We start from the raw sequence: 71,071 nt of genomic DNA on the forward strand, positions 1-71,071 counted from the left end.
CCAAGTTAAGCGGAGGAAGTGGAAGTACCTGATTTGTTGGAGATGCAGGAGGGTGCGAGAGTGCGGGATCGAAGCGTAGATAAGGGATGATGCTGAGTTGGGCATGGAGAGAAGGTGTGGTGGTGAATGTGGGAAGGGAAGGGAGAGAGAGAGAGTCAGACAGAGAGGGTTTGAGAGTGTGAATGCGAGAGGGTTTGCATTTGCATGGTATTGATTGTAACTTGAATGGGACTCCAAGTTGCGCCATTCTTCGTTTCCGCGAGGCCAAGTGCTTGCTCGTTTCAATTCAATTTATGCACCTTGTACTCTCGTGGACTCCGTGTTAGTGTTTGCAGGCCTCTCATATTGTGTAACTGTAATAGCAGCAGAATAAAAACGAAGGTGTATCATGCTGGAATTTTAAGTGTTAGTTAAATTAAATAGGTTCAATTATTTCTTATAGTTTTATTATTTATATTTTTTCATTTGAAAGTGGTTTTTTGTCATTATAACTTATATTTTAATTTTTTTTTATATAGTTTGAAAGTGATCTTTTTAGTTATTATAATTTTGTATTTTAATTCTCTTTTAGTCCTTATAAATTGAAAGTGATCTTTTTAATCCTCATAATTTATATTTTAATTACTTTTTAGTCTTTACTAAAAAATATATAAAAAAATTAATTATAAATTAGTTATAAATTATCAATTTTTTTTACAACTTATCTTGTACTAAATTAATTACGAATTACTTATTAATATTTTTGTAGTTAATTGTAATTGATAATATTACTCATATTTTAATGGTAAGGATTGAAAAGGAATCAAAATATAAAGTATAAGAACAAAAAATATCACTTTCAAACCATAGGGATTAAAAGCGAATTAAAATGCAAATTATAAGAAATAAAAAAACTACTTTCAAATTACATGGACTAAAAGAAAATTAAAATGTAAACTATATGAAATAAACGAAAATTAAAATGTAAACTATAGAGACTGAAAAAACAACTTTCAAACTATAGGGACTAAAAAGGTATGAATCGTGAAACTATAGAGACCAAATGAGTAATTAAAGCAATTAAATATCTAAAACAAATATATTATAATATTTTTAATTTAATTAAACTAATACTATTTTAGTTTTTTTTAGACAGCAGTCTAGATGTATTATTTACGAAAGATAATCGAATCATATATTACTAGTTTAGTTTGTATATTGAATGAAATATATAAAACAAATAAATATATAATTTTATGATTAGAATAATAATATTAAATAAATATTTTTAAATATCTAAAATATAGAGCAAATTATAGCAACCTTCTCGAAGGTTTACTCAAATCACAAATGTATTTTCTCTTCTTTTTTTTTACATTACTTTGCTTTCTCTTCCTCTAACACTGATAATTAAGGTCTCCGTTGGGGTGATTTCTCATTTTTAGTTTTTAGTTGAGTTAGACTAATTAGATCGGTTCAACTTGCCTCTCGAGTCAACCATGCATTGAACTTGTGCAAGGCGAAACGACCTAATCGAGTTTGCGGTTAAACTAATTCCCTACTGACCTAGGTCGGCTCACACCCAAGGGAGAAAATATGTTGGGTCATTTGGGTCTAATAAGGTTAAGTATAAAGTTTTAATTTTTTAAATGAAGATCGGGTCATGTGGGTCAATTAATGATCCACTAGTTTAACCATTGACCTAGTGGCCTAATGCCTTGATCAGGTCAATCACCAATTCAATTTTTTAAATTATGGGTGGTGGTGGGGTGGAACAGTGACAACTACAATGACAACGACGATGGAGGCAGCGAAATGGTGGTGGTAGTGTCGACAGTAGCAGTGGAATGGTAGTAGTGGCACCAACAACAATAGTGGGGTGGAATAGTAGTGGTGGCGACAACAATGATGGAGGTGGTGGAATGGTGACAACAACAATGGTGATGGTGGTGGCAGTAGTAGTGTGGTGGTGGTGGAGGCGACAAAGGTGAGGTGCAGTGGTGATGCAATCCTACCCCCAAGGGCATTGGATATAAGACTTCAAGAAGATTGGACAAGAGATGCAAGAAAAGGCCCTAGGGTTCCCATGAACCTTAGGGTAGATTTAGGGCTCATGGGCTAAGTATGAACCCACTTATCTTTGAACATATTAGATTAAGGTTTCATTATTTTTGAGTCTTGTATTTAAGACTTCATAATGTAGGTAGGGTACCTTAGAAATTGTCTTAGAGTCATGTTTAGTCATAGTAATTGTCACATTATGTTTTAAGTTTGTGTTGAACTTTTATTTTGTTGATTGAATTCTAGATACATTTATTCATGTATTCTTGTCATTCTTAGCCTATCTTTTGAGTTTTGAGTCTAATTCATGCATGTTATTTAGTTCGTAACATGTTCTAAATCAATTCCTAGAAGTAGTCTTGTTCTTGAACTTTATTTTGTTTTATAAGTTTCCTATATGATGTCTATGAAGAAATTGAGTTGTGGTGCTAAGTTGAGATTGGATTTGTGAATCAAAATAAGTCTTAAGCTCTCTTGAATTATGTTATTCAAGACATTTGAGCATAAGCAAACACAAATTGTAATTATCCAAGCCTTAAGCAACATAAACACTACTCTTGATTTCTAGGTTGAAATCACTAGTGTTAGCAGCTTTAACATACGAACTTTTAAAAATTACTAGGAATTGGTCACTGCGAATTTTGAGCTGAAAATTTTACTGAATTTTTTAGACATCTGGACCCAAATTATAAAAAAAGAACCAAGTGATTTGGGTAAAAGGGGTAAGACAATTATGAAATAACAGTTATTTTTGCAGGGTCTACCTCTATGCCCCTATTGGAAATGATAAGAGACTTGCTTGTGAATCTAGGGGAAACAACGTGTTTTAATTCTGATATTTTCTAATTTAATTTTGCTCGTTGTTTAATTTACAAAAAGAAACAACCCCCCCCCCAATTCGTTACTGTTTTATTACTATCTGTTATGAACATTTGATTGACCATTGCTCGTTGGGAGACGACCTAGGATCACTTCCTAGATACTGCATTTTTAATGTTTATTTGATTCGGGTACAGTTTTGATCACCTGACATACCTATTTTGTGGTGTGTATTGTTATGTACTCCTAAGAGCCCGAGGGTGATTTTTCATTAACATGGTACCACATTGCATATAAACTTGAGTCTTAGCATAACTGTTGCATAACACTTGTTAATTGTTTATTATAAAATTGATGTGTTATTATGTCTTGATCGGGGTATGTGATTCATGTGTAATGTGAATGCTGATTGAAAAGTGAATTTTAAATGACAAAGGTGTATAATCACGGGAGTTATGTTGAAGTAAGTTGTATCTCATTTATATGATATGCATATCTAGTTGTCTTGTTTCTCTATTAGTTAGAAATGTGATAACTCACTCCTCTTGTGTTGTTTGTATTTGAATCCTGTGATGATCTTGAACTTTGTGTTCAGGGGAGCAGATGACTAGGTGAATTGCTTTAAGGAACCTTGTGCTCAAGGACGTCGGGACACAATGCTCTAATAGGATGTGACATTGGGGTATATGTTTTTATATTAATTGTATGAAGTCTTGAACGACCTTGTTTGAGCCGAAGTGATTTTATTATTTATTCGAACAAGTTTACTATAATGCGAGGAAAGTGAATGCGAGCATTTTACCCTTTTGAAAGACTTTTATTTAAGCGTGTTTTAAGAACTTTTAATTAATTCTAATTTATTATTCATTTTATTATTAGCACATATATGTATGAGATAGAGGGTGTTACACATTGCACATGTTTATATATATATTAATTTATTTATTTTGGTTAGTTTTATATTTTATAAGAGATGGATTAAAATTCTCCATAATGCAAATTCCACATTGTGATTATAAGAATGGAAGTTATGAAGCACTAATGTGTAATCAAAGTCTGCTGGTTTAAAAAAAATTAATTGTATCCAAAAAATAATATAAGTATAAATTGGTACCAAAAAATAATATAAATATATATACATATATATGGGCCGGCCTATCAGGCTTATAAGGTTTTTTAACAAGCCTAAGCCTGATATATTTAATTTAATATACTTTTAAAAAAGCATGAGTCTAACCTTTTAATTAAATAGGTCAGTTCAGACCATACTTTATGTAGGCCAGGTCGTAGGCCCTTGTAGGCCGACCTGACCTATTCTCACCCCTAGTCTAAATTAGTTAATGTCTTTGGTACACATAAAAGAATATGTTATTCAAATAATTAAAAAGTCAAGAGGGAGAACTTAATTAGCCAAAATTCAAAAAAATAAGAGAGGAAAATTCGAGGTTAAATGATTATTTAGGGAGTGTTTGGTTTGGTTGTTTTTATTTTCACTGGAAATATAAAATATGATGATGGAAATGTGTTTGGTTGGATTTCTATTTTCATTTTTAGTGAAAATATTTTCCCAAACGAACTAAAAACTGGAAACAATAAAATCTCATTTTCAGTGTTTTCAGTTGAAACCAAGAATTTCATTTTGGGTAAAATGAAAACGCGGTGACAAAGAATGTAATTTTAAACAAATCTAAAAATATTGAAAACATATTTTTAGTGTTTTTATTTTTTAAAAGCAGAAAACAAAAAGTCAAACAAAACATATTTTTTGAATTCTAATATTTTGAAAATGAAAATAGTTTTCAGAAAATAAAAACAAGAAATAAAAACAGAAAATACAAATGCAAACTAAACACACACTTAGTTTTTCATCTTATTTATTTTGTTCGACATAATTTTTTTTATCTTTTAAAAAGTTCAATTTAGTCTTTTATCTTATTAAAAATGTTCAAAATAATCATTTATCTTTCAAAAAATTCACTTTTATACCTTATTTTATTGCAAAGATTCAAAATAGTCCTTCAACTTTTTTTCTTTAATATCACTTAGATAAATGACCATTTTGAATATATCTAAATAATTGAGAGATTATTTTGAACCTTTTAAATAAAAAAAATAAAATTAAAGTTTTTAAAAGATGAATAACTAAATTGAAAAAAATAAAATAAACTAAAATGATCATTTAGTCATAATTTGATAAATTTTTTAATAATTATTCACCAACAATATCAAACAATTTTATATTTTTATTTAATCTAACATAATAATTGAAATAATTCTTCAAATAATTATTATAAAAGTTAATAAAATTATTATATTTTTTTTGGCAACATAGAAAATTGTTGTAAATTTATATATATTTTTGTTGTCATGTTTATAAATTGTAATTTATGATGAAATAATATTGTAATATTATTTCTGTAAAAAGTATAATATTATTTATACTGTAAGTGCTTAGTTTTTATTTTATTTTTTCTCTTTGATAAATACTACCAATATTAGATTTGTTTTTGGTAAATTTAGATTTTCAGAAATCAGACGTGGCAAATGGGAAAAGTTTTTATTCGTCCAAACGCCTCACCCTACGTGGGTCAGTTAATAGCGTGCCAACTCTACAATCATGGTAGTAACCGCGTGGTCTGCCTATTCAAAAAATTTAACACATCATCGATTAAAATTCAGGTAAAAAGTAAAAATTAAAAATCTGGATGTGTTAGAAAACAAAACCCTAACACGTTCAATTCTGAAAAAAAAATAAATCACAATCCCTTTCTTTTCCTCTCTGATCTGCAAACACATTTCAAGAGAACGTTTTTGTTGTTGCGCCCAATCGGTGTTGCATTTTTCTTTTGCAGAGAGGAGGTTTCATCTCTTACAAAAATCAGAAATTTTTATTTTATAATTTTTGTGAAATTGATTTCTAATTGGTCAATGATGGGTTTCTGATTTGTTAAATTGAAATTGGCGTTGTTTCTGATCGTAGGGGAAGTCTTTATTTGTGAGATTTTTCTTAGGAAGATGAAAAACACGGAGAGGATTGCAAATTTGGCCGTAGCAGGTTTGTTTCTCTTGTTAATTGTTGTTGGTAATTTTTTCCTCGTTTTACTGTTTCAGTGATAGGTCCTTTGAATTTTTGTTTTTAATTAGAAGTGAACTTGTGTGAATGCTAATTTTCGGGTGTAAATGTGTAATATATGCTTGATGTTGATGGAATTCGTGTGTCACGTGCAAGGTGGCTATATTCTCTTATGTTACTGTTTAAAATAAAGGGGTTTGAGTGTTGATGTGATAAGCTGTGAATTTCGGTGAGTGGAGAAGTGATTACTGATTATGCTACTACAGGATTTAAGAAGGTATGGTGCTTAGAAGGTTGTGGTATTGTGCGTTTTGGTTTACCATGACTGAATTAGAGGCAAGTGATGTTTGTATTATAGGTTTCGAGTTCTCTATTGTCCAATTTTAATGTATCTGCAAGTGGGAAAGTGGGATCCGTTTATTGTTACTAAATTCTTTCTTTGTTAATCAGTATTCACTCACTTGTTATCTCTTGTGGCAGGTTTAACTTTAGCCCCGCTTATTGTGAAAGTAGATTCAAATGTAAATGTTATCTTGACTGCTTGCCTCACCGTGTATGTGGGATGTTATCGTTCTGTCAAACCAACACCACCTACTGTAAGTTGTGGCTTTTATCCTTATCATCTTCTCTGTGTTGTTCTCTTTAAGTATAAAGGGTCAAATTCTGACTTATCTGAATTGCGTTGTATATAATTATGCAGGAGACAATGTCCAATGAACATGCAATGCGTTTCCCCTTTGTTGGGAGTGCAATGTTATTATCACTTTTCTTGCTCTTCAAGTTTCTATCTAAGGATTTGGTCAATGCTGTGTTGACTGGTTACTTCTTTTTACTAGGGATTGTCGCTCTATCGTATGTTCTTTTCTTTGGGCAATTGCTCCCCTCTGTGAAGTAAACAGTACACACAATATGTATATGTGTTTGTGTGTATACGTATTTAAATCATTTTGTTATTTTATCACACCTATGTTCTTCTTTGTACAGGGCAACATTATTATCATCTGTCAAACGTTTTTTGCCAAAGCATTGGAATGAGGACCCCATAGTCTGGCGTTTTCCATATTTTCGTTGTATGTCGTGTGCTTGCCTCCTTTATTTCCCTATACTCTTCGCTTTGAATAATTTCTCTTGTGGTTTCAGAAGTTATATACTATGCCCTCCTGTCTATTAGATACTGTTAACCTGCTACTGGTTTTATGGTGTGCCCCTGAGAAATTGATATTCTCACCTGACAAAATTAGCTAATACTCTTACCTGACTGAAGAGAGTGTAGTAGTTGATAGCATCCCATAAAAATTGGCTTGTCCCAGATGTCCTCTTTTCTTTTCTTATCTTGAGTTACTGACCTTGTTGTGGCAACTGCATGTACATGAAAACTTATTTCACATTAAAGTAAAATACCCATAGGAGCTACTAAATATGATTTGAAAAAAAAATGGCTAATTTGAGGACAGAAAATTTGAAAGGAGCGCTTTTTAGACTTCTTTGAAATGTTCAACTGTTAAATTTGATGGCAGAAGTTTTAAATTTTTTGTGTTTTTGATTTTATTTCTCTATTTGTAGATCTTTTCTGCTCTCTTTTTCTTTGTTTATAGACAATGTATATAGTAATTTAACTAAGTTTTATAATTCCATTTAGTGTTTAGTAGTATCTTTTGCATATTGTGTATTTATATCAATGCATGCCATCTCATACATTGCATTTGTGCTTAATAGGCTGAAATTGTGTTCTTACTTTATCTTAATTTTGGGCTAGTTGGTTATAGCTACTACTTTGTTTTCGATTATATAGGACTTTTATAATTAGATTGGGGTTGCATGAGTTTTTCATTCTATTAAATTTAAAGCATGTTGTATTGATTGGGAAGAGATCACTCTACAATGATGCCTCATATTTCTTGACTTCTATATCCTGATATTCTTGAGAAGATGCGATATTTGCATGCCTGTGATAAGCATAAGCATAAGCCACACATCACCAAGGTGTACACCCGCAAACAGCGATCAAGAGAAGCAATAACCATGGACCACCAGTAGCAGGGCGCACAACACCCAAGGGGTGCAAACCACCCAACAGTTACGACCCACCCAAAGGGTGCAAGGTCTGAAGATGTGAATCAAGTGGACATAACCTTTGGGAACAATTACAACCAACCGTTATGATCCGCCCAAGGGGTGCAAGGTCAGGAGATGTGAATCAAGGGGACATGACCCTTGGGAACAGTCACAACCAACCGTTATGATCCGCCCAAGGGGTGCAAGGTTAGGAGATGCGAATCAAGGGGGCATGACCCTTGGGAACAGTCACAACCATTAAGAATAATTGTGTCCATTAGATGTAGTATAAATAGAAGTAAACCAAAATGGGAAAGACACTCTGGAATTAGGAAGAATCTGAATTGTGAAGAGACAAGCTCTCGAAAACCTGTGTAATAAAATATCTTAAGTTATCACAATAATGAGAGCAAGGGATAGAGAGAGAGAGAGAGAGTGAGAGAGAGAAGACAGAAACAAAGAGAAAGAACATGGCGAGAGAGAGAGAGAGATCGCGAGAGCATAGAGAGAGAGAGAGAGTAGGCAGACAGCGAACCAGAGAGAAGAGGGACTCTTCCCATCATCGCGTCTCTTCCCCAAGGCGCGCTAGAAACAAATCTTGCACTGAAACTGCAAGATGGAACAGTAGAGAGGCACGAGTCCGATATCATAGTAATGTTGCAGTGAGCTGGAGCACTGAACAAGAGAATGCTAATGATAACAATGCCAACTTCGGAGACTGGATAGAGGTATCACGCAAAAGGAGAAAGAGAGCAGAAGAAAACAGCAGCAGAGTGGTTGGAAATGGAAAACAGAGACGTTACAAAAACTTACACCGGAGGGATCATGAAGATGTCACCACGTTTTACTTTTCCAGGTTCCCTGACGGGACAAGGGAGACTGACTTATGGAAGATTTTCCAGAAATGGGGCAGAGTAAGGGAAGTTTTTATTCCTAAGTACAAAAACAAAGAAGGACACAAGTTTGGTTTTGTCCGATTCAAAGAGGTGATGGATGAGAGGAGGTTGGAACGTGACTTGGATAACAATATATTCATTGATGGAATGAAGCTGTTTGTGAACAGACCCAAATTCGACAGGGGTAGGGTGTTTCGAGCAAAACCATTTGAAGAGCCCCTCCAGAAAATGCCGAGCTGTCAGGAGAAGCATAACGGGAAGCAGCTGGGAGATAAAGCCCCCTGTTACGATGGAGAACCACGGTCATACTTGGACGTGGTCAAGGAAACGACACGTGCAAAGGGAAGCTCTTATCTGATGAAGGAAGATCCACAGGGTGATACAATAGAAATACAGAGGTTGGTGGTTCTGAACTCAACTAAGGAGGACCGTGAATGGTTGGAGAAGGCATGGATAGGGAGATTGAAGAATAGAGGGATGTTTGAAAAGTTGGAAGAGGAGCTAAGGTGGGTGGTTGACCGAGAAGTTAACCCCTGTTATTGGGGTGATGACTGGATTATCCTTCCTGGTATGGATGAATCCAACGCGAACAGGTGGATTAACGCAGAACTGAAGAATGGATCTACACCCATAATGGACCTTCAGAAATGGTCACCGGATATCAGACCAGAGTTTAGACTCACCTGGGTCCTGCTCCGGGGTCTCCCGCTGAGTGTGTGGAAACCTGAGTACATGAAGAAGGTGATGGAGGATATCGGTGAGATGGTGGAGGTAGATGATTACGTTGAGGAGCGTAGACGGATGGACGTAGCTCGAACTCTCATCCGGACAAATCAGAGACTGGGCTTCCATGAGAGTGTACGGGCCATGATTGACGGGGAGGAACATCAACTCACCGTCGTGGAGGACATGAGTAGTATGGGCGCCAAAATGAAAAGTTATCAGAACCATAGCTGGTTCCCTCCATCACCAGTGTCGACGCCGCCAAACACCCCCTTACCCTTCACCGATGACACTCCTGGGCGCGACTCCGGCAACGACGACAGTGGTGACAGTGACGCCGAGCTTGATGGTGCCGATACCGGCACACCTAACCACTGGCACAACTCTCGTTTGTCCAAACGACGGCCGTCCAAACTGCATCGCGACCACTGGGTAAAACCCCATGGTCGTTCCCCTTCGGTCCGGTCCATCAGTGATGTGGCTGACGTGGACCACTCCAAGGTGGTCAATGCTGGGGGCAATTCAGATTTACCGCGTGGTGTGGACTCCGAACTCCACAACGGTCACATTACCCATAGTGGTAAAGCTTGCATTAATGAGGGGGAAAGTCAAAAATGGACTAACATAAATATAGTGAGTTCATCTCAGAAAAATGATGCAACACAGGAGGGGAGGGCAGGTCAGACTTATGAGGAGAAAAAGGAAAGTTCAACCATAGATGCAAAAGGGGACAGGGAAGAGGTCTGGCCTATTGAAAAAGGCTTCCCACATAGGGTTCACGCCCTAAATATAAAGGAAGCCGGTGCTAATTTTCATTTTGGTCGACATGCTGTAAATGAAGCTATAGGGGAAGTGGGCCTGAAGATAAAAGGCCCAATTAAGTCAGCAACAAAAGTGTATGTTAGAAGAAAAGAGGTGCAATTAAGTCATGGAAAGGCCCAATACTCTCAAGGACCAGACGTGGAGTCAGTTTTGGTCCCAGAAGCAGATCACACACTTGCAGTTCAAGGAGATAAAATTGATCAGGAGCTTTCTTTAATAAGAGACCTGGGCCTCACTTACGGGGGAGATGACAAGGAGATCAAAGAAATTCTGAAAGATATGGATAACAAAGACACTATGAAGGCTGCTGCGATGGGAATTAAAAATCAGATATTATGATCATTCTGTCTTACAATTCCAGAGGTTTGGGGAGGGGGATTAAATGGTCAGCTATTAGAAGGAACATCTCAAAGTATAAGGTGGATATTGCATGCTTCCAAGAAACTAAAAAAGAATGCTTTAATAAAGAAACTTGCCAGGCCATATGGGGAGATTCCTATGCTTCTTGGGACTATGTCCCCTCTGTTCAGGCTGCTGGGGGGCTTTTATGCTTATGGAATAATGCTGTTTATGAGGTGGAAAGGCGGGTGAAAGGTAGACACTTTCTCATGCTTGAAGGTAGGTGGGTTTCAAATAACTAGAGGATATGCCTAGTGAATGTTTATGCACCTTGTGACCTTGCTGGGAAGAGAGCTCTTTGGGAGGAGTTGAAACAGCTTAGAGCTTCTAATTCACCTGGTGCCTGGTGCTTTTTGGGGGATTTCAACAATATTAGAAGCCAAGATGAAAGAGTTAGTTCTTCTAACCGGAATGCTGATCCCTTGGGTATCTCAGATTTCAACCATTGGATATTGGAAATGGAGCTTCAGGAGATTAAGTATATAGGCAGCAGCTTCACCTGGATTAGGCCTAATGGAAGTGTCAAGAGTGGGCTTGATAGATTCTTGGTTTCAGACTAATGGCTGTCTATTTGGCCTGACAGTTGTCAACATGCCCTACCAAGGGACTTTTCTGACCACTGTCCAATCATTTTACAATCTAAGGTGCTGGACTGGGGTCCTAAACCTTTTAGGGTGGCTGACTGGTGGATTCATCAAAAGGGCTATCATAGAGCAGTGAGGGAGGCTTGGAACAATGCCCAGCAGGGGGGTTGGGGGGGAGTTGTGCTAAAAAATAAGCTCAAGTATTTGAAAGAGGCCATCAGGCAGTGGAGTAAAGACTATAGGTTCATAAATGATAAGGGGATCCACAAAATTCAGAAGAAGCTCAATGAAGTGGAGGATTTAGCATCTACTAGAAATTTATCCGAGGATGAGATAAAGGCTAAGAGAGAATTACAGCAAGAATTGTGGGAGGTCTCAACAGCTTATGAATCCTTATTAAGGCAGAAATCTAGAGCTAAATGGTTAAAGGAAGGGGACCGAAACTCAGCTTATTTCCACAAAGTCATCAATTTCAGAAGGCATTATAATGGTCTTCATGGAATTCTCATTCAGGGTGAATGGATCCAGACCCCCATTGAAGTTAAGAAGGAAGCTGTAATTTTTTTCCTCAACAGATTTTCTGAGCAGCAGCTTTGTAGACCCACTCTTGATGGAGTGCATTTCTCTTCACTAAACCAGGAGCAGAGGGAGTTGTTGGTTCTTCCTTTTTCAGATTTGGAGATTAAAGAAGCAGTGTGGAGTTGTGATGGGGACAAATGCCCTGGACCTGATGGCTTCAACTTCAAATTCATTAAAGAATTTTGGGATATGCTGAAAACTGACTTCAGAAGATTTATTGATGAATTCCATGTGCATGGTAGCTTCCCTAGAGGCAGTAATGCTTCCTTCATAGCTCTAATTTCCAAGATTAATCATCCCCAGTCTTTTGACGACTACAGACCCATCTCCTTGATTGGATGTATGTACAAGGTGATAGCTAAGTTATTAGCAAATAGATTGAGACAAGTGATATCTGGTCTCATAGATGAGAGGCAGACAGCTTTCATCAAAAACAGACACATCCTTCATGGTGTTTTAGCCCTTAATGAGGTGATTGAGGAAGCTTGTAGAAGCAATAGACCAGCTATGGTGTTCAAGGTGGATTTTGAAAAGGCCTATGACTCAGTCTCATGGGCTTTCTTGGATTATATGCTGCAAAGAATGGGCTTCTGCCACAAATGGAGACACTGGATTTCTGCCTGTCTCAAGTCAGCAAGCATCTCTATTCTTATCAATGGCAGCCCTACAAAGGAATTTGCTCCTACTAGAGGTTTGAGGCAAGGGGATCCTTTAGCCCCCTTACTCTTTAATATAGTTGGAGAAGGCATCACAGGATTGATGAGGGAAGCAGTTCAGAAGCACTTATATAGAAGCTATATGGCTGGAAAGAAAAAGGAACCCATTAATATTCTGCAGTATGCAGATGACACAGTCTTTGTGGGTGAAGCTGAGTGGGAGAATGTTGCTGTTTTGAAGGCTATGCTCAGGGGCTTTGAATTGGCCTCAGGTTTGAAGATTAATTATGCTAAAAGCAAGTTTGGGATTATAGGAGGTAGAGTCAATTGGGTAAATCAGGCTGCACAAATTCTGAAATGTAGGCAGCTGCAAATTCCTTTCTGTTATTTGGGAATACCGATTGGGGCTAAACCTTCAAGCAACTTGGTGTGGGAGCCTTTAATTAGAAAATATGAATCCAAGTTATCTAAGTGGGCACAGAAAAATATTTCCATGGCAGGGAAGGTGACTTTAATCAATTCGGTGCTCAATGCTTTACCAATATATTTGCTTTCCTTTTTCAAGATCCCTCAAAAGATAGCTCATAGACTGGTAACAATGCAAAGAAATTTTTTGTGGGGGGGAGATAAGGACCACAAGAAAATTCCCTGGGTAAAATGGGAAACTATTTGTTTACCTAAGGAGGAAGGTGGTTTGGGGATTAAAGAAATATCTAAATTTAATGAAGCTTTGTTGGGTAAATGGATATGGGAATTAGCTTCTGACCAGCAACAGCTATGGGCTAGGATAATTAAATCTAAATATGGTGGTTGGGAAGAGTTTCAATCAGGCAGAGATAGAGGGGGCTGCTCACACTGGTGGAGGGACTTGAGGAAGATCTATCATAACTCTGGTCAGAGCCTCTTTCAACAAAACTTGGGATGGAAGATTGGGGGGGGGGGGGATAGAATCCATTTCTGGACAGATAGATGGTTAGGGGAAGACTGCACCCTAAAACAGAAATATAATTCCCTGTTTTTGATCAGCAGACAACAACACAGCACTATCTCACAGATGGGGAATTTTTCTGAAGATGGCTGGAGATGGGATCTCAATTGGAGGAGGAATTTATTTGACCACGAAAGTATATTGGCAGTGAATTTTATGGAAGATATTTCCTCTATTCTTATTCAGAGAAATGTGAAGGATACTATGGTGTGGAAAGCTGAATCTACAGGAGTATATTCCACCAGTTCAGCATATAGAGTGATGTTGAATATCAATGCCTCAGCCTCAGATGTTAGAATTTTCAAATTAATTTGGAAGTTGAACATCCCCCCAAGGGCAGCAACTTTCACTTGGAGGCTCCTCAAGGACAGATTACCTACTAAGGGTAACCTTCTAAGAAGAAATATCATTATCCAAGATGCTGATTGCCCTTTATGTGGTCAAGTTCAGGAGTAAGTGGGTCACCTGTTCTTTAATTGCCAAAGAACACTGCCCCTATGGTGGGAATCCATGTCATGGCTACAGGTTGTAGGACCACTCCCAACTGCCCCAGCAAGTCATCTAACGCAGTTTTGTGAAGGATTCAGAGCTAATGTAAATCATAGCAGATGGTATGGGTGGTGGGTGGCTCTAACTAGTACTATTTGGCATCATAGGAATAACCTCATCTTTCAAGGAAACCAATTCGACTCTTCGAAAGTCATGGAAGAGGCTATGATCTCAGCTTGGTCTTGGCTAAAAGCTAGGGAGAAAGGTTTCAACACTAGCTTTAATCAATGGTCCTCTAATATAAAGGATCATTTTGGTTAATCTTTGGGGTTTTAATTTTCTGATGGGCTAGTTTGGGTTTTATCTTTGGGAGGCAGCACCAATGGTGCTTTGTATTATCTCTTCATTCAGTACCACTTGTACTGTTTGTGCTTATCTTAATAATATAATATACTATTCTCATGTTGGGCGGTCAAGAGCCAACATGAGAATAAAGTAGGTGTAGCGGAGATGAGGATGTTGCGGTGGATGTGTGGTAAGACTCGACAGGATAAAATTAGAAACGAAGCTATTAGAGAGAGGGTTGGAGTAGCGCCTATTGTAGAGAAGATGGTGGAAAATAGACTTAGGTGGTTTGGGCATGTAGAGAGAAGACCGGTAGACTCTGTAGTGAGGAGAGTAGACCAGATGGAGAGAAGGCAAACAATTCGAGGCAGAGGAAGACCCAAAAAGACTATAAGAGAGGTTATCAAAAAGGATCTCGAACTGAATGATTTGGATAATAGTATGGTACTTGATAGAACATTATGGCGGAAGTTGATCCATGTAGCCGACCCCACCTAGTGGGATAAGGCGTTGTTGTTGTTGTTGTTTGTTGTTGTTGTTTTCAAATCTATTCCATTTTTTATCTATTCCTATCAATTTGGTATCAGAGCACCGATCCGGTTCTTGTTGCCAACAATGGTGTCAACTCGATCTAATTCTGAAAATCCAGACACAATGGAGAGAATTTTGGAGATACTAATGGCGGACCGACAAAATCGAGATGTAGAACAACAACAACTTGAAACACGTTTTGCGTGCCTAGAAGCCATGTTGGAAAATTTGTTCAAGCATTCAGATGATGGCACACCCGAAGGTTCTGTCAATAAAGAAGAGACATCCAAAAACCACACCGGCGAAGGAAAAACAAAACGATGGAGAAAATTGGAAATCCCTATATATGATGGGGAATCTAATGCTTATAGTTGGATAAGAAGATTGGAACGCTTTTTTGAAATGAGAGATATACTGGAAGAAGAGAAAATTCAAGCCGTTATGGTGGCGCTAGATGGTAAGGCGCTATCTTGGTTCCAATGGTGGGAAACTTGCAATTCTGATATTGGATGAGGCTATTTCAAGGTTGCCATTCTTGAAAGATTCCAAACTTCAGCCACTCTCAACCCTTTTGCCTCCCTCCTTGCACTTAAACAAGAAGAAACAGTGGAAGAGTATGTTGAGCAATTCGAAAGGTTTGCAGGAATGCTACAAAATGTTGGTGAAGAACATTTAAAGGACATTTTTGTGAATAGATTGAAGGAAGACATTGGGGCAGAAATCTAACTCTACGAACCCCCCACTTTATCAGTCATGGTCAAGAAGGCATTAATGATCGAGTAGAAAAACAGAGCAATTTGGAAGGTGGGACCAAATGTTGCTTCAAACTCAATTTCAAAAGTCAATACCTCTTACTGAAATCCATCCTATATGAAGACTGTTACTTATGGTATGAGTCAAAAAGGTGGAGGAAAAAGTAATGGTCCTTTTAATTCTTTCATTAGCAGTACATTCGTGAACACACCAAAAAACAACAACCGACCCAAAGGATTTCAACGATTAACCAAAGTAGAGCTTCAAGAGAAAAGGAAGAAAGGGGAATGTTTTCGCTGTGACGAAAAATGGAGCACCTCTCATGTATGCAGAAATAAGCAACTTCGGATAATGTTAGTAACAGATGAAGATGATGCTGAAGACTTCGAAAAGGAACCCAAACCAGAAATTGGAGAAACACCCCAATTATCCATGAATAGTATTGTGGGATTTACTTCTCGACGATACATAAAGGTTTGGGGAAATATTGATGATCACAAAGTCAAAGTATTGATAGATTGCGGTGCCACCCATAACTTCATTTCCAAGGAACTGGTGTAAAAGTTACAACTAAAGGTGGATGACACTCCATCATATGTGGTAGAAGTTGGAGATGGACACAAAATTAAATGCAAGGGAGTATGTAGAGAAGTTCCCCTGAAAGTGCAAGAAGAACCTGTACAGTAGCAGTTCTTCTTGTTCGGCCTTGGAGGCGTAGATATGGTTTTAGGTATAGAGTGGTTAGCCAGCTTAGGAGAGATTAGAGCCAACTTTGAACAACTAACGCTGGTCCTCAAGATTGATGGCAGAAAGGTGATTATAAAGGGAGAACCCAAACTTTTAAAGAAAGACACCTCACTTAAATCTACGTTGAAAGCTTTGCGTCAGGGAGAAGGGTTCCTTATCGACTATCACCACATTCAAACAAAGATAGATTGGAAGGATACAATTCCGCCAGAATTAAAACATGTGCTACATGATTTTACCTCCATCTTTGAACCTCTAGAAGGACTTCCTCCGCAACGGCGTCAGGACCATGCCATTCACCTCAAAGAAGGAGCCCAAATACCAAATATCAGACCATACAGGTATCCTCACTATTTGAAAACAGAAATTGAAAAATTGGTTGCTGAAATGTTAGAAGCAGGAATCATTCAATCGTCCACGAGTCCTTATTCCAGTCCTGTCATACTAGTTAGAAAGAAAGATGGTAATTGGCGGTTTTGTGTAGATTACAGAGCTTTGAACAAAATCACCATTCCCGACAAATTTCCCATCCCAGTAATTGAAGAGTAGTTGGACGAGATAGGAGGGGCTAGTGTATTTTCAAAGCAAGATTTAAGATCCGGATACCTATGTAGTCAATAGCGGCCGTAGCGGCCGCTATTGTGGTGGAGTGGCCCCCATCTGCGACGGGCACCTCTGTAGCGGAGCGGTTTCGTGTCGCGGCTGGAGCGGCCACTATCGCGGCAGCACGGGTTCTGGAGTGATTTTTCGCGCCGCTACTTCGAAGCATTGGAAATTCTAAAAATACCCTCACTTAATGAGGGTAAGTGAGGGTATTTTAGATTTTTTGAATTTGGTTATTGGGAGAATGACGTCGTTTGGAGCTCTTCTAGGAAGCCGGAGTTGCAATCTGGGCAAAGGAGAATAGTGTCGTTTTGTGGAACCCTAACGATGCGGTTGCAACGGTAGCACTAGAATGATGAAGATGGAGATCCCATTGATGCCAGTAACTTTTTCTTTTTTTTCTTCTTTTCTTTTCTCTTTCTCTATCCTTCGAATCGGGAAAGAATTAAGAAGGAATTCGAGTGTTTTTTTTGTTGGTCTTTCTCTTGGCTGAGAAATCGAAGAGGGTGAGATTTTCCGGGAAAATTCTCGAGTGCGAAAATTGGTGAGGGGGGTTTAGAAACAAAGACTACGGGTTGAAAGTGAAGGGGATATTTATAATTTAGTTGAATTTGTACTTTATAGTTGATTTTTTTTACAAGAAACAAGAGGACGCTTTACCATGTGCGTGAAACTGAAGAACTATTAACTGTATTTCATATTTTTCAATAATTTAATAAAAAAATAAGATTTCAGGTTTATTAAGGTAATAAGTTCGTTTTTTTATGGTGATTAACTGATTATTTTATCGTGAAAAATTACACATGTTTGGTAATTATGTTTTGGGCAAGGGAATATTCCGACACACATTCCTTTTATATTTTTGTTGAACTATTGGACATAAGTGATATGTTAAAATTTAAGATGGAATAGTTTGAATATTATGAGTTCGATTCTTTATTAGAATAATTTTTGTCAATTTTATTATTGAACTTCAAATGATTTATGATTATGTTCCTGCTGGTGATGAATAGGGGTTCACGCAATGATCATGTTTTGAGTTATTTTTCTGTTTTTGAACTTATATATATATATATATATATATATATATATATACATATTATTAATTATTTAACATATATAAAAAAACATTAGAATAGCGGTCATCCCACTATCTGCTATCCCGCTATCCCACTTTTGGGGTCGGCCACTCCGCTCCGCTACGTCGGTATTGACAGCTATGTCGGATACCACCAAGTCAGAATGAATGCCCACTTCATACCATTAGGACATCCCTTCACCGCTACCGAAGTAGCTGTAGTTTTTCTACAGGAAATTGTAAGATTGCATGGATTTCCGTCTTCCATTGTTTCAGATTGTGACCCTTTGTTTTTAGGCAACTTCTGGAAAGCCCTTTTTAAAGCAGCAAGTACACAACTTAAGTTCAGTTCAGCATATCATCGCCAAACTGACGGACAGACAGAAGTTGTCAACCGATGCTTGGAAGTTTATTTATGGTGCTTAACTAGAACAAAGCCTAAGAAATGGGCCTCTTGTCTTCCGTGGGCAGAATTCTGGTTTAACACCAATTATAACGCTTCAAGCAAGATGTCTCCTTTCAAAGCTTTGTATGGACATGATCCCCCTCACATTCTCAAGGGTCCACCATTCCTTCCCGCCTTGAAGAAGTCAATAAACTAACTATTGCTCGGAATGAATTATTGGCTACTCTAAGAGAAAATTTGTTGAAGTCTCAAGATATCATGCGAGCAAATGCCAACAAACGCTGTCGGGACATAGAATATGCAGTCAGTGATTAGGTGTTCTTGAAGATGCAACCTTACAGGAGAAGATCCTTGGCTAAAAGAATTAATGAAAAACTCTCCCCTCGGTTTTATGGTCCTTTCCAGGTGTTAAACAAGGTGGGTGCTATTGTTTACAAGTTGGATCTTTCATCTCACAGTAAAATTCATCCGGTCTTTCATGTCTCTCTCCTCAAGAAAGCCATTGGTGACTTGTTTTAGTCCCAACCTTTACCACCTATGTTATCTGAGGATCAGGAATTACAAGCTTATCCAAATTCTGTTTTAGATATTCGTGAATTACAACCTGGCAACGTGGAAGTTTTAATTCAGTGACAAAATCTCCCTCCCAGTGATAATAGTTGGAAATCTGTGGCTAAATTACATGAGGTTTTTCCGACTTATCACCTTGATGACAAGGTGAGTCTTTTAGGCGGGGGTATTGATAAGCATAAGCCACACATCACCAAGGTGTACACCCGCAAACAACGAGCAAGAGAAGCAATAACCATGGACCACCACCAGCAACAGGGCGCACAACACCCAAGGGGTGCAAACCACCCAACAGTTACGACTCACCCAAAGGATGCAAGGTCAGAAGATGTGAATCAAGGGGACATGATCCTTGGGAACAGTTACAACCAACCGTTATGATCCGCCCAAGGGGTGCAAGGTTAGGAGATGTGAATCAAGGGGACATGACCCTTGGGAACAGTCACAACCAACCGTTATGATCCGTCCAAGGGGTGTAAGGTCAGGAGATGCGAATCAAGGGGGCATGACCCTTGGGAACAGTCACAACCATTCAGAATATTTGTGTCCATTAGATGTAGTATAAATAGAAATAAACCAGAATGGGAAAGACACTCTGGAATTAGGAAGAATTTGAATTGTGGAGAGACAGGCTTTCGAAAACCTGTGTAATAAAATATCTCAAATTATCTATAAAAATTTCTGTTTCATCTTTTCAAATCTATTCCATTTTTTATCTGTTCTTATCAGCCTGTGTTCATTGTCTCTTTTTCTTTTTCTTCCCTTTTTGACCAAACACGTGAAGCTTGATTAGCTGAAGTGCTGTTGGTTTCTTAATGGGCAATTTTTTAAATCATGATGATTATCTTATTTTGTCAAAGCATTTATGTTTTACCTGTCTGCTTGTTTGCACTTTATTTAGTTGATATTAACTTGCTTCTATCATGCAGAATGATATTTTTCATTACACCTTTCTTACACAGCTTTGGAGATTGAGTTTACAAAGTCGCAGATCGTTGCTGCAATCCCTGGAACCTTTTTTTGTGCGTGGTATGCCTTGCGGAAGCATTGGCTAGCAAATAATATATTGGGTCTTGCTTTCTGTATACAGGTTTGGTGCTTAACTTTTTACCTGTGTATATTTGTTTGAATTCTACTTTCCTGGTCTAAAAGGATGCCTTTATGGAACTAATGTGGTTAGTATTCTTTGGATACCATCTCTTGAATGTCATGCATAATCTAAACCAGAAGATGGGTGAAATAAATAATGTGCACATTCCTAAAAGAATGGAGTTGAGAAAGCAACTAAGATTATCATTCAATGAATGTTTTGTTATTCATATTCAAATTATGAAAAGTGAAATTACCCCAATGACTCAATATGTAATATTCACAGGGAATTGAAATGCTCTCTCTTGGGTCTTTCAAGACTGGTGCTATTCTCTTGGTAAGTATTTTTTTTTCTTTAATTATGGTTATGGTGCTTAAAGCCTTTTTGTTTTAACTTTACGATAGAGCGACAATTTTTCTCTCATTACCCCAATGAAGCTGTTCTGCATTCTGTCATTCATTTAAATTACTTTGTTTTTAACAATTTTTCTTTCTTGGATAAAAGTACCATGAATTAGTTGACTTGCCTTTCTCCCTATCTTTGCATGTGTTCCTGATTTGTTTTTGTGCTTCCAGTTCTTAATACTCTAAGTTCGAAGGATATATGTTTTACTGGGCAAATATAGTTAGGTCTTGGCTACAATAAGATTCATATTTGTTTTGTAATTTGTTTTTCATTCATTTTTTCATCTTCATGGTCTTTGCTTTGAATCTTTTCCAATCTCATGTTTTGCAGGCTGGACTCTTTGTTTATGACATTTTCTGGGTTTTCTTCACTCCAGTGATGGTCAGCGTTGCAAAATCATTTGATGCTCCAATAAAGGTTAACATTTTAATGAAATAATTTTATTTTTCCTATCTTCGTGTGAAGTTTAAATGTTTAATACTCCCTTGATTGCGAAACTGTAGACTTTCTTGTTTAAAAATTATTGTCATTTTAGAATTCAAGGCCTGATTTTTTTTTGGTTAAATCCTCATTTAATAATTATGTGTATAGTTAATTTCACTTTATCTCAACTAACTACATTATTTCTCTCTTATTACCTATCATTTTTCTATTCTATCCATCCTAGTTTTCCTTCTCTGTCGGTTAACTGCAGCATTAATTAATTAAATGAATCACTCTTTAATGTGATCTTTCCCTCTCTGGAATTCTCAATACCCATATATAACATAAAGAGACATTAACGTGCCTATAAATTTCATTCTAATAAGCACTGATGTGCTGCAAGTTTCTCCGTTGTATTTGCTAGAATATGCTAAATCAATGTTGTACTCTATTTCAAATAAAGGCACGTGCTTATCTTTCTTTGTAGCCATGCTCGATGTATATTTAGCATAAAAGTAAACCTTTATAAACAAATTTGGGGGGAAATCTAAAATATTAAAAAATTCATATTTAGTGGCTGGGAAATTTAAGTTATTGTTAAAAAGAATTCATTGTGCAATCCTGGTTAAATTTTTTGGTGGAAACATAAAAATCTAGGTAAATCAGGAGTTGGAAAAATAAGTGTTCTACGGTAAACTGTAAAAAAAGCTGTGAAAATGGGGCAGTTGGAAAAAGAATATGGAATTTTTCTAATGCATTTTACAGCAAAAATATATTGTGAAACGGTTACTTTGGGTCAACTAATTAAATGCGAAGTTGGAGAAAATATATAATTATTTTTTTTGGTGAATTGAAAATATATTAAATGAAATAAAGGGGATTAAATAAGGGTGTTTTAGTGAAGGTATACTGAAATTTTACATCAATTTAATGATTTCATAATGTATGTCCATCAACCTTACCCTTAACGATGGGAGAGAGAAAAATTTGAAATTTGAATTGAAGAGAAAATGGAAGGACAGAAAAATTTAAATATTTATTTCTAAAAATAAACTTTTATCTCCATTTTAGTCTTAGTTTCTCACTTTCTCTTCAACCAAACAAAAGAAAATACATTGTTATCTGTGTTTTATCTCTGTATTTTCTTCTCATCCAAACAGATATTAAAAGACAGTAGTTTTTGAATGGAGGGAGGAATATACCCTACACAATTTCTTCCTGATTTTAATTATTTCATTTGTTTGGCAGCTTTTGTTCCCCACCGCAGATTCTGCAAGGCCATTTTCAATGCTTGGACTTGGTGACATTGTTATCCCTGGTAGGTTGAATCTTTTATATTGATGTATTTTCCTCTAATGTTGACAGCCCTTTTGTGAGTTGTAATATTAATGTTTAGTATTTTACTACTTGGTATACATGTTATTAGGTTCTGCTAGGCTAAGGTAGGAATATTTAGAGATAATGGGATGGCATGAAAGAGCTGTTCTCCATTAATTAGTCTAGAAAGAGGGATGAAAACTGTTACGACTGTAAAGTTTCAAAATAATACTTTTTAAAATTAACTCAATTTATTAAAGTGAAGTAATTAATTGAAAGTTGTCAAAATAAAGGTAATAGCAATTAGCCTTATAATGTGTATATTTTGAGGGTTGAAGAAAGTTAGTATGAGGAGGAATGAGGAACATTTCTTTTTTGATCTGCAAAAATAATAGTATATATTAATATGATAAAGCAGTACAAGGGGTACTGTTAATATACCACATTAGTCTCCCATGCAGGGATTTGGTTCCCTACAAATTTTTCAGCTCGAATTAAGGAACCAAACCTCAGACTCTATAGGTTACATCGATCATCCCAGCACCTAATACTAATTCCCTCTGGTTACAAAACCCTCTGATATTGCTGGGCCAATAGTAGAAAAGGTATGCCGAATCCTTTCTCGAGGTTTCTCAGCCAAGTCCAGCAGAAATATATAGCGTCCTCCATCAGCTTGTTGACTTTGAAACTGTCATTTGGAAAGACCAATCTATTTCTGTGGTGCCATACTCACCATGTTAGGGAAATCCACCAGATGAGCCATCGCTGCGATTTAATACCAGGAGAGCTACTGCAGAATGAGTGCTAAAGAAAGTGCTGTCTTGGACACCACCAACACTCAAAACAACTCTGCTGATCTCAAAAAATTAAAAAGAAACTAATATTCCCCTCTGGCCTCCCCTTAAGTATCCAAACCTTGGCTAAACATTGAGACTATTTAACTGGTCTTCAAAATATTGAGATGGGTTCTATACAACCCAGTAATGACCTCCAACTGGGTCTCCAAACACTGAATTGGGCATCATAGCACCTAGTAACACAATTAGGTTCCTTTACTAGTGGCCAAAGTCTTCAATCTGTGAACTCATGAAAGGAATCAAATGAAAGAACCACAAACAATGAACTTCAAATAGCACTAACCATACAAAATAACTATTTGAGGTCTAGAACCATTGATTGGGGGCCTAAACCTTTCAAGATAATGGATTGGTGGCTGAAGGACAAAGGCTTTCAGAATATGGTGGCTCACAACTGGGGTAATTATCACCCTAGTGGTTGGGGTGGTTATGCTCTCAAGCAGAAATTAAAGTTCATCAAAGACTGCATAAGGCAGTGGAGTTCACAAAATGGGGCTATTACTGCTAGTAAAATCCAGAATTTAAAGGAGCTAAATGCTTTGGAGGCTGGTCTTAATGTTTCAACCTTATCTCAAGCTGAAGTGGAGCTCAAGAAATCTTTGCAGGAACAGCTGTGGAATGCAGCTCTTGCTTATGAATCCATGCTCAGGCAAACATCCAGAGTGAAGTGGTTAAGAGAAGGTGATAGAAATTCATCTTATTTCCACAGATTGATCAATCATAGAAGGAGGGTCAATGCTTTTCAAGGTCTGATCATTGAGGGTGGGTGGGTCCACGAGCCTAGCAGTGTTAAGATTGCAGTCTTCAATCATTTCAAAGATAGATTCTCAGAGCAGAATCCCTTTAGGCCAACCCTGGATGGGGTTCAGTTTCCTTCCCTTGGCCAAGGGCAGAAGGAAAGCCTTGTTGCTAGATTCTCTGAAGTAGAAATCAAATCAGCAGTGTGGGCTTGTGGTGGAGATAAAAGCCCTGGCTCGGATGGCTTGAACTTTAATTTTATCAAGAAGTTTTGGGAGATTCTAAAACCTGACTTTATTCGGTTCTTGGATGAGTTCTTCATCAATGGCTTATACCCCAAAGGAAGCAATGCTTCCTTCATAGCCCTTATCCCCAAGATCATTAACCCTCAATCTCTTAATGATTATAGACCCATCTCTCTTATAGGGTGTGTTTATAAAATAGTGTCCAAAATTCTGGCTAATAGGCTGGCTCTTGTTTTACCTCACCTCATTGATGAAAGGCAAACTGCTTTTCTGAAAGGAAGGCATATTCTTCATGGTGTGTTGATTGCTAATGAGGTTATAGCTGAAGCTAAATCCAAAAACAATCCTTGCATGGTCTTCAAAGTTGACTTTGAAAAAGCTTATGATTCGGTCTCTTGGGGATTTCTAAACTACATGATGATGAGGATGGGATTTTGTGAAAGATGGAGAAAATGGATTTATGGCTGCTTGTCTAGTGCAACCATATCAATTTTAATCAATGGCAGCCCCACTAGAGAGTTTGTGCCTGAGAGAGGATTAAGGCAGGGAGACCCCCTTGCACCTTTCCTTTTTAACATAGTAGCTGAGGGCCTTACTGGATTGATGAGGACAGCTATCTCTAAAAACATGTTCAGCAGTTATCAAGTGGGGAGCCAAAAGGAGGAGATTAATATACTGCAATATGCAGATGACACTTTGTTTTTTGGATCTGCAACTACGGCTTAATGTTAGAGTCCTGAAATCTATTCTGAGAATTTTTGAGATGGTTTCAGGGCTCAAGATCAATTATGCTAAAAGTCAATTTGGGTGCTTGGGCAAATCTGAGGCTTGGTGCAGGGAGGTAGCTCTTTTTCTCAACTGTGGCCAGCTGGATTTTCCTTTTTCCTACCTTGGAATTCCAGTGGGGTCGAGTTCTAAAAGTTGGAACGTTTGGCAGCCTATCATCAGCAAGTTTGAAGTCAAGCTAGCAAAATGGAAGCAAAGATGCCTCTCTGTGGGAGGCAGGATATCCCTCATCAATTCTGTCTTAACAGCCCTTCCTATTTACCTTCTGTCTTTTTTTAGAATCCCTAAAAAAGTGGTGCATAAGGTAGTCTCTATTCAGAGGAATTTTTTATGGGGAGGAGGTTCTGAGGCAACCAAGATTGCTTGGGTCAAATGGGATACTATTTGTCTTCCCAAGAACAAAGGGGAGCTCAGGATTAAAGACATGTCCAAGTTTAATGAGGCCTTGCTTGGTAAATGGGGTTGGGACTTGGCAAATAACCAGAATCAGCTTTGGGCTAGAGTCTTGATGTCCAAATATGGTGGGTGGAATGCATTATGCTATGGCAGAAACAGTGCAGATTTCTCTCCTTGGTGGAAGGATCTAAGATCTGTTTTCAAGCAGCATCATAGCAACAACATCAACAATAATTTGAGGTGGAAGGTGGGTGAGGGGGTCAGGATCAAGTTTTGGAAAGACAAGTGGAGGGAGGGTGATTTAACCCTCCAAGATAAATACCTAAGTTTGTACCAAGTGAGTACTCAGCAGAATCATTCTATCAACTCAATGGGCCTCTTAGTTGATAACAGATGGGAATGGAAGTTTCAATGGAGGAGAAATCTCTTTGATCACGAAATCGATATGGCGGCGGCTTTCATGGCAGACATTTTTGATGTTCAGATCCAACCTTCAAGTAGGGACCTTCTTCTCTGGAGAGCTGATCCTGGTGGATATTATTCCATAAAGTCAGCTTACAATCTCCTGAAGGATGTTGACAGCCATGTTACTGAAGACAGCGCTTCCAAGATTATTTGGAGTCTGAAAATTCCCCCAAGAACAAGTGCTTTCTCTTGGAGAATCTTCAAGAACAGATTACCTTCCAAGGTTAATTTAAGGAGGAGACATGTGGAGCTGCCTTCTTATAATTGTCCTCTTTGTGATGTGGAAGAGGAAACTGTTGGTCATGTCATGTACTCATGTATAAAAACTAGGTATCTTTGGTGGGAGATTTTGAGTTGGGTCAATAGAGTGGGTCCATTCCCCATTGAGCCTAGATATCATTTTATGCAATTCTCTCATTGGAGTGGGAAGAGCTCAGTAGACAAGAGATGGCAAGTTTTATGGGTAGCTCTATCCATGACTATTTGGAAGCATAGAAATTCCTTGGTGTTCAACAACCAGAATTTCAGCCCCGAAAAAGTCATGGATGAAGCTTTATTCCACACTTGGTCTTGGATAAATTGTATGGAGAATGATTTCCATACTCATTTCAATCAATGGTCTACTAGATTGAAGGAAGAAATGTCTTAGGGGTGTTTGTTGTTGGGTATCCAGCTACTGTGTTTTTTTCTTTTGTAGTTGGGTTAGGCAGGATCTGCCTTTGTATGTATCTGCTATTTTCAGTACACCTAGTACTGAATCATTATTAATACTATCAGATTTTTGCTCTGCAAAAAAAAAATAAAGCCTTGTACAAAACCAAACACAGGCAGGACTGCAGTGAATCAGAGCAAATATCTGGCCAAATAGAATTATCACCAAGAAAACTTGAACAAACCCCATAAATAGGGAAGGAAAATCAATTGAGATGTTGAACAAACACACAGAGAAGACAAGCAAAAGTCCATTTGAGAGACTGTTGGCCAGCCAAACAAAGCAGAGGGGAAGAAAGGAAGGAAATGACTGGAAACACCCTTACAATGTGTTGGAGATGCACCAACACCAAAAACTCCAGAAACATCAGAAGAAGCATTCGGAACTGATCCTAAAGAATTGACAATAAGGAAATGAACAAAGGCAAATCCAAAGAGGATACCCATTTGAAAACCTCAAAACCATGAAGAAACAACATCAAAGCTTTCTTGAATCATTTCCAGTTAAGATAGAATTGAGAAATAAACCTGAAACACAAACAGAAAAAACATAGTCTGGAACAAATAATCAGTAACTGGAAATTTGGAATGTATATGATTCGGGTCAGTTGATATAGGATCCATGTCCATATGTGGAACTGGAAATCAGTAACTTTCATGTAGCAATTTGGTTGTTATTTCTATTTATTACTACATATATGTTTCCCCTTCAGGTATCTTTGTAGCTTTGGCCTTGCGGTTTGATGTTTCTAGAGGAAAACAGCCCCAGTATTTCAAGAGTGCATTTTTAGGATACACTGTTGGCTTGGTCCTTACAATCATTGTGATGAACTGGTTCCAAGCTGCTCAGGTGATTGGATCTGTAGTTAATTTTTATTAATTTTTTTTCTCTTGATATTTTTTAGTGGAAGGGGATTTTAACTGTAATATCAAATTCACTACTAATATTAGCTGGTTGAGCATGTGAACATGCCATGGTTTTTTGAGGATTGATCTTCGCTATTAAGTATTAACTTCTTTTCCTTTTATCTTTGTTTCAGCCTGCCCTTCTATACATTGTACCTTCTGTTATTGGGTTTTTAGCTGCTCATTGCATATGGAATGGTGACGTCAAACAGGTTTCTTTCACTTCCTAATATTTACCTTTTTTATGTTGTATCAATATTAATCCATCCTTTCTAATGCATCTGATTTGTACACAATTTCTTGTGTTGAAGTATAATATTTCATTTTCAAATTATAACCATGTATATTTACCATAGTTTACGCTAATGTTCTTTTCCCCATCAGTAAACAATTAAGTGCCACTTTATTGTAGCAGCTAAGGTATTACTCTTGCAATAAAAGCTTCTAAATTTTTATCTAAATTAGATGCATCAAATGGTTCCTTAATAGTGAAGTAAATTTGATTCCTCAGCATATTATTTAAACCCAGTAAAGAGAGTGTATGGATTTTAGTTTGACCTGGTGGCACTGTGAAATTTTTTACACTATAAATACACAAGAAAATGTCATAATGTTGTGGTGACTAAGGTTTGTCACTTACACTAAAAGCTTCTTAACTGGTTTTTCAAACCTATGGCATCGTATAGTGTGTCAAAAATAAAATCTAATATATATTTACTACATTTTACATAATTAAGAAGTACTTAACTGTTGATTTTACCTTAAGTTACATCAAATTCTGGTGCAGATAATCTTATTAATAGATGCTTAGATTATTATGCAACCATTTTTTACAATTAGCTTACGAACGATTCTGAATGTTTTAACTTTTAAATAGGATAGGATAGGATACGATACGGGGAAATAAAAGATACATAGATATATAGATATAGAATGTAGGTTTTGTTAACTACTATTTTGTAAAGGTGACTTTCATTTTATAATCAGTTCTAAAAGGTCTGTCGCATCTCCATATTGGTATCGATTATTATGAAATGATTTGCAAGTTAGTGGATGCATGGTTGTGTCATTGACTATGTTGCTTAGCTAAGGCGTAACAACTTTTTACCTTGTATCAACTCAGTTATTGGAGTTTGACGAGTCCAAGACTGCCAAATCATCTCAAGAGGAGGGTGATGCCAAATCTAGCAAAAAGGTTGAATAAGTCGAAGCCAGTTCAATACCAATACTTTTGAGTCATAGAAGAAACATTTGGTTTTCTAGGAACCCCCATTACCTGTAATGCTATGTTATTCAGCGGCAACGTCTGTAAAGATTTTGATTAAGAAAACTAACTAGCCTTATTTTCAGTGTAGGATTTTGCTTTTACTTCTGAAGTTTGTTTTTATGGCAAACTATTTTGGCATTTTAAAAAAAGAAAAATTTCACTGCCGTGTAACATGGTATGTGGGACTAATTTAAATAAGTTTGCAGAGGAAGGCATGCTTGTTTGGTTCATTTGTATGACCGATGCCTCTTAAATCGATTCTTCTGGAATACTTCTGCGTAGCGTCACGATACATTCATTAATATATTTGTGAAAAATTATTTTTTTAAATATATTATTATATTGAACAATATGAATATATATTACTGAATATATTATATTATTTAAAAGCAGGCAATGCTGGTTGCCTTGTTTTAAAAAAATGTTTTGAATTTTTTTAAGATATTGGTAGAGTGAACTTTTGAATTTCAGTGTTTTGGGTTTTGGTTTTAATTGTGATTGAATTAAATTTATTTTAAGCATGAAATTTTAATTTGTAATATATTAAATATTTTAAAATTTATTTTATTTTGCAACTTGGATACCTGGTTCGACCAGTTGAATTAGTAGTGACACATTGGTTGAATTAATAAACCACTTACTAATAATGGTAATATTGACCATTAAATTTCACGTAGATGGCTAATATTAGAAGTTATTTACATGATTTTATATTTTAATTTTGACACTAATTAAACCATTATAATTTATTTCCCTCACAAAATGACACTTGTATATGAATAGTTTGAACTCTTATCTTGGCAAATAAAATGACACTGCAGGAAAGATTTATTTTCTTTTTCTCACAAAAGAGGGAGAAATAGTAAAATTCAAGAAAAAAAATAAAATCGGAGCAAAATACTAAAAGTTTTAACAATATTTGCTCTCTCGAGTTCTGCCATCTTATGCTGACATCTGATATTATTCATACGATGATATCAAATACACTTCATATGCTCCTACAGACATAAGAATGGTTTTTAAAAATCAAATTGGAAGTTTAGTTTGATTTTTTTTTAATTTTTATACTCCGTCCATTTTAAAAATTGGGTATTTAAAGCTTTTGTACTCAAATTAAGAAATATTTAAGTTATATAAATTTAGATTAAATTATCCTTATTTATTGTGTTACAATTCTTTATACTATTTTCAACTATTACATTTGTACTTAATTTTTATACTATTTCCATTTAAAAATATCACTAATGCTCCATTTTAAGTACATTTGTAGAAATTAAAGTTATTAATACTCTAAAAAAAGTAGTCTTAATTACTCAATTACATATAAGAGCATAATTGAAAAAAAAATGTACAAATACATTGGAATTCTAAACAACAGAAGTCTTACAACAAAAATAAACAGTTTTGAAATTGAGGAAGTAAGAATCAATCTACAATATCTCTTGTATTAATTATTTGGTTAAATTATAATTTTGATCTTTCTAGTTTGATGAATCCACAATTTCGATCTCCTAAAATTAATCAAGACATTTGATTTCCCTAATTTTTAAAATTGAGGATTTTGGTTCATCCCTCAAATTTTTTTTATTGACCGTCAATATATAAACATTCGCCAAGTAATTATTGATGTGACACACTTATGTTTTATTTATTAACTATTAATTATGTTATTAAGTTAATTATAAATTTATTAAAAATAAATGTGAGGAAGGGGAAGAATAAGTTGGTGAATGGGAGGAAGCAGAACAACAAGTTGCTTATGATGTTGAACAAGTTGTTACTCGATTCGCCTTCGGTATCGGAAATGTCGATGTTGTTCATAGTGTTAGCTTGACAGTCGTCAACAACGATTAGTTGGAGGCAAAACCATGTTTGTTGGACCTGGCTCTCTCAACTATACCCTTCTTGATTACATTCAAGAACTTGCTGTAGTGCTAATTTGTCCCTTTCGAGGAGATCGAAAAAGGCTTAGGGTTTTGGCGTTGTGAGAAGGTTTTGAGAGAAAGGGGACAAGTTGGAGGGGTTTAATTGGTTATGTTGGGCTTCAATTATAGGGGGAGGGGTGATGTTATTAGCAGTTAGGTCTTGTAGGGTCATAGAGAGGCTCGTGGAGGAAGAGATAAGGGCTATGTGGATTTGAGTTGTTTTGAATTGTTGTTGAGATTGAGAACATTTAAGATGAATGGTAGTGGAGTGGATGCTTTTTTTTTCTTTTTTGTTTTGGGGGTTGGGGGCTATACTAGAACCTTCCTTTCAAGGAAGTTTGAAGACAATGATGCGCTAGTGCTCTCAGATTCTGACTATGTTGCAAATTTGGATGCAAGGAGATATGTGACTGGGTACGCATTCACGATTGACAACTCTCTTGCTAGTTGAAAGACAACACTTCTACCCACAATGAATTTATCCACTACAGAGGCATAGTACATGATTCTGACAGAAGCATCAAAGGAAAGTATCTGGCTGAAAGGTCTTATTAGCAATCTTGGGTTTCCATGGGATAAAACTATTATTTTCTTCGACACTCTGAATGCAATTTATTTAGCCAAGGATCAAGTCCATAATGAAAGGACTAAACATATGGATATCATATACCACTTCATCCATACTAAGAAGAAGATTGCAACCCATAAAGTTGATACAAAGGAGAATTCAACCGATATGTTCACAAAGCATGTTCCTCGAAGCAAGTTCATCCATTGTCTGGATCTACTTAGTGTAAATTGCCAGAATAAAATTGTGTTACTTCTAATTCAAAATTGTTATTGAACCAAGGTGGAAATTTTTGGAAGAAGGAGTGGGTGACACAAAAAAAGGTGATTGAATGACATTGTCTATATCATCTAGTTTCACCCTCTGTGTTGGAATCTGTCTTCTATCTAGTGGCACACCTAGCCTAGTCTACCTATACATCGTCCAGTCTATATAGATGGATTATTAACAATGTTATGTGTTGTAACTATTTTAGCTATTTGTAACCATTTTTTGGTTATTCTATTGTCTGTATGCTCCTATAAGAGGAGTTGGTTACTAGGGTTTGATAAGCGAGTCAGATAGAGCTTCTAAACCCAAAATATCATTGTATATGCTATTTCTATTATTAATCTCCATTGTTGTGTGATCACTCTTCTCCTTTTATCATTTGTTTTCCTTATCTATTTGCATATCTTCTCAGTCTTAAACCCAACATCTAATAATGCTCCTTGGCCTAAATCCATATTTCATTGATCATAGATATATAGATTTTTGGTCAAGGGATGAAGTTCTCAAATAATAGGGATTATCAACAATCAAGTTAATCTAACAGAAATTACCTAACCAATTTGATCATGCAAGTTGGTGCAAAACAATCTCTTTCTAGGTCAACTAATCACACACAAATGATTACTGTTATGCAATTAATTAGATTTTCGAATGATCAATTCCAATATAAATAAAAAAGAACAAGAAGAAAGATTTAATTGAATAACATCAAGACATTTATTGAAATAAAAAAGAGTACAAGGATAAGGCTACATCATAATCCTAGACCAAAAGGGTCTAGTCATTCATAGTCATGATACAACTAAAAATCCTAAGCGAACACATGAAAATCACAAAAAGGAAGGAACTTTATAGGGAACGATCCTTGTTGTGATCTCCATGCTTCTCCATAGCCAAATATGCCCTCACAGTGCTCTTCTCCCTTGGAATCTCACAATGTTATTCTCCATTGGAAAACTCCAAAAGCGTACTCAAGAAAAAGATAGGGGTTTTTGTTTTAAAACCCACTATTTGTAAGAAATTTTTTTTTAAGTAACTAACAGTGCCTATGGACCACGACCATGGTGAAAAACTTGTAACAATTCCATGACTGGTCATAGTAAAAGGGAGTGTATCCATCTTCAAAACACTCATAGAAAATTCTCAGTGGGCCATGATCAGGCCCGTGTGGCCGTGGTGATGACTATTGTTGGGTCAGGCTGGTGTGGCCATGGCCAGGATGCATGATACCAACACAAGACTTATAGAAACTTGAGAATAGAGAAATTGGAAATGTAAAAGGAAATTTGGAAGTAGAATAGAGAAGGAGTAGAAAAACAAAAGACAATGTTATTTTGGTACATGGGTTGTTACTCTACTGAATAAGGCCTTCTATAGAATAAAAGGAAGTTGCGGAAAAAAAATTAGATTGGGTTTCACTTGTTGGCTTTGCCTAACCAAGTCATGAACCAACAATAATCGACAAAACAACCAATTATGCCAAAATCTCTGTTGTAGCCAAAATATGCAATTTCTGACCTTTTTTTTTCACTCTTTGACTTCTAAGAGTCCGAGTCGAACAAACTATCACCCAAACAAGAGTTTTGCCAATGAAATACACCAAGAATGCATGATAATGGCTAGAAAAGTCATGAATAAACAAGGTCAATTACTGGTCGATCACCATTGTTATCACCATGATGGCCTTGAAATGCATATGATAGTAAAATGGAAAAGCGTTAGAGAAAGAGAGAGGAATAAAATAGAGAGAGAGAGAGAGAGACAGAGAGAGAGAGAGAGAAAGAAAAAAGGGTATCATTATTCCAGAAAATACCCTTATATCGTTATTCCAACGTGGGAAAAAAAAAGAGAATTTGAAATAAGAAGGTTATTTAAGTCATTTGAGTTTAAAAAAAATAAGTAAACGTACATAGTAAAAAAAAGGGTGGATATAGCAAGTGTCTTCTATATATCTTATTTTGGACACATTTTGTGCTCCAAATTAAGAGCATGTTTTGATCAATTATATTATGGCTTATAAAAAACACCTAGTCTAAAGTATGCAAATTACATTTAACAATCGATAAGGATGGGGGAAATAATCCTTGAATTTGAAAGGCACCTCCCAAAACAAAACAAAACAAAAGAAAATTATAAAGTTCATTCCTTAGTGCCTTCATGCATTTATGATCATGATATTTAAACTAAGTGTTAAGTCAAAAGATATTTATTTCTTAAGATGAATAAAGACTCCTAGTTATTTTCATTAGATACAAATAACTACAAATGTTAAAAGTTGCATCTTATGTGCTATTAGAACATGCTTTGTAAGTCTGCATTTGAAGTATCATACGATAGTTAGCTAAAACCTTGGTCTAATATAACATTTAAGAGATGACATTTAAGGCATCAATGCTTGAGATTTGTTTTGCTGAGACATTCTCCTAGGATATGTTGAATCCTATGAAGAATAGATAAATTTTAAGATCTAAAAGTTACCAATCTTCACCAAAAGATGCACTTTGATGTGCAGATCTGCTCTGATGCAAAAGAAAATGGTTTCCTGTTGAAGTTTTCAACACAATAGCTAAGAAGAGTGGTTTTTCGGCATGGAGAAGTATATGCATTTAATGATTTAATGCAAGCATTAAATGCTCCAACGACCAAATTCTTTTGACGCAAGCCAAAGCGAAGTAATCTATTCGGTTAGAGACAAATGGCACTTGTTGAAGAAAGCCTACAAATACCAGAAGCTTTGAAGAAATGAAGCAGTAACCTAAGCACTCATTCAATTTTTTTTTGTTAAAAGCTCTCTATAAATTATTGTAAAGTTAAAAAAGATCTCAAAACTTCTTGAATATCTTGAGAGAAAAGATTAAGTGCTAAGATTGATTATCCATCTGTAAGACGATTGTGAGTTAGTCATTGTGCAATTAAACAACAAATCTACTTTGATTTGTATAAAGCAAGAATTGGCTTGGTAGGACAAAGAATAATGGGTTGCATCAAGCTTGGGGTAGGCTTGAGTTGTAGAGCCATATGTGGCAGTGACTAATACTTGTAACTTGTTAAAGTTATGGGAACTTGGTGGTTTGCCAAGAACCGAACATAGTCTCAGTGGCAAAGACAAACTAGTATAAATCTCTGTGTTTGTTGTGCTTTATTTATCATTTTGCTTTAAATTGACCTAGGTTTTAAATTTGATTTTGTTTTTCAAAACTTTGTCTATTTTGCAAAATCTCTTTTCACCGCTTGTGTAACGACCCGTCTCGTCGCTACGATATCCACACTCTAATATACGCTAATTTCAATTTTTATAAAAAGAACTCCCTTAATATTGCTTATGAAAATTGAGGTAATTTTGTCACAACATAAATTCATCCAACAACACGCCATTACTTAAGCGAATATACATAATTATACATAAACAATAATTCAGTACACGTCATACATATAACGAAAATAAAATCTATTCATAAGTATAATTAAAATCCAAGTTTTACATCTTTGATTCAATAAAATAAAACTTCAAAAACCAACTACAGAGGAGTTGATCACAAAACACAACTCTCTCCCAAAATAATGCCAACGTCATCACGTCAGCTCGGCGACTCCTCACCAGAATTTCACTTCCTGCACCCTGCCATTGTCATTCTGCTCCCACGAACAATGTTTGTGATCATCACAGGTATCAACCACACGATACAAAATTGCAAGGGTGAGTTCATCATAAAAAGAACTAATACCAAATCCAAATAATCACAATTAGCAAGGAACATAGGCAGACATGATGAGCATACACAACATTCATTATTCGACACTCATATCCAACAAAATATTCATCATCCACATCCAATCAATTACTCATCATCCATCCATGGACCAAATCAAGACTGCACAGAATGATGCATGCACCTGACTCAACACTCAGATGCAATGTGGTACGTACCATCAACCAAATCTTAGGAAATAGCCTAAGTGTGTCCACACGACACTCTCACTTAGGAAAACTAGGCAGTAAGTGTCGAGGCCACCCTGTCACACAAGGAATCTCCCCCCCCCCCCAACGGTGATCAGCCTGAGTCTCAAGGGAGTTCTAAACCGAGTGACACACCTCCTAGTACGAGTATTCCTCCACATAAGGAACTACAAGTACTTACTGGTAAAGTTTATACTATTTCCCGTGTCATATGAGGCATGAAAACATGGGCACCATCAAGCACATGACCATGGATGAATGCACCCTCCCACGAACATACACAACATCCAACGTATGAAACATGGGCACCATCAAGCACATGACCATGGATGAATTAAAGTGCCTAAGCATCCCCTCATAAATGCTTAAATCCTTTAACCACTCTAGTTTCCCATACAAGGGACATCCGACAAGGTCAATGCACCCCCCATGAACATACACAACATGTACATGTCAATACATTTCCAAAATCATCAACATTCCATTTCCATGTCATTCTTAACATAAATATCATCTCGTATCAATGATATTATCAACAACAACAACAACCTCATTTTATATTCACATATTCATCAATAATAACAATTTTATGTTGACATGGTCTTTATTAACAACATCATCCCAAATCAATATCATCATTATCGTCACATATCAATTAAAATCCTCAATAACAACATCAAAAACAAATCGCATTTTGCACACACACACACACACACACAAACACACACACACACACACACACACACACACACACACACACACACACACACACACACACACACACACACACACACACACACACACACACACACACACACACACACACACACACATATATATATATATATATATATATATATATATATATTTCATGTCTGAGGTTCACACTCACGGTCTTCAAACAACATAATTCAGACAAACACAACAATATCATTCATTACAATACACACACACACACACACACACACATACACATATATATATCGCATCCCATTCGTCAAAACATAATTTCTCCTGAAAAACCAACATGCATATCAATAATAATTTTATCGCATCCCATTAGTTAAAAACAATATTTTCTTGAAAGAAAAATCAGCATGCAACAGGGATAGACAAATATCCTCATAGCTTGGTTCCCTGACCTTAACTATGGTGTTAAAATGGTAAATTTTATAATAAACACCCCTCACCTATCGCGAGCTACCACGCGGGTTCCTCGTCGCGTCGCTTGAAGATTCCTTTTTCTTCTCCGCTCGTCGGTTCCACACAAGACTCTACCATGCCAAAACGAAGGAGACTTAATATGGATTTTTCAGAAACAAAGCTAACAACAATGCTCTGGGTCAAACACCCACGTCACTACATGAAAGTGCTGAGAGCATCTCAGGTTTTACAAAAGAGCAACATTTGGAAATTCCGACCACGCCAATGTGACCGGGGTTCAGTGTAGGTTACGAAAATAACATGCATATCATGAAAAGATAACGTTAACAAAGTCTCTTTCTCTAGGGTTTTTCAAAGGAAACGTAAAACATGCAATGACTGTTCCAAAGTCAAAAAAGATATAACGACAAGCTAAAACTAATCAAGAAATGAGCGTAGAACCATGGTTACCTCGAAGGAAAACAAAAAGTCAGATTAGGATTTCGTTCTCTACCAAAATCGCAAGCCAAGTTGGAAGATTTCGCTTCGGTTGAAGGGTTCCCCTCGGTGTGGGGTTTGAACGGAGAAAATGGCGGTTTGTGGTGGCTAATGGTGGTTGTGGGTGATGGAGAAAGTTCTTGGGACATTAGAAATGGCTTTGGAAGAAAGAAAGAAGAAGAAATGGTGTTTTTCCTAAGCTACACAAAAGCAAAGGTTGAAAACGCTCAAGTGAGAAATGGTCTCGGACATGGAAACGTTTCACACACTCCAGACAACTTCCCGAAGATCCCAACGGTTAGATCATGGACAAGTGTCTTGTGAAGCTGCAAACCAAATTTCGTGAAGATCCAACGATTAACGAAGGTTGGGAAGCATTTTTACCGAGGCAGCTCATGTGGCTTCCTCAAGAAACTTCATTAAGAGGCTTCCTCAAGAAGCTTCCTCGTGGCTTCTTTGAGAAGCTAGATCCTTATCTACCCACACCCCTCTATAAACTAAATTAACCTCTTTAAAAATAATTACGGATAAAAATAACACAACAAATATAATCAAACATAATTATATATATATATATATATATATATACATCAGGGTGTTACAGCTTGAAAGTGTTTTTCTCTCAAAATCTATTATATGTCTTACAAAGTTTCTCTTTAGAAAATAACTTTGTTTTCTTTGAAAAGGCTTTGAAAAACTTCTCAAATCACAATTCAACACCCCTTCTTGTGATATTCACTTTTACAATTTGGTATTAGAGCTCATCCTCTAAGGGTTGAGAACCTAATAGTGTCTAAAGATAAAAGATTTTGAGGATATATAACAACAATGGTTAGTTCATTGCTAAGGGAGCATCCCTCACGAGGCCACCAAGCTTCACAGGAGAGGATTATGCCTACTATAAGGACGAAATGGATATGCACATAAAGTCTACTAAGTATAGAATTTGGCTAATCACCACAATTGGAGATATTCCCATTCCTAGACCTAAAACAAAATGTATAGAAGCAGACCTTGCTATAATGGAGCTAAACACAAAAGCTTGTTATACTCTGACATGCGATTTATCCAGAAATGAGTATAACAATATCTATAAACTGAAGATAACCAAAGAGATATGGAATTTGTTGCTTATCACCTACGAAGGAACATAAGATGTTCAACTGAGAGAAGTTGCCACTTTGACATGACACTATAAGAGCTTTTCCATGAAAGAAAAGGAATATGTGGATGACATGTTTGGAAGAACTCAAGTACTTATAAATGGACTTGAAGCTCTAGGACACACCTTCACAAAAGCTCACATAAACTTAAAGACCCTAGATAGATTTCCCAAGGTGTGGGAACCAAAAACAACAACCATTCGAGAAGCTAGAAACTTGAAAATTCTAGCATGGGATGAACTGTTAGGCCTACTAAGTGTTAATTGTTGGACGATGGATGATAGAAATAGGGTGGACGACAATGTTTGTTGTCTGGTCCAATACTTTTATCTTTTGTACTGGTCGTCCAATCTTCTATAACATAGGTTGTATTGTAATTATAATTGTTTTATGTTTTTCCTACTATAACAGTTTCTAGTTAGACAATTAGTTGTTGTCTCCTTTATAAGGAGCTTTGTATTCTAGGTTCTATGAGCTTGATAGTTCTTTGAACCTCTTCACTGTAAATTCTATTATTTGTAATAAACTTAACAATTTGCTTGATATTTCTTCCCCTTTTATCATATGAACTTTCCTATTTGAATAAAATTTCTCGAATCTTTCCCAACTCTAATACTTCATGAAGTCCATCTTCAATACCAAGATCATCTGCCCAAGAAAGATTCTACTGCCCTTAAGTTTAGAGAGACTAGCTCTAGAAAAGAAGAAAAGAAGAGTTTTTCCAAAGTTCTTAAAGTGCACATGGATGAGTCTAATGGGTCAGAACTCAATCAAAAATAATCATCAAAGACAATCAAAACTCAATCAAGAACAATCATCAAAGACAATCAAAACTCAATCAAGAACAATCGTAAAAAACAATCAACATAAATCTCAAACACAATCATCATAGACAATAAAAAACTCAATCAAAAGCAATCATCAAAAGTAATTAACAAAGACAAGTGGCCTTTTGGTATCATTTGATACTACAAGTGGTATTAGAGTAGGATTCTTGTCTAAAGTTTAAAAACTTCAAGAATAGATATGGCCTCATCTAACTTTCCATTTCTTGAGGGAAATTCTATTAATAGGCTACTTGTCTAACAAATTATTCTTCATTGTAGAACAACTGACCATTTTGAGTGACACAAATCTTGGACATAAAAAACCTGTCTTGCTTATTCTGCCATGAAGAATGACTTATCCTTGCAGGCAACCTTATCAAGGTCTACCAAAGTAAAGCCTATTTCATCTTGATGAACACCGTTATTTCCATTAACCCACTTACACTAAAAAAAAAAACACTTCGAATTCATTGTAATCAAGCTCCCAAATTTCTTCAATGACTCCAAAGTAAGGCATGGATGCCCGAATCAGGTTGTTATCTGATGCACTACAAAAGTGTTCAGAATCAGCCTCAAGGCTCACCCTACTATTTTGCATGCTACTTTTATCATCCTGTGATTTTGTTTAGAAGGAATAGTTGTTGATATCATATCCCTTCCAAGTGGGGACATTGAGATTTAGCTCAATAGTTAACCAGTTTATGGAACTTCTATTATGCTCTTGCAATACCTTCATCATATTCATTTTTGGGTGGGTAGTTGTCAAAAGGTTTTTGTGAGTATCTATGTATGGAAGAACCTCTTGACTCTTGTGTGTCAATCAATATATACAAATGCGCTTGTGAGACCTCTTGTCAACTCATAGTTACAACATTGTATCCTCGTGTACCCTTACCTTCCTGTCTCTCATGATGACGAGTTTGAGGAATCCCAACAGGTTTCACTGTTTTAGTGTACCCTGAACAAAACTCAGTAGATTCTTCAACAACGTACTTTTAAAAATGGATGCTTCTGGTCGGTATTGATTCTTGGTATAACCTTTTAATACATTCATGTATCCCTTAATTGGATACATTCACCTGATTGAGCATTTGTAGTTTAATATTTTTCTATTCTTCTTAGCTCAATTGGCATCTCTTTGACCCTTATTTTCTCACTTTAACTGAGTTTTGGTCTTAGGTAAATGATTGAGCTTAATTGAGAATTGTAGCAAATTTTTAGATTTTGTGCATATTTGACCTATCTGCCTTGTGCAGGACCTAGAGAGATAGTACAGAACTCCAAATGGAATGTGTGAAAAGTACCTAGAAAGTCGAGAAAAAGATCTTCAATTGTATCACAAATATGATTTTTCCAATTCTTCCATTTCGAGGGTCAAATTCAGCTTGGAAGTTAGAACCTTTGCACTTGAATAATTGGGCTGAGTTTGGGCTTTGTTTTGTGTAATTAGTATAATTAGGTAGATTAGATGGGGCTAATCAAGGCCCATCCCTTCCTTCTGAGTAGTCACTCTATATATCAGTGGAAGTTAGTTAGTTCATTTTGTAAACAAAATTAGTTACTTGTGCAAGTTTTCTCTTTTCTTTCTTCTTATCTCAATTGTTCTTCATCTTTTCACTTTTGTTCTACCATTTTCTTGCACATAATTTTGTGGCTTTTCCATTAGTGATGATCATGGAGGGATAAACAATCAATCAATCCAAGGATCCACTGCATGCAAGGCTGAATTTGAGTTCTAGATTGGTATTTCTAATCTTTGTGAATGTTTATCTTTCTCATCAATCCTATTTTCATTTTTTCATGATTATGATTATGATTAAGATTGAAAACGGATTTGGTTATGGATTAATTTCCTAATTTTGAAATGTAATCATAGATTATTTGGATGATTTTCCAACCTAATTTGTGATCTCAAACAATTTAAAGATTGATTCAATTGAACTTTCTCTAATGCATTTGATAGAACTTTCATATTGAATATCATTCATAGTAACTTTTCAAATTTGATTTGCATTGGTTTGGTGAATTGGATTGATGCTATTAAACTTGCCTTGTATTCTATTTTGTTTCTTGAATTCTATTTTTATGTGTTTTCATATTCCTTTATAGTTTCTTACAAGTTGTTTGATAAAAATCCTCCCTTGTTGTTTATAAGTGAATGAATGTAGGAACCAAATTGAATCATATTTCTGAGTTAGACCTTGGTTAATCTAATGCTAGAGAGTTCCCTAGTATATTTTTTTTGGAACGATTCGACATTCGTTACCAGACCACCATTAAAAAATAGGACCACACAACCTGATCTCCCTCACTAGATGAACAATTAAGTGGACCATTATGTCAACAAATGAAGGAGGAAAATACATCTCTAATTGACAAAGGATAATTGCATCCTAATTCTCTAAATCATCCAACTTTTGAGGGTCAATGACTTTGCTACAGATAGCATTAAAGAAAAAGCATAAACGAGTTATGACAATCTAACTTTTTCAGGCAAGATACCTCAAATGGCTACCACCAATAGTTGTTGCATTAAGACGTGGTAACCATGAGACTTCATGCCAACCAATTAGAGATCATTCGTTGATACAAGTCTCTAGATATTTGAAGAGTATCCTTGTGGGATTTTCACACTCTACAGACACTGACAAAAACATTTTTTTTTCTCTTTTATTGACATTGTGTGACATGTTGGGAGTAAATACGTTCATCGACCTTATGATATTGGATGCAACTGCTGACATATACCCATGTCAAACAAATCTTAACTACATTTCAAACCATCCTTTTTTTTACCTTTAGTGTTAAGAAGGGTGCCAATTAAACCATCACAGACATTTTTCTTCTCATGCATGATGTCTATACAATGTCTAACATCTAGATCAAACTAGTATGGAAGATCAAAGAATATTGACCTTGTCTTCCATATGCTCTTCTCATATGCATCCTTTTTTTAGGTCTTCCCAAAGATAGTTATGATGTCGTTCACCTGATAATAAACTTCATTTATAGTTAATGGTTTCAACATACTTTGATCCTCTTGGCTTCCATTAAAAGCTTTTTTCAATCGCTAATATGGGTGATAATGTTTGAGAAATCTTCGATGCCTAATATATATTGTCTTTTTTCCATGTTTTAGTTGGACGAAGCTTGTCTCTTTCTCACAAATAAGACATGTGTGGTGTCATTTGACACTATATCCACTCAAACTCCCATATTCTTGAAAGTCATTAATTGTACAAAATACCATTACATGCAACTTGAAGGTCTGTTGGAGATTCCCATCAAACACATCAATGTCATCTGCCCACAATTTTCTCAAGTCTTCAATCAATGTAGTGAGATAGACATCAATATAATTTCCTAGTTGTCTTGGACACACTATCATCATACACAAACATATTGTATTTTCGCTTCATGCACAACTAAGGAGGGAGGTTGTAAATCATCAGTAAAATAGGCCATGAACTATGGTTAGTGCTTAAGTTACCATAAGGATTTATTTCATCCAAAGCAAGACCAAGCCATAGGTTTCTTGGCTCCTCCCCAAAATCTAGATATAAAAGATTAATTGTCTTCCATTTGGGAGAATCAAGCGAATGTTGCATCAATCCATCAGTTTTTCTGCCATCTAAGGTTTTTTTCCATCATTTCCATTAGCAAACAATCACTTAAACCTTGAAATTATTGGAAGATACCAACACACATTTGTTGGACGGTTGCATCATCGCTACAGTCGTCATCCTTCACTTTGTACCATTATTGATCATTTGTAGTTTAGTATTTTTCTATTCTTTTTAGCTTATTTGACCTCTCTTTGAATCCTATTTTCCCACCTTAACTCATTTTTGGTCATAGGAAAATGATTGAGTTCAATTGATATGTGTGGCTTATTTTTGGACTTTGTGCTTACTTGACATATCTATCTTATGTAGAGCGTATAGGACACTATAGAACTCCAAATGGAGTGTGTGAGTAGTTCCTAGAAATCTAAGAAAAAAATATTCAATTTTGTCACGAATAAGTCTAGGCCAATTCTGTCATTTTAAGGGTCAAATTGGACTTGGAAGTTAGAACCTCTGCACTTGAATAATTGGGCTGGGAATTTAGGCTTTGTTTTGTGTAATTAGTTTAATTAGGTAGATTAGATGGGCCTAATCAAGGCCCATTCCTTCCTTCTAAGTAGTATTTATATATATTAGTGGAAGTTATTTAGTTAGTTTGTTACTTCCTTTTGTACAAAAATATATTTAGTTACTTGTTGTGAAAGCTTTAGGATCAAACTCTTTTTTTTTCTTTCTCTCAATTGTTCTTCATTTTTCTTCCTCTTTTCACTGTTGTTCTTCCTTTTTCTTGCACAAATTTTGTGGTTCTTCCATTTAAACACTCAATCAATTCAAGGATCCACTCTAAGCAAGGCTGAATTTGAGTTCTGATTTAGTATTTCTATTATGTGTGAATGTTCATATTTTTCTTCAATATGATTTTTGATTTTCATGATTATGAATACGCTGAGGATTTAAAATGGATTAGTTTATAGATTCATTTCCTAATTGCGAAATTTTATCACAAATTGTTTGGATGATATTCCAACCTAATTTACGATTTCAGTGAATTTAGGGATTAACTTGACTAAACTAACTCTAATGACATTGATTGAATAATATCAAATTTATTTTAACATAAAAGATTTTAAATATAAATCAATTAATTAAATAATGACTTATCCTGGTTAGGATTTGATAGTTTTTTTTCCTCAGTTTGATGGGGTTGCTTTCTGCATTTTCAAATGATATTTATGCATAGAACTTGATGGAATAGATTGTTTCATTTTTTTTTGCTGCAGTGACAGATTGCATGGTCTTAATTCCAGTATAGTTGGAGCTGATCGTGACCAGATGTTGATAAGGTTCTATAATTTGACTGATCAGATTCGTGTTCTTAGTTCTTGTTGATAAGCTATTAGCAGAATGAAAATGATGTGATTGGGACAACTATTAGTTTGTTTGGGAGTGGCGATGTGTTTGTAGGTCCTGCATTTTTTGTTTGTCTAAGTAGGAGGTTATAAATTTTTTAAAACAAGACAACAAATAAAAACACAAGTAATTGCCCTGTCTTTTGTTGGTCTTGTTTCTCGCACTCATTTTTTACTCTCTCAAGTCATTCTTATAAGTATAAATAAATCCTATAATCAGATGCAATTGGGACATGTAATATATTTATCCTGAATAATTTTAAATAATAATTAACAAAATTAAGTCAAGTGAAAATTCTTATCTTGTAACTTCTAAGAAACATGAATAATTTTAAATAATAATTAACAATCATGTCTAATGTTTTTGGAGTCAAGGTTTATGTTCACCCAAATATTATGCTTCATTTGGGTTAGGGGAGAAAATGAAAAAAAAGGAAAGAAAGTGACAATATGGGATACTATTATATGCTTCTAAAAACCTAGTAATTTCAATTTTGTGTGTGCGTGTCGAGGGAATTAAGGGATACTCAATATCAATATATACTGGGATTCTAAATATGGTTCAAAGTAGCTCAGTAGCTGCAAAAGGAAAATCCAACATTTGTCACAACTCAGAAGTTTCTATTTCTAGAGGGATGCAAGAAGATTGGTTAAGGAACACAAGAGATTCTCTACTTTCCATAGTGAAATAAAACTAGTGAATTTCCTAATTTGTCATTTTACACCCCGAAAAAAGAAGCAAATATTTCACAATGATATTTATCCAAAACTCAATTGCTTAAGATGTTTAGCAAGTAGAGCTGGCTGAGGGATCCTATCCATGATGGTATGAATCCACTGAGAAGGTTCCCTGATAAGTCCAGTTCTTGTATTGGACTCTGTTGTTTGCAATGAGTCTGGAATTTGGCCCTTGATGCCACAACCGGCAAGGTAAATGCGGGAAAGCAATAGTACGGTTGTTAGCCATGGTGGAATGGAACAGAGGTTCAAAGGGTTCAAAGAAAGATCAAGTGTTTGAAGGTTTTGAAGGGAAGACATCTCTTGAGGCAATGGCCAGTCAATCTATGATTTCATTTTTCAACATGTACTTGATATAATTGACAATTATCTTGTTTAGAAAATGTGGATTGAAGCTAGTGGGCACCATGGATTGTTAGTAGACCCCTCAAATCCTAATAAAAGGAATAATATTTAATATTCATCCAGAATTCAAATTAGATATATTAACAAAGTTCATTGCTTGTCCGGACTATTGTTATCATTGGTTGTGCTGACTGCTGAGTGAATATGGATAGGATAATATGCAAATAAGAGGTAAACATCTTAGAATTACATGATCCTTGCACTGAAGGTTCCAAATTATTGTGTGCACTTTTCTCAAAGAAGAAAAAGAATAAAAAAGGAGGTAGCTGTGAGATCAGGGTGGCACATTTTTTATATTTAGTATATGGTTGCTGAAAAGTTCAAGAAACAGGAAACATTTTTAGTGGTTGTTTTATTCCGCAACTTTTTATTCTATAGAAGGCCCTATTCAGCAAAGTAACAAGCCATGTACCAAAATAACATTGTCTTCTGTTTTTGTACTCCTACTCTATTTTGCTTCCAAATTTGCCCTTATGCCTTCAAGCCAATGGAAACTTAACCCATGAAAAATTGAAAGTATCTCATAATTAATATTCATAGTCCCTCCACAATCTCCCAAATAACCAACAACTTATTTTCCATAACATTTTGGGCGTTGATGAGGATGGAAAGTGATCATTAGTGCAAAAGAGAAGAGGTACAAACAAGGAGTGGTTCCTGGCAGACTTCCAGTGAGAGCAACACATGAATGAATCGAATACACATCAAAATGAGAGGAACCTTAGGTTGTGTAAGTATGAGCCAATATAGTTGAGGATGATTTAAGAAATTAACTAGTACTAACTATACTAATAAGATACATTTATTTTTCGTTATCCGTCACTTAAGAATTTCACAGTTAAGTGTGTTTGTCTTGAAATATTTATGAGATGGGTAATCTCCTAAAAAGTTTTCTGGAAAGTGTGTGAATGAGAAAAAAGTATGTTAAAAAAGTCTTTTGATGGTTTACAAGGACAGTCATTAATCCTGAAAGCAGTCGGGTGCTAAGAGTGGTATCATAGTTGGTTATGAATATATCGAAAAGGACTACTTACGAAGGATTCTGATTAGTGAAAGATTTTAACTAACAAGAAAGTTAAGTGAAGTGTCATCGACTGAAGTGTCGTAAAGTATAAACCATCAAGACATCAACTCCCAGGGAATTACATTATCCATCATAGTTCCGAATTAAGCCTCTGAAACCTGACAAGCCTTGAATATTAAATGAGCTTATGTTAGTGTTTAGCAAAAGCTTCCTAAGATGAAGGATACCAATGAACTTCTTGTTAAAGATGTTGTCGTGAACAAATGACTTATCAACTCATGGAGATTCTAGATTTGATTGACAACTCCCCAATCGCTAATAATGGTGTCTTGAAATATCTATTTATGGTTTTCCATATAAATAACATGTTATTGTGAACAAGGTCCAATGATCTCCCAATGAATGCATGTGGAGCCAGGCTAAATTATTGGTACATGTGTACGTCTCCTTGTTGAACGTCAATTTAAGCAAATTCCACATTCTAGTTGCTTTGGGAGAATCCCTAATAAAATAAATGATGGATTCTTGACTAGTGTTACACATGTTAGAAGAAAAATCAAATGAAATATGATGTTTATGTCTAAGCATATTAGTAGGAATACTTTCATGAGTTGTAAGCAAAAGGAAAAAAATTATAGTTTCTGAGATTGGAAGAGACCAAGTACAAGCCCTCTTCCTCTTAAGTTAGCAATGTGTGACTTGACTTTTGTGAGCCACCAGTAGGCGGATCTAGTAGAATATATCCCATTTGTTAACATAAAAGAACCAAGAACTACATAATTTGATGCAATCCTCCCTAGGAAGGGACCAATCACTAGAGCCATGAGCAAGAGGCTCCAAGAGGATTGGGCTAGAGCTGCTGAAAAAGGCCCTAGGGTTCTCATGAACCTCAGGGTAGACTAGGATGTCATTATATTTGATCCTTGTATTTAGGGCTCCATATTGTAGGTAGGGTACCCTAGAAATATAAGATTTTTTAGCCCTTGTATTTTAGGGCACCTAGACTAGTTTTTGTATTAGGGGTAGTTTTGTAATTTCACATGCACTAAGTGAATATTTGATGTGTGTGGATGGAAATAAATTTAATTGAATTGGTAGAAGCCCAATCCAATTAAATTTTAGAGGGGGAGGTGAGCATTTGCTTACTACACCCCATTGCCACATCATATAGTCACACTTTGTGCATGTCCTTCATGCTTTACATGCCTCATGACACCTAAACACACTTAGTGGAGAATCTTGGAATTGATCTTGGATTAGTGGGCTGAACCATAACTAAAATTCACTAATCATAATTAGTGAAATTTTGGCTCCACAAATTCAATTTCAAATTTAAGTGAAATTTGAATTGAAATTCAAATTTCCCTCCAATTTTGTGTGACACTTAGACTATAAATAGAGGTCATGTGTGTGCATTTTTTTCAACTTTGATAATTTGAATATTAACTTCAGATTTCAGAGCTCTTTTAGAGCACAAAATTTCGTGCTCTTCTCTCCCTCTCCCTTCATTCATCTCCTTCTTCCTCCAAGCTCTTATCCATGGCCTCCTATGGTGGTGAGCTTCTTCTAGACTCATCTTCTCCTTGAAGTGGCGTCTCCTCTCTCTCTTCCTTCTCCATTTCGTTGCCATTTATCTTCCAAGAAGCAAAGGAATCCATTAATGTAGAAGATCCTAGGCCTACAAGCTCCAATGGAGCTTATATCATAATTTAGAAACAAACTTTCAATTTCTACTTAAGCCAAATAGATATTGGGGTATCAATTAATGAGAGGTTCCAACACCATTCACCATGAAACTAAAGATCTTTGACTATGAGATGAATATGTTAGGAATTTTATCGTTCCTAATTAATTAATTAATGTGGGCTACATATTATATTATAATATTTATATTAGCTATTTACATTTTTATGGGCTCAATATAAGTGATCGAATTTAGTGAACCTATGAGACTATCATCAGAAAATTGATATGGACTTAATGAGCGGAATCCAGTTTGGCCTATTAGGAGATAATGAGAACCCTAATAGGTTTAAAACCTGAAGCATGGTTATGGTCCCTGTCATACTCTAATTTTGTCCGGGGACCATTGTTTGGTGGCATGCAACCTTTGCTTGACCGCCTCGAGGTGCTTAACACCCATCGTTAGGTAATCAGTAAAGATCCGCAACATTCCGGAAGACAAAAAGAGCATTGTTGTATAATTTGTAAAGTCCTGCAACATTTCGGAGGGGCAAAAAGAGTATCGTTGCATAATCTGTAAAGTTTCAAGAAGAAACCGGTCAAAAACATGAAAATGGAAGTGTATTTAGCAAAGTGGGGTGTGTAAATAAACAAAGTGTATTTAGCAAAGGGGGTGAACTTATCAAGATCCTCCACGTTTAGTTGGAAAATGGTTTCTGGGGCTTTCGGGGCTTTTGTAATGCTTTCGTAAAATTCCTAACACTTTGAGTAAGCCTATTTCACTTAATATTGGTGAAAGAGAAGAAGAAAAACAGGGAAATCAAGTCCTATATGCTTCCGTAAGGCTTCCGTAATGCTTCCGTAAAATTCCTAAAACCTTAAATAAGCATATTTCACCTAATATGGGTGAGAAGGAAAAGAAAAAAAGAAGAAAGTCAAGTCCTATATGCTTCTGTAAGGCTTCTATAACTTTTCCATAAATTACGAAAGACGGGGGTGAACTTATCAAGATGGGGGTGCAAATAGCAACCAGACCCACTTGGGCCTTCCAGGGGGTTCCAACAGAAGATGGTGCCTTTTGGTAGAAGCAATCCAGCTCTCTTGGGTGAGCTGAGCTCGCCTGGGCTAGTTGGGCGGCAACCACCTCCCTCTTTTCTCCTATAAATAAGGGAAAGAGGGCAGAACAAAAATGTTCAGCCCTTCTAGTATTTAGGATTCTCTTGAAATTAGTGAGGAAAATTGTTTCCGTGGAAAAAATCCAAGCCAAGGTACTTTCGTAACGCTTTCGAGACGTTTCTGTGAGCGATTTCGTGAAGATTCTTCACCGTTCTTCGTTCGTTCTTCGGTCTTCAACCGGTAAGTTCTTGAAATCAAATCTTTCAATTCATTCTATGCACCCTTAGTGGTCTCCACTTGTTTCGCGTGCTTTTATTTTCATTTCGTTTATTTTTCGTACCTCCTTTTAACGTGCTTTAACCATTTATTTAAGTCGTTTTCTCACTTAATAAATAATAAAAATGAATTTCAACTGATCATTTGAGTTGTAATATCATTTAATCACTGTTAAAATAAAATCCAATCGATCGTTCACGCAGTAACCACGGTTAAACCGAAAAAAGGCAAAATAATAATAAAATAATCAAAATATCTTTAAATAAAATAATTAAAAAAATCAATCGGACGCTTTTTGGAAGTTTCCTTGAATGAATTGACTAATAATCAAAGTGAAACTAAGGCTAAAATCAACTCACAAATCAAGCTTCGTCCGCAAAAATCACCAAAAACCGTTTTAAGGTCCAACGCCTTAAGCGGTCCTTTTTGCTTTTATCAGTTAACATGGACCGTTCAAAAAAACATAAAATCAATATGTAACTTTACCGCTTTTTGTCAACAAAAAAAAATCCCCAAGAGATCGTTAATGGTCCAACGCCTTAAACGTTTTTCTCCTTTCAAACTCAAAAGATCGCTTAATGGTCCAACACCTTAAACAAATTTTGTTCGGTTAAAATATATCTTGCTAAAAAAGATAAAAAAAACTTAACCAACTTTTAGTTCTCAAAGAACTACGTAGGTCTGATTTCCTTATCGCAATTGAGGATACGTAGGAGCGAGGGAAACACCCTTGTCGACCACAAAAAGATAAAAAATACAAAAGGCATAAAAAGACATAAAAACACAAAAAAGGGAAAATGAAACAATTTGAAGACATGATATTGCACACTTGATTAAAGGTTGTCGTCCCTTGTGGTGGACGTGTGGGGTGCTAATACTTTCTCCGTGCATAAATACAACTCCCGAACCTTTCACACTCAAAGTTCGTAGACCACACCTTTCCGATTTTTCCGACGTTTTCCTCGAATAAACATTGGTGGCGACTCCGCGCACCTTCCTCCCTTGGAAGACGCACCCGTGAGCCCCACGTCGCCCTCCCGTCGAAGGGTAGGTTGCGACAGTTGGTGACTCCACTGGGGACTGTTTTTAGAGAGTTAGGTCTTCTAATCTCGTGCAATATCATGACTACCTCTTTTGTCGATTCCATTTTATTTCTCTTACGTTCTTGTATATAACTCTTTGATGCTTTTAGTGTGTTTTTGAAATATATGCATGAGATAGATATTTATTCATTTGATGCACACAAACACCAACACTATTTGTACACACGGTGAGTTGAAAAGGGACCCTATACCCGGGTCCATGGTGAACATGTTGCGTGCTTTTTTAAACATTGCCATGCATATAACCTAAATGTCATGTACGCCTTTGTTGTATGATTATTTGAGGATATTGCCATGCTGTGTACATCCCCCTATTGCGCTTTTACGCGTCTGCATCATGTTGTCATGCACGCTTTGTATGTTGGTCTCGTCTTTTGTCATGGGAAGTCGGAAGGTCCATATCACCTTCTTAACTGCACACATGGGACACTGTGCCCCTGAATGCGCAAGTAAGAAGAGATGATTTTTCGGGCTCTCGTGTCCATAAATGCATTCATATCATGTATCGCATAAGCATCTCTTCATGGCATCATAATGAACATATCGTTCCTGCATTTGTCCGTTATCATATTCCAGCATCACATTTTGCACGAGTCATTGCATCATCATGCATATGCATTCAACATACTTTTTGTTCTACAAACTGCATACCTTCTGTTTTCATGTTAGCTCATGCATGATCCTTGCGTTTTCCTCTGCAAAACAAAAACAAAAAAAGGAAGCATGAAAATTCATGCTACATTCTTAGTTGCATATGTTAGGTACCATGAGCCAACCATGTTGGGATCATAAACCCGTTTCACTTAAAAACAAAATGATTGAACATGGTACCTAATGCATGGTTAACTAAGAAAAGATGTTTCTTCGGGCATCTCAATTTTCATAATTACATTTGCCATGCATAGCTTAAGTATGCTCGAGTCATTCATCTCTGTAAAATGTTGTCAAATTATTGGCAATCGAAATTGCCATTCCTTGGATTATACGGTTGAACCAAGCTCATGCTTTCTAGAAAAGGTTCATCAAGTCAAGTTGAAGTATGGAAGTAACCACCTTGCAAAAAATTGGGGCAAAAGATGGATCGAGTTACATTGCTGCTTCGTCTACTGCCAAACATATTTAGGACTGTTGATGTCCTTGTTACTTCCAGTTTCACCATGACAAAGATGTCATGGACCATGTTAAAAATCTAAATTGATTCAACCCCATGTCCTGCATAAAAATCTGCAATACTTCAACTTTGAATCATTTGCATACATCCATGCTTTTCATTGGTTGCATTGCTCATTGCATTCTTTCCTTGAAAAAAAAACGAACTTATAAAAAAAGAAAAGAACACATTTTACAGTACCCTTACCGAACTTGTGCTAGAGCTAGAGTAATGAGTGAAGTAGAGGAGGCGCAAGAGCAGATGAAGGCTGACATGGAGGCCATGAAAGAGCAAATGGCCACAATGATGGAGGCCATGATGAGCATGAAGAAGATAATGGAAGCCAATGCGGTTACAGTTGCCGCAACCAGCACTGTTGCTAAGGTGAACCTGTTGCCCCCATCTGACCTCAACCAAATGAATCATCCAACTTCAGATATACGGATGACCCTATGAGGTGCAAATTCAAAATGAGCACGCCTTCCCGCCATATGGCTTGCCTACTAACTATACACCACCCAATGTGGCGTACACTCCCAGTGAGAATGTCAATAACTCCACTCCCATACTCATTGAGAGCCGACAACCCCAAACTGATTGTGCACATGTCTCTCAAACTGTGGGGGAGACACATGAAATTCCCCACCACAATCTAGCCGACTTCGAGCCTTGCCTCGGATATGCCACTGAAGGGCAAGTAGTTGGTGGTATACTCCTGCAAAACACTTTGGAGGGTCCTCAATTTCACCCCCAACCACAACCCTTGCATTCCACAGCAGGTAAAATCCCTCCTATTATGGAAGGAATGGGAAAAGTTGGATCATCTAGAGGAAAGACCCAGGGTCGTTGAATGAGGCAGAGATCATGCCTTTGCTGAAGTAGAAGAGTTGTTCCTAGTACCCAAACATGGTCATTCCCAAGTTCAAGGTGCCAGACTCTGGCAAGTACATGGGGAGTACTTGCCCCAAGAACCATCTAAAGATGTATTGTCGAAAGATGGGGGCATACGCAAAAGATGAGAAACTGCTGATACATTTCTTCCAAGACAGTCTTATTGGGGTAGTTGTTACCTGGTACACTAACTTGGAACCTTCCCGAGTCCATTCTTGGAAGGACCTAATGGTTGCCTTCGTTAGGCAGTATCAGTACAATTCTGATATGGCTCCGGATAGGATGCAACTACAGAACATGTGCAAAAAGGGGCACGAATCTTTCTAAGAATACGCCCAAAAGTGAAGAGACCTGGCAGCTCCAGTGGTTCCCTCAATGACGGAGAAAGAAATGATAACAATGATAGTAGACACATTACCAGTGTTCTACTATGAAAAATGGTGGGCTACACACCTTCAAGCTTTGCGGATTTGGTCTTCACCGACGAAAGGATCGAAGTGGGTCTGAAAAGAGGAAAATTTAATCATCCTGCTTGGATGAATGAGAAAACTGGGGCAAATGAAGAGGGTGAGAATGAAGGAGAAACCCATGCTGCGACTGTCATTCCTACATGGCCAAACTTCCCACTAGCCCAGCAATGTCATTCCTACATGGCCAAACTTCCCACTAGCCCAGCAATGTCATTACTTAGCCAATATCAGTTCTTCTCATTACCCACCACCCAGTCATCCACAAAGGCCATCCCTAAATCAACCACAAAGCCTCTCTACCGCACTTCCAATGATGAACACCACCTTTAGCACAATCCAAAACACCAACCAAGAAATGAATTTTGTAGCGAAAAGCCTGTAGAATTCACCCCAATTTCGGTGTCCTATGCTGACTTGCTCCCCTAATTCAATGGTAGCCATAACCCCAGCCAAGGTTCATCAACCTCCATTTCTCCGAGGATACGACTCGAACGCAATGTGTGCTTATCATGGAGGAGCCCCGGGGCATTCCACTGAGCATTGTAGGGCCTTAAAGCATAAGGTGCAAGGTATAATTGATGTGGGTTGGCTGAAATTTGAGGAGAATCGCTTGTTGAAATCCTAACATTGACAAGCGACACCACACATGGGGCAATTTTGAAAGCTGTTATTAGATGTCTCTAGTGACTCATCAGGATTTTCAAGTTTATGCCATTATTGTAAACCACAGTTACAATGCTAAATAAAATGGATAAATTTGACATCTTTGTCCCTCATCCTCTCGTAATTACATCTTTGCTCCCACTGGAATGTGGGTGCGAGCCGTTGGTTTGTTTGCTCAAGCGACCTGCGCTCCTGAGTTTGGACTTCCAAGATCGTTCAATCAGAAAAGCATTTGATTGACTGTGTTTTCAAGTAAAATATAGACGTTCATGTGACCTCATTTTATCATTCCGGAAAGTTTGTCTTTTTTAGAGAGAAATGAGTTATCAAGAATAGGAGTCATTTGACTTAACTCGTCAACTGAAAAAAATCCTTCAACTATTTCTCGTCCTTGAAAAATTCTTTTTGCTAGAATCAAATCGCTTCTTTCATTCTTCCCTACTACAAGGTCATGACCAAAGACAACGATTGGTACCTCAAAGCCCTACACTGGGGCAATGAAAGGCACCATGCAAAAACCTCAAGCGAACCTAGGGGCAGATTGGAAGTTCTCACCCAATAGGTTCCCTGCTACAAGGTCATGACAAAAGACAAGGTTGATACCTAAAAGCCCTACACTAGGGCAATGAGGGGCACTGTGCATGAGCCTCAAACGAACCTAGGGGCAGATCAAAAGTTCTCACTGGTTGATGTTTTTAAATGAAAAAGGGGGGACAAACCCTGGGATTTCAATGGATTGATTAAATGGCTCCATTGTCATCACCCCAAAATTGTCAGGTGACTAAATCAACAGAACATACACTCTGAGAGAGTTCCCGAAGAGATTTGCAAAAGATTGGATGAGGTTGCATGAATTATAACCTCTTTCAAAAGGACGACCAATCTGTGTTTTTCAAAAAAAATTAAATCACAATCATAAAATAAGGAAAGAATGTCATGAACATTGTACAACTTTCCATTACATTGCATTGTTTCATATGAAATCTGCATTTACCAAATTTCACGACAAAAATTGCATGCATCTGCATCCCTAAAAATCATGTTAATTGCATAGATTTCCTACATCTAATGTCCAATCTTTTGAATTTGGACATTAGATGTAGGAAATCTATACACGTCCTCGCCATCAGAGGGTTCCACGCCCTCGCCTTCAGAGAACTACACGTCCTCACCTTCAGAAGACTACACGACCTCGCCATCAGAGGGTTGCAGGCCCTCGCCTTTCAGAGAGCTACACGTCCTCACCTTTAGAGGGCTACACGCCCTTGCCATCAGAGGACTACACGTCCTCGCCAACAGCGGGCTACACGCCCTCACCTTCAGAGGACTACACGTCCTCACCTTTAGAGGACTACACGTCCTCGCCATCAGAGGGTGGAGCGCCCTCGCCATAAGAGGACTACACTTCCTCAGCTTTAGAGGGTTACACACCCTCGCCTTCAGAGGACTACACGTCCTCGCATTCAGAGGGCTGCATGCCCTCGCCTTCAGAGGGACACATGTCCTTGCTTTCAGAGGGCTGCATGCCCTTGCCTTCAGAGGACTACACATCCTCACCTTTAGAGGACTACACGTGCTCACCTTCAGAGGACTACACGTCCTCGCCTTCAGAGGGCTACACGCCCATGCCTTCAGAGGACTACATGTCCTCGCCTTTAGAGGACTACACGTCCTTACCTTCAGAGGGCTGCACGCCCTCTCCTTCATAGGGCTACACGCCTTCACCTTCAGAGGGCTGCATGCCCTCGCATTTCAGAGAGCTACACGTCCTCACCTTCATAGGGCTACACGCCCTCACCTTCAGAGGGCTGCACGCCCTCGCCTTTCAGAGAGCTACACGTCCTCACCTTTAGAGGGCTACACGCCCTCACCTTCAGAGGACTACACATCCCTACCTTCAAAGGGCTGCATGCCCTCGCCTTTAAAGGACTACACGTCCACACCTTCAGAGGGTTGCACGCCCTCGCATTTAGAGGATTACACGTCCTCTCCTTCAGAGGGCTACACGCCCTAGCCTTCAGAGGGCTACACGTCCTCTCCTTTAGATGGCTGCACGCCCTCGCCTTTAGAGGGCTACGCATCCTCGACTTCAGAGGGCTGCACGCCCTCGCCTTTAGAGGGCTACATGCCCTCACCTTCCGAGGACTACATGTCCTCGCCCTTAGAGGACTACGTGTCCTCAACTTCAGAGGGCTGCACACCCTCGCATTCTTAGGGCTACACGCTCTCACCTTCAAAGGGCTGAACGCCCTCGCCTTCAGAGAGCTACATGCCCTCACCTTCAGAGGACTACATGTCCTCGCCTTTTGAGGAATACACATCCTCACCTTCAATGGGCTGCACGCCCTCGCCTTCATAGGGATACACACCCTCACCTTCAAAGGGTTACACGCCCTCGTCTTCAGAAGGCTACACATCCTCACCTTCAGAGGGCTGCATGCCCTCGCCTTTAGAAGACTACACGTCCTCGCGTTTAGAGGACAACACGTCCTCACCTTCAGAAGACTGCACGCCCTCACCTTTAGAGGACTACACATCCTCAGCTTAAGAGGGCTGCACGCGCTCGCCTTCATAGTGCTGCACGCCCTCACCTTCAAAGGACTACACGTCCTCGCCATCAGAGGACTACACGCCCTCGAAATCAGAGGGTTGCACGCCCTCACCTTCAGGGGACTACACTTCCTCACCTTCAAAGGGCTACAGGCCCTCGCCTTCAGAGGTCTACGCGTCCTCACCTTTAGAGCGCTGCACGCCTTCGCCTTTAGAGGGCTACACGCCCTCGCCTTCCGAGGACTTAATGTTCTCGCCTTTAAAGGACTACACGTCCTCACCTTCAAAGGGTTGTACGCCCTCGCCTTCGTAGGGCTACATGCCCTCACCTTCAGAGGACTACACGCCCTCACCTTCAGAGGACTTCACGCCCTCACCTTCATAGGACTACACGTCCTCGCCTTCAGAGGGCTACACGCCCTCGCCTTCAGAGGACTACATGTCCTCGCCTTTAGAGGACTACACATCCTCACCTTCATAGGGCTACACGCCCTCACCTTCAGAGGGCTGCTCGCCCTCGCCTACAGAGGGCAACACGTTCGCACCTTTAGAGGGTTGCACGCCCTCGCCTTTAGAGGAATACACGTCCTCACCTTCATAGGACTGCACGCGCTTGCCTTCGTAGGGCTACATGCCCTCACCTTCAGAGGACTACATGTCCTCTCCTTCAAGGGGCTACACGCCCTCGCCTTCAGAGGACTACACGCCCTCGCCTTCAGAGGACTTCACGCCCTCTCCTTCATAGGGCTACGCGTCATCACCTTCATAGGGCTGCACGCCCTCACCTTTAGAGGACTTCATGTCCTCACCTTAAGAGGGCTACATGCCCTCGCCTTCATAGGGGTACACGCCCTCACCTTCAGAGGACTACACGTCCTCTCCTTCAGAGGGCTACACGCCCTCGCCTTAAGAGGGCTACACATCCTCTCCTTCAGAGGTCTACGCGTCCTCACCTTCAGAGGGCTGCACGCCCTCGCCTTCAGAGGGCTACACGCCCTCGCCTTCCGAGGACTTCATGTTCTCGCCTTTAAAGGACTACACGTCCTCACCTTCAAAGGGTTTTTACGCCCTCGCCTTCGTAGGGCTACATGCCCTCACCTTCAGAAGGCGTTTGCCTTAAGAGGACTACACGTCCTCACCTTCAGAGGACTACACGTCCTCGCCTTCAGAGGGTTACACGCCCTCGCCTTCAGAGGACTACATGTCCTCACCTTTAGAAGACTACACATCCTCACCTTCATAGGGCTACACGCCCTCACCTTCAGAGGGCTGCTCGCCCTCGCCTACAGAGGGCTACATGTTCGCACCTTTGGAGGGCTGCACGCCCTCGCCTTTAGAGGAATACACGTCCTCACCTTCAGAGGGCTGCACGCCCTCGCCTTCATAGGGCTACATGCCCTCACCTTTAGAGGACTACATGTCCTCTAATTCAAGGGGCTGCACGCCCTCACCTTTAGAGGACTACACGTCCTCACCTTTAGAGGGTTGCACGCCTTTGCCTTCATAGGGCTACACGTCCTCACCTTCAGAGGGCTACAAGCCCTCTCCTTAAGAGGGCTACATATCCTCAGCTTCAGAATGCTACATGCCCTTACCTTTAGAGGACTACACGTCCTCACCTTCAAAGGGCTGCATGCCCTCTCCTTTAGCGGACTACACGTCCTCGTGTTTAGAGGACTACACGTCCTCGCCTTCAGAGGGCTGCACGCCCTCACCTTTAGAGGACTACACGTCCTCGCCTTTAGAGGGCTGCACCCCCTTTCCTTCAAAGGACTACACGCTCTCACCTTCAGAGGACTACACGTCCTCTCCTTCAGAGGGCTACAGGCCCTCACCTTAACTGGGCTACACATCCTCTCCTTCAGAGGTCTTCGCGTCCTCACCTTCAGAGGGCTGCACGCCCTCGCCTTAAGAGGGCTACACGCCCTCGCCTTCCGAGGACTACATCTTCTCTCCTTTAGAGGACTACACGTCCTCACCTTCAAAGGGTTGTACGCCCTCACCTTCGTAGGGCTACACGCCCTCACCTTCAGAGGGTTGCACGCCCTCGCCTTCAGAGGGCTACACGTCCTCGTCGTCAGAGGGCTACACGCCCTTGCCTTCAGAGGACTACATGTCCTCACCTTTATAGGACTACACGTCCTTGCGTTTAGAGGACTACACCTCCTCACCTTCAGAGGGTTGCACGCCCTCGCCTTTAGAGGACTACACATCCTCACCTTTAGAGGGCTGCACGCATTTGCCTTCATAGGGCTACACGCCCTCACCTTTAGAGGACTACATTTCATCTCCTTTAGAGGGCTACACGCCCTCGCCTTGAGAGGGCTACGCATCCTCACCTTCAGATGGCTGCACGCCCACGCCTTCAGAGGGCTGCATGGCCTCACCTTCAAAGGGCGACACATCCTCAACTTCAGAGGGTTGCACACCCTCTTCTTTAGAGGGCTATGCGTCCTGATTTTTAGTGGGCTCTACATCTGCACCTTAAGAGAATTTAAGGTCGTTTGCCTTTAAGGTCCTCGTTTTATCAGTTCCTAGGCCACCCCCTGATATTGGAGGGCGACCAACTATGCGAGCACAATCGGAGAGGGAGGCTATCATGCAGCTACTATGCATACCGGGGCAAGATTTCACCCGTGCCGTTGCAAAGAGATGAGTGTGGATCGTGCGCACCAACATGACCACTCTTACACAGGTATAGATGACATTGCTACTTAGCAACATTCTGCCCAGCGACCACAATGCCGATCTCTCCCTGTGGAAGTATCAGTTGGTATTTGTCGTCATAACATAGGTAAGTATGCACGTGGCTCAACAGATTTCTGATGCCATCCACTATTTGCAGGGATCGCGCGCACAAGACACCCAGTGGACCCGGAGGAGTCCAACAGGGCCCTGGGGTTTCCAGCTCTGGTTATGAGCCTCTATCAGTCCTACTGGGTGCCCGTCCCCCCAGCAAGGACACGCCTTTGTGACACAGGTAAGTATGCACATCGCTCAACTGATTTCTGATGTCATCTATACTATATGCAGGGATCACACCCACAAGATACCCAGTGGACCCGAAGAATTCCAACAGGGTCCTTGGGTTTCCTGCTCTTATTACGGGTCTTTGTCAGTTCTACGGAGTGCCCGTCGCCCTCAGCAAGGTCATCAGGCCCCCTACTAACCGAGCTTTCATCAAGAAGTACTGTGCCCCCAGGCAGGCGCAGGGAGAGACACCACAGCAACCTGGGGATGACCGGTAGTGGGCAATAGACGCACCGCCGCCACCTCGAGAGCCCCTCAGCTCATCTACAAAGGCTGGAGCGTTGCCTACAAAGGCTGTGAAAATTTTTCCGAACACCCAAAATGGATTCGGATGAATGCATGAATTGATAAAAGAGCATATTTTGGAAACATTGGGTTGACTTAAATAGGGAAAAATGAATCCTGAGCCCTAGTGTCACATGACCATAAAAACTTGATGCTTGAGTGTCCACATGGGTGAATGCATGACCAGTTTTGCATAAAATTTCCTAATCATCATTGTTGCATGTGTGTCATGGAAATAATGTGGGACATCCCCTTTATCCCTGAACCGCTGGCCAAACCAAATCTCTGACATATATCACGTCCAGTCGTTCTACAGGCCTTGAGCCAAAATCCCAACTCACCATAAACCTTGACCCAGGGTGAGAATGCCCATCCTTGCCCTCATAAGAAAACAAAACAAAAAAAATAAAGTTCCTGATCAAGGATCGGAAGAAAGCAAAAGAAGAAAATTCCCAATCAAAGATTGGGAGAAAACAAAAAAGAAAGAAAATTCCCGATCAAAGATCGGAAGAAAACAGAAGAAATATGTAGAAAGGTCTTTGGACCAGACAATATCTGAACAATACAGAATTGTCACCACCAAATAAGGAAAGAAAGGAAACCACGACATGAAGTGGTCCTCTCCCTTTGATTGCCAACCAAAATCCTATGCGTCGATGACTTTTTCGGCTCGCACTAAACAAAAACAGAAAAGGAAAAGGCCAAAACACTCAAAGCCAAATTCCCCTCCAAAAATAATATTCCCCAAGAAAAAGTCCTATTGATCCATGATCACGCGTGTAATCTTTGATTTGATAGGAAATGATTTGCAAAATCAAGTCATGACATATCTATGGTTCGGAATTAGGATGAAACACTTACCTGTGTGAGATTGATACACTTTGAGTGATTTTCTTCTATTTTGTTGGACCCAGTGTTTCCTCTAAATGATCGTTTAGAAACGAAACGCTAACATCCAAAATCTCATTTATGGTTATGAGAAAATTTCATCAGCATACCCTCCTTCCCCAATAGACACATTGTTTTTCACCAAAAATCATGTGTTGCCTTGATCGGTTGAAGGTTTTGTTTCTTTACTAAAGCATGTTCTCATTTTAGTGAAAGAACATCGAGACTATTTAGTCTCACAAAAGCAAGAACTACGTAGGTCTGAGTTCCTCATCACAAATGGAGGATAGTAGGAGCAAAAGCCTCGCTTTTGTCGACCACCCCACCTTTTGCTATCATGACCCAAGAGTCTGGTAGTATGTGAGACACCTTCCGGTTATCCGCACCTCGTCATTCGGAGACCTGAAGTTCGATGGACAAGCAGAGGCCAATGTGGTCATCTGCACCCTTTCCAGAGATGTCAGCATCTCCCGATAGAGACTATTTTAGTCTTGCACATCACAAAAGCAAGAACTACGTTGGTCTAAATTCCTCATCGCGATGGAGGATACGTAGGAGCAAAAGCCTCGCTTTTGTCGACCATCCCACCTTTCGCTACCGTGACCCGTGAGTCCGATGACATGCGGAGATACACAAGTGATTATCCGCACAAACGATTTCTATTGATCCTAACCCGTGAAGTTAGGCGACAGGCGGAGATACCCAAGTGGTTATCCGTATAAACACTATTTCGCTATCCGTCAGACTCAGAGTCCGGTAGCATGCAGTGACTAAACGTTGTCTTCTGCACCCTTTATCAATCAGGGGCCAACGAACCCATTGACACGCGGAGACTCACGTCGTCTTCCGCGCCTTCTGTCATCCTGACCCATGAAGTCAGGTGACGTACGAAGATACCCAAGCGGTTATCTGTACAAACGGTTTCCGTCATCCTGACCCATGAAGTCAGGTGACCTGCGAAGATACGCAAGTGATTATCCGCACAAACGATTTCAGTTGATCCTAACCCGTGAAGTTAGGTGGCAGACGGAGATACCCAAGTGGTTATCCGTATAAACACTCTTTCGTTATCCGTCAGACTCAGAGTCCGGTAGCATGCAGAGACTAACGTCGTCTTCTGCACCCTTTGTCAATCGGGGGCCAACGAACCCGTTGACGCATGGAGACTTACGTTGTCTTCCGCACCTTCTGTCATCCTGACCCGTGAAGTCAGGTGACGTACGGAGATACCCAAGCGGTTATCCATACAAACGGTTTCTGTCATCCTGACCCGTGAAGTCAGGTGACGTATGGAGATACCCAAGCGGTTATCCGTACAAACGATTTCTGTCATCCTGACCCGTGAAGTCAGGTGACGTATGGAGATACCCAAGCGGTTATCCGTACAAACGGTTTCTGTCATCCTGACCCATGAAGTCAGGTGACATACGAGGGTATCGTGTGGTTATCCGCACCTTTCGTCAACCAGGGGCAAACGAGCCTGTTGATGTGCAGAGACTAACATCGTCTTCTGCACCTTTTGTCATCCTGACCCATGACTTCAAGTGACATGCGGGGGTACCGTGTGGTTATCCACACCTTTCGTCAACCAGGGGAAAACGGGCCCGTTGACGCGCAGAGACTAACATCGTCTTCTGCATCTTTTGTCATCTAGGGACAGCGAGTCAGGTGGCAGGCGGAGATACCTTATGGTCATCCGCACCTTTCGTCAACCGAGGAGAACGAATTTGACGGTATCAGGATGATGTTGGTCAGTCGATTCTGATTATTTTCAAATATTTGCAGATTTTTTACTCTAGTCGTCCGGAGATATGCAAGCCTGATGACGCACAAGATTCTTCTATGCTGGGCGGGGGGCAATCAAGTTTGATGGCGTGGGGAAATGTCGTGGTTGTTCCACTTTATCGCTTTCAAGACACTGAAGTTTTGTTGATGCTTCTGATGCCTTTTCTTTTTTCTGAATGGCAGGTTCTGCTGGTTGGGATATTAACCAGCCAAATGATGTTCCGCTTGAACGAAATTAGTGTCTTATCTTTACTTCGCTTTTATCTCCAATAAAAGATAAGTAAAGAGGGGCAACTATTATACCTTAATTTCGTCGGGGGACCATTTTTTGGTGGCATGCAACCTTCGTTTGACCGCCTCAAGGTGCTTAACACCCATCGTTAGGTAATCCGTAAAGATCCGCAACATTTCAGAAGTCAAAAAGAGCATTGTTGCGTAACCCGTAAAGTCTTGCAACATTCCGGAGGGGCAAAAAGAGTATCATTGCATAATTCGTAAAGTTTCGAGATATTTCGGGAAGAAACCGGTCAAAAACACGAAAACGGGAGTGTATTTAACAAAGTGAGGTGTGTGTAAATAAATATGTGTGTATTTAGCAAAGGGGGGGGGGGTGAACTTGTCAAGATCCTCCACGTTTTGTTGGAAAATGGTTTTCGGGGCTTTCGTAATGCTTCCGTAAAATTCCTAAAACTTTGAGTAAGTCTATTTCACTTAATATTGGTGAAAGAGAAGAAGAAAAAGAGGGAAATCAAGTCATATAGTCTTCCGTACGGCTTCCTAATGCTTTTGTAAAATTCCTAAAACCCTAAATAAGAATATTTCACCTAATATGGGTGAGAAGGAAGAGAAAAAAGAAGAAAGTCAAGTCCTATATGCTTCTGTAAGGCTTTCCGTAACTTTTCCATAAATTACAAAAGAAGGGGGGGTGAACTTATAAAGATGGGAGTGCAAATAGCAACCCGGCCAACTTGGGAAAACAGAAAGTGGAAGCAATCCAGCTCGCCTGGGCGAGCTGGGCGGCAACCACCTCCCTCTTTTCTCCTATAAATAGGGGAAAGAGGGCAGAGCTAAAATGTTCGGCCCTTCTGGTATTTAGGATTCTCTCGAAATTAGAGAGGAAAATTGTTTCCGTAGAAAAAATCCAAGTCGAGGTGCTTCCCTAACGCTTTCGAGACGTTTCTGTTAGCGATTTCGTGAAGATTCTTCACCGTTCTTCATCGTTCTTTGTTCGTTCTTCGTCGTTCTTCGGTCTTCAACCGGTAAGTTCTCGAAATCGAATCTTTCAATTCATTCAATGCACCCTTAGTGGTCCCCACTTGTTTCGCGTACTTTTATTTTCATTTCGTTTGTTTTCCATACCCCCTTTTAACGTGCTTTAACCATTTATTTAAACCGTTTTCTCACTTAATAAATAATAAAAATGAATTTCAATCGATCATTTGAGTTTTAATATCGGTTAATCACTGTTAAAATAAAATCCAACCAATCATTCACGCAGTAGCCACGGTTAAACCGAAAAAAGGCAAAATAATAATAAAATAATAAAAATATCTTTGAATAAAATAATCAAAAAAATCAATCGAACGTTTTTTGGAAGTTTCCTTGAATGAATTGACTAATAACCAAAGTGAAACTAAGACTAAAATCAACTCACAAATCAAGCTTCCTCCGCAAAAATCACTAAAAACCGTTTTAAGGTCCAACGCCTTAAGCGGTCCTTTTTGCTTCTATAAGTTAACATGGACTGTTCAAAAAAAACATAAAATCAATATGTAACTTTACCGCTTTTTGTCAAAAAAAAAACCCAAGAGATCGTTAATGGTCCAACGCCTTAAACGTTTTTCTCCTTTCAAACTCAAAAGATTGCTTAATGGTCCAACGCCTTAAACGACTTTTGTTCGGTTAAAATATATCTTGCTAAAATAGATAAAAACAACTTAACCAACGTTGGTCTGATTTCCTCATCGCAATTGAGGATATGTAGTAGCGAGGGAAACACCCTTGTCGACCATAAAAAGATAAAAAATACAAAAGGCATAAAAAGACATAAAAACACAAAAAAGGGAAAATGAAACAATTTGAAGACATGATATTGCACACTTGATTAAAGGTTGTCGTCCCTTGTGGCGGACGTGTGGGGTGCTAATACCTTCCCCGTGCGTAAATACAACTCCCAAACCTTTCACACTCAAAGTTCGTAAACCACACCTTTCCGGTTTTTCTGACGTTTTCCTCGAATAAACGTTGGTGGCGACTCCACGCGCCTTCCTCCCTTGGAAGACGCACCCGTGAGCTCCGCGTCACCCTCCCGCCGAAGGGTAGGTTGCGACAGTCCCCAACATACCAAATCAAGAAATAGTTTATCCTCTTCCCATTTGAAGAGAAAACAAAAGTCTCATAAGGAATAAGGTGATTTGGTTGAGGAAGGTCATTATACCAACAGTTCTTGATCACTATAGCTTTTACTACGTCTCAATCAAAATTACTTTATGGATCCAGGTTTTCCTAAAACTCTTCTTGATAATCTAACATAATGTGTTCCTGGTGGTTATTAGTATTTTATAAGGATCTCCTAAAAATTCCAACAAGTGGTATCAGAGCCACTGTTGTTGTTAGATTATTGAGATTTATAGTTGTTTGATTCTTATTATACCAGAATTGGTTAATTGGTTATATGAATCATAATTATTTTTAGGGAAATGCATATTAATAGTCGGTAAATTCAACAATTGTCATGCTTGATATTTGGTTTGAATTAAGTTGTATTTTGTTTTTCAGCATCACTTTTGGTTTTGAACACTGCTTCTATTTGTTATGTGTGCTTACATATTGGATTTATATTTGAGGAAGCTTTGTGTAATTTTTTTTTACTGTCGTAAGTTATGTGTTTGAGATAAAGTCCATGGGGAAGAATTGGAGAAATTGTTGAGGAAATTTGATCGTTCTGTCAATCTTTCAAAACATTTTTTTTCATTTCAAGACAGCAACATCGCCTTCTTAATCATTCAAGAAGCCATTTCAATCTTCAAATGACCAAAATGTGATATGCAATGTGAATTCTTAATTCAATTTGTAAAATTGGAATGGTGTGCTTCGAAACTGATGGCATTAAATGTAGTATAAATCAATGATAGCATTAAGTATAATTTAAGAATATAATATTTACTTGTCGTAATTAATATTTTAAATTTTTTCTGCTATCATGATTAGGTGTAAACTTAGCAATAACAAACCTTTCCCATTTATTTGCATGTTTAGTAATTTTTTAATTAAATTGATTGACACGATATATTTCCAAAGTAATATCTATTGTGAAAATTGATTTGATTAAAATTACATAGATTTTTGTATGGGATTATTTATTCGAATTGTGTTCGGCCCAAAGGAAGATGCAATTTGGCCAAATAATAGTATACATGTGATTATAAATGTGTGGCGATTATAAGGTGTTTTTATGTGAATAATAGTCTGTTCAAAGAAAGACTATTATTTGACAGATTTTATTGTCAATATTTGATCATTGTGTTGAGTACCAATTACAAATTAATTATTTATTTGTCCAAAGACTAGGAATTAATGTTGTGCTAAATATCTTGTGGTGAGTCTATTATGCAAAATATTTGCATGTTCTGTTGTATATATTTTATATAACTTAATAATATTTGAAAGTTGTGTAATTTCAAGACCTCTCATTTACTATATTAAATTATCTTGTATCTTTGGTTAAATTGATTGAAATAACATGTTGTCAAAGTAACCTCTGTTGCGTAAGTTAGTTTGATTGAATTTATATAGATGTTGCATGAAATTATTCATGCAAATTGTGCTCGGCCCAAAGGAAGATACAATTTGGCAAAATAATTACATGTTTGTGATGGTAAACATGTGGTGATTATAGATTTTCCATGTGAATAATGAAATATCCAAACATAATCATTATTTGATAAGAATTACTATCAACTTGATTTTCATGTGAATAATGAAATGTTCAAAAAAAAAACAATCATTATTTGACCGGAGTAATCATCATATAAGTTTTCCATGTGAGCAATGGAGTGTCCAAAGACAACCTTTGTTTGACAAGACTTATCACCAATGTTTGATCTATGCATTGAGAGTACCACTTGCAGTTAACTTTTTCAATCCAAATATTAAGGATTAATGGTGCACTAGGTATCTTGTTGAGGTCTTGAAATTTACCATAAAGATTATTTGTGCATTGTATGTTTATTGTTCTCTTCTTTAATTGTTTTTGTTGCTACTACTACAATTTAAATTACTCATATTAAAGTTGCATGTATAAAATGAAGAGTTTGAAGGGAGTCAGTTGAGAGTTAGGGATATTGCATTTTTTTATTTTGTCTAGAGAAGAAACAAGAGAACAAGATAAGAAATTTCCTTCTTGCTTTCGTGGAATGAGGCATATAAAAAAGTCTCAATTTGTATTTTTTTAGGATACCAATTAAATTAGTCACTAATAACCCCTATAGGTGTGAGCCAGGGAAATCCCAACATTAGCATATGCACATTTGGGGATGTCCAGTCGAAGTAATGCCTATAGGCTGCATGAAAAGGTAAGTTAGACTTGAAGATAATTAGTTACATTTAAAGCTTTCACATGTATAAGTTTTACAATCTCGCTTTAAGATCATGTTTGAGATGTGCAAGACTCCTTAAGGAAATTGAGTTTGGAGGGGAAGAAAACATAAGGAGTGTTGTCTTTAAAGAATAACCTATTATTGACAATAGATAAGTCTTTGTACTTACCATTGTTTAAGAAATGAATATGGTAATTAAATAATGATGTTACTCCTAAAATTATTAATGGACAAGACAACACTGAGATTTCCTCTCAAGTACCACCTAAAGTTCAAACTCAATAGCCTCAAGAAATGTTATTAAGAAGATCCTCTAGAGAAAGGGCATAAATGTAATTTGAATGACTAGGTTATATTTCTTTAAGAACATGAATATGACATTAGGTTGACTGAGAAAGTCTAATTGACTTTAGTCAAGTCATGTTGTGCTTTAACTCTCAAGTGGATTGATGTAATAAATGATGTAATAAAATTGATGGTTGAATATGACATTTTGGATATCATCAAATTGCCTGAAAGTGTGAAACTCATAAGTTGTAAATAAATATTTATAGTCAAAATGGATTCAATGGATAATATTGAGATATATAAAGTTTGTCTTGTCACCAAAATTTTTACAAGGAAGACATTGATCACAAAGAGATTTTCTTTCTGATTTCTTAGAAAGACTCTCTTAGGACTATAATGACAATGTAGATCATTTTGATGATTGCTTTGCATAGATGGATGTGTAACACCCTGATATATATATATATATATATATATATATATATATATATATTATTAGTAATTATGTTTGATGTTTGATTATTTGTTGTGTTATTTTCGTCCATAATTATTTTTAAGGAAGTTAATTTAGTTAATAGAGGGGTGTGGATAGATAAGGATCTAGCTTCTCAAAGAAGCCTCTTGAGAAAGCTTCTCAAAGAAGCCACGAGGAAGCTTCTGGAGGAAGCCTCTTAATGAAGCTTCTAGAGAAAGCTACATGTAGCTGCCTCGGTAAAAACGCTTCCCAACCTTCGTTAACCGTTGGATCTTCTCAAAATTTGGTTTTCAACTTCACAAGACACGTGTCCATGATCTGACCGTTGGGATCTTTGAGGAGACGTCAGGAGTGTGCTAGAAGCTTCCGTTCCCGAGAGCATCTCTTATTTAAGCATTTCAGCCTTTGCTTTCGTGTAGCTTAGGAAAAACGTCATTTCTTCTTCTTTCTTTCTTCCAAAGCCATTTCTAAAGTCCCAAGCACTTTCTCCATCACCCATAGCCACCATTAGCCACCACAAATCATCATTGTTCTCCATTGAAAACCCACACCGAGAGGAACCCTTCAACCGAAGCGGAATCTTCCAACTTGGCTTGCGGTTCCGGTAGAGAACAAAAACCCTAATCTGACCTTTCGTTTTCTTTCGAGGTAACCATGGTTCTATGCTTGTTTCTTGTTAGTTTCATCTTGTCTTTGCATCTTTTCTGACTTTGGAACCGCCATTGCATGTCTTATGCTTCCTTTGAAAAACCTTAGAGAAAGAGACTTTGTAAACGTTATCCTTTCATGAAATGAATGTTATTTTCGTAACCTACACTGAACCCCGGTCACATTGGCGTGGTCGGAATTTCCAAATGATGTTCCTTTGTAAAACCCGAAATGCTCTCAACTCTTTCATGTAGTGATGTGGGTGTTTGACCTAGAGCACTGTTACTAGCTTTGTTTTCTTAAATCCATACTAAGTCTCCTTCGTTTTGGCATGGTAAAGGCTTGTGTGGAATCGACAAGCAAGGACAAAAAGGAATCTTCAAGTGACGCGACGAGGAATCCGTTGGGTAGCTCACTATAGGTAAGGGGAGTTTATTATAAAATTTACCGTTTTAACACCATAGTTAGGGTCAGGGAACCTAGCTATGAGGATATCTGCCTGTCCCTGTTGCATGCTGATTTTTCTTCAAAGAAAATTACGTTTTAACTAATGGGATGCGATATATATATGTGTATTGTGATGAATGATATTGTTTTGGTTGTTTGAAATGTGTTGTTTGAAGACCGTGCATGTGGAAATGATATTGTTGTGTTTGTTTGAATTGTTGTTGATGTTGCTATTGAGGATTTTAATTGATATGTGATGATAATGATAATTATGATGATATTGATTTGAGATGATGTTGTTAATAAAGACCATGTCAACATGAATTGTTATTATTGATGAATATGTGAATATGAAATGAGGTTGTTGTTGTTTTTGATAACGTCATTGAGATGAAATGATATTTATGTTGTGAATGACATGGAAATACGATTTGTTGATTGATGTTGGAAATGCATTGGCATGTGCATGTTGTGTATGTTCGTGGGGGGCACTGTGCACTGACCTTTCAGGGTCTTTGGCACTAGCTTTTGGCCACGTTCATACGTTGGATGTTGTGTGTGATCGTGGGGGGCACTGTGCACTGACCTTCTAGGGTCTTTGGCACTAGCTTTTGGCCACGATCATACATCGTATGAAGTGTATGTCATGGGGGGTAGAGTGCACTGACCTTGTCGGATGGCCCAGACGTGGGTAACTAGTGTGGTTAGAGAATCTAAGCATTCCTGAGGGGATGCTTAGGTGCTTTAATTGGTCCATGGTCTTTGGCATTTACTTTTGGCCGTGATCATAGCTCATACGACACAGGAAATAGAGTAACTGTGGCCAAGTGTACTTTGTACTAGGGGGCTATCACCTGGTAGGGAACACCTTTGGGCTCCCAGGCTGATCACCTATGGGAGGGGGGCTGTTACATGCACAACCGGGTGGTCTCGACAAACTCAGCACAGTTCCCTAAGTGAGAGTGTCGTGTGGACACGCTTAGGCTATTTCCTGAGATTTGGTTGTTGTTGGTACGTACCACATTGCATCTGAGTGTTGAGTTAGGTGCATGCATCATTCTGTGCAGTCTTGATTGGGTCCATGGATGGATGATGAGTAATTGTTGGATGTGAATGATGAATATTTGTTGGATATGAGTGTTGAATAATGATTGTTGTGTAAGCTTATCATGTTTGCCTATGTTCCTTGCTAATTGTGGTTATTTGGAATTGGTATTGATTCTTTTATAATAAACTCACCCTTGCAATTTTGTATCGTGTGGTTGATACCTGTGATGATCACGAACCTTGTTCGTGGGAGCAGAATGACAGTGGCAGGGTGTAGGGAGTAAGATTCTAGTGAGGAGCCGCCGAGCCGACGTGATGACGTTGGCGTTATTTTGGGAGAGAGTTGTGTTTTGTAATCAACTCCTCCGTAGTTGGCTTTTAAGTTTTATTTTGTTGAGTTAAAGATGTAAAACTGGAATTTTAATTTTATATATATATATATATATATATATATATATATATATATATATATATATGAACATATTTAATTTTCGTTATGTGTATGACATGTACTGATTTATTGTTTCTATGTAATTATGCATATTCACTTAAGTAATAGCGTGTTGTTGGATGAATTTATGTTGTGACAAAATCACTTCTATTTTCATAATAAAAAATTAAGGGAGTTCTTTTTATAAAAATTGAAATTATCGAATATTAGAGTGTGGATACCGTAGCGACGAGGCGGGTCCTTACAGGATGTAAAGATTATGTTTCTAAATGAAAACATTGATGAAATAATTTATACGGTGTAACCAGAAAACCATGTTTAAGATGATCCAAAGTTTATGGTATGCAAACTAAAGAAATTCATTTATGCTTTTAAACAAGTCTCTCACCTATGGTATTACAAAATTCATCAAGATTATCTCTTATGATGTTGAGGTAATTTGATTGATGGTTGTGTATACTAAAAGTTAAGTGAGAGTAAATTTATTATTTTGGTATTATATGTTGATGACATCTTACTATCATCATACGGTTTATTGTTGCAAAATAGTTATATTGCAATTTATCATGTATGCTTAAGTTTATTTTTCTTATTGTCCTAAAATAATTTTTAGTAAGAGTCATAAGGTGATATATAGGTAATCTTGGCATGCAACACTAGAAAGTAGTAAAACGTATGATGCACTAATTGAAGAGAACAAGAAAGAGATCATTGGGTATTTTGACTTTGATTTTTACGAAATATCTTAATAGCAATCACTCCACATAAAAATCCACATTTAACCATATTGGTGGAGTTAATATTTTTGCTATGAGACATCATACTAGAATTTATGATAGCTAAATTATTGTAATTGGCTTGCTTATTGTTGCTAACATTAAGAAGCCATTAAGTGTTTATTGGGACAATATCTTAGCGGTCTTATTAAGGATTTGATCAAGTAAAATTTTGTTGACATAAAATATTTGGTT

The 71,071-nt window shown here is 37.9% G+C and overlaps 1 protein-coding gene and 1 pseudogene across 1 annotated transcript; one reads left to right on the forward strand and one right to left on the reverse strand.

The window, feature by feature from the left end:
• The window catches only part of LOC114385137, a 10,058-nt pseudogene extending 9,676 nt beyond the window's left edge, over window positions 1-382 (reverse strand).
• Window positions 383-5,506: 5,124 nt separating this feature from the next.
• LOC114384620 (signal peptide peptidase-like) lies at window positions 5,507-28,992 on the forward strand. The gene is made up of 12 exons (XM_028344327.1): window positions 5,507-5,718; window positions 5,840-5,914; window positions 6,413-6,528; window positions 6,633-6,784; window positions 6,917-7,002; window positions 20,119-20,246; window positions 20,532-20,582; window positions 20,982-21,068; window positions 22,323-22,392; window positions 27,303-27,439; window positions 27,630-27,707; window positions 28,619-28,992. Exons 2-12 carry the CDS (start codon window positions 5,875-5,877, stop codon window positions 28,697-28,699), a joined length of 1,026 nt encoding a protein of 341 aa, XP_028200128.1. The 5' UTR covers window positions 5,507-5,718; window positions 5,840-5,874; the 3' UTR covers window positions 28,700-28,992.
• The last annotated feature ends 42,079 nt before the right edge of the window (window positions 28,993-71,071 follow it).

This window comes from Glycine soja, chromosome 14 (genome assembly GCF_004193775.1).
Source record: "Glycine soja cultivar W05 chromosome 14, ASM419377v2, whole genome shotgun sequence".
NCBI lineage: Eukaryota > Viridiplantae > Streptophyta > Magnoliopsida > Fabales > Fabaceae > Glycine > Glycine soja.

Coding starts and splice junctions, on each gene's coding strand:
- LOC114384620 (XM_028344327.1), top strand. CDS start 5,875: ATGAAAAACACGGAGAGGATTGCAAATTTGGCCGTAGCAG. Junction 20,583..20,981: donor AGACTGGTGCTATTCTCTTG/GTAAGTATTTTT, acceptor CATGTTTTGCAG/GCTGGACTCTTTGTTTATGA. Junction 27,708..28,618: donor GGAATGGTGACGTCAAACAG/GTTTCTTTCACT, acceptor GTATCAACTCAG/TTATTGGAGTTTGACGAGTC.